Source organism: Strix uralensis, chromosome 2 (assembly GCF_047716275.1).
Source record: "Strix uralensis isolate ZFMK-TIS-50842 chromosome 2, bStrUra1, whole genome shotgun sequence".
NCBI classification, from domain to species: Eukaryota; Metazoa; Chordata; class Aves; order Strigiformes; family Strigidae; genus Strix; species Strix uralensis.
The window spans coordinates 136,211,032-136,264,176 of NC_133973.1; the positions used below are offsets into that span (position 1 = coordinate 136,211,032).

Sequence of the window (53,145 nt, forward strand, 5' to 3'; positions counted from 1 at the left end):
CAGAGAAAGGTTCAAACCCACTTTGTGCACGTGCAAATTCCTGGTCCCCAAATGGGTGCAAGGTGCAAGGTGAATGACTCGAGCGTGTCCAGAGAAGGGCAACGGAGCTGGTGCAGGGTCTGGAGCACAGGTGTGATGGGGAGCGGCTGAGGGAACTGGGGGGGTTTAGTCTGGAGAAGAGGAGGCTGAGGGGAGACCTCCTGGCCCTCTGCAACTGCCTGAAAGGAGGTTGCAGAGAGGGGGAATGAGTCTCTTGAGCCAAGGAACCAGCGGCAGGCCAAGAGGGAATGGCCTCAAGCTGCGCCAGGGCAGGGTCAGACTGGCTCTTAGGAAGGATTTCTTTGCAGAAGGGGTTGTTGGGCGTTGGAATGGGCTGCCCAGGGCAGGGGGGGAGTCCCCATCCCTGGAGGGGTTGAAGAGTCGGGCTGACCCAGCGCTGAGGGAGCTGGCGGAGTTGGGAACTGTTAATGTTGGGTTGATGGTTGGACTGGATGATCTTCAAGGTCTTTTCCAACCTAGACAATTCTGTGATTCTGTGTGCTGTGCAAACCCTGGCATGCAGGGCTGGGACACCAGACAGGGGCTCGCACCCACCAGGAACACACTCATATATTACCTCCCCATTATATTAAGGGCAATTAACTACACTAATAGCTCTTAGTTCAGCAAACCCCGAAACAGCAAGGTGGATGCAATTCAAAATGTTTTCTGCAGGAAACACTCAAGCATGTAAATGGCCTCTGGCAGCTTCAGATCTCAGACCAAGATGGGTTTTACACCCTCAAAAATCACTGTGGCAGCTTTGAAATAAATGAAATTACAGAGAGTATTTAAAAATAAACACATCCTTGAGGTTGATCAGCCAACAAGCTTGATCCCGTTGCAATCGATTGCGCGTCTTCCTTGCAGACCTCAGGTCACCATTGTGGGGTGATGCTTTTCCAGTTTTCTGTGTTGTTGTTGCCATATATATTTTTTTTTTTTTTAAAATACCACAGTCTATTGGATGGGAAAAGCTGTTTGCCATCATCCTGTGCAGAAAGCAGCATGGAAATACAGGGCTGGGGTATGACACCAGCAGTTTGGGGACAACTGTCCCACCTTTGCTGCATGACCTGGATGATCCGACAATGGTTTCATCTTCTGCAAAGGGGAAGTGCAGTGCCGCAAGAGCCACGTGCCTTTATAATACTGGTTTTAAGGGTAAAAAGTCAGCCTAAACAGAGATCAGCACATCTATTGTGGGTGCGAAGCAGCACGCACCATACTTACAAAAGCAGTACGTGATGTGTTGATGCCCCAGAAAATGGGCTTGGTCCCAACCTGGGAGATACTGAGGAGCTTCCTAAATCTTTATTTATAATTACCCCTTTTAATTGCACTGGATGGAAGATTAGGGATGATATAATCCTTGTGGACAAAGCAATGCCTGGTATAGACACCTCTAGTTGCAATTTATATTTTTCTTTTCCCCAAAGGCAGCTCTTTCCTTCAGCCATTATCAGCGAGGGCTCCAACGCCACCTATAAAATGGGTTTCCACAATTTACCTACAGGTAAGAAATGAAATTAAGAAAACCAAGGCAAAGACAAGCAAAAAAACCCTCAGGGTCCAAGACTCAACAAAGGGGTGGAAAGCCTTGGATTAAAGAAACAATCCCAGCAGGAGTAATCCTGATTTTCACGGCACTCCCAGCAGCTGCAGTTGCTGCCTGGTGGGAATTGGTTTGGAGTTTTTTTTGTTGTAATTCAGTATTTGAGGACACGGATTTTGGAGGCACCAGGATCACTTGGGTTTTTTTGAAATATGTTCCCAGTGGGAATTCTGGCAGTGCAGCCACGCTGCTGAAGACCTGATAGCTTCAAGTCTGGGGTCGTCTTCATGTGGGTAGACGAGAAGGTGGATACAATTAGGCTGAAAATGGACTTTATTGGGTTCAGAGAATAAAGAGAAAGATGCGGGCAGGGAGGGAGGGAGGTTGGAGGGGAGAAGGTAGAGGTGAGGATGGAAAGGAGGGCGAGGAGTGGGGTACAGGGTGGGATCTGGGGTGTGAATCCACTCAGGGAATAGGAGTTAAGAGGCAGCTGTCGGCTGGGCCTTGCAGCAGAAGAGGCGGGGGGGGGTGGTGGTGTGGTGTGGTTTGGTTTTGCAGGTGCAAAGAAATATGGAAAAAAAACCAGCCAAAATAAAATAATTACATGTGTGTGTGTGCATGGGTGTGCACGCGTGTGTGCGTTTGGCTTTATCCCTAAAAACCCGACAGGGAGAGGGGAAAGGGGTTCAGTGGGTTGGCAGTGCAAAGCTTGTGGGATCTGTGCGGGCGTTTGTGCACGTGTGTGTGCACACGTGTGTATGCGCGGGGTGTGTGTGGGCACACATGTGCTTGCACATCTGTATGTCTGTGTGTATCTGTGCATGCAGGGGTGTACGTGCACGTGTGTGTGTAAGAATGTGTGTGTGCGTGTACACGTGTGTGCAAATAGCTGCTTGTGTGTGTGTGCATGTGTGTCCATCTATGTGCAAGTGTGTGCATGCACGTGTGTGTGTATGTGCATCTGAGGGCACATCTGTATGCGGGGGGGTGTGCATGCACAAGGGCGTGTTTGTGTGTGCACGAGTGTGTCTGTGTATGTTGCACACGTGTGTGTGCTGGTGTACACGTGAATACACGCCTATGTGCCAGCTTGCGTGTTTGTTTGCATGTGTGAGGGGGTGGGTGTGTGCAAATGTGTATGCACACGTGTGTCTGAGTGCGTGCATGTATGTGAGTGTGTGTAAATGTGAGCGTATTAGTGTGCATGCTGTGTGCATGCGTGTGCACATATGTGTGCATGAATCTGTGTGTGCAGGCGATTGTCCACACGTGTGTGTGTGAAGGTGTGCAGCTGTGCATGTGTGTGCATGCGCACATGTGTGCACCTGCATGCATACATTTGTGTGTGCCCACATCTGTGTGTATGTATGTACATATGTGTGATTGTCCATGTGTCTATGTGTTTCCACGTGTGCGCACGTACATGTCTCGTGTGTGCATGTGTGCACATGCATGTGCATGCAGGTGGGAACATGCATGTGTGTGCATATGTACATGTAAATGTGCATCTGTGTGCACATGTTTGCAAGTGGGTGTATTTTTACAATGTCCGTGTACACGCATTTGTGCATGTGTGTACAGGTGTGAGTGTACATGCATGTGTTTGCATGTGCATGCATGTGTGTGCATACATACATGTGCATATCTGTGTGCAGGTGTGTGTGCAAGTGTGAGTATGCACATGTACGTACACGTATGTACAAACATGTTTGTGTATGTGCATGTGTCTGTGCAAATGTGTGTGTGTGTGTGGTGTGTGTACCTGTCTGAGTGCACACGCGTGTGGATGCGCACATATATGCGTGCAGGTGTGTGCATGCACATGTGTCTTGCACGTGTGTTGGCATTCATGTGCCTGCACATGTGTGTGCAGGTGTGAGTGTGCATACATGTATGTGAAAGTGCATGTGCACATAGGTGCATGCATGTGTGTCTGTTCACATATGTCTTTGCACATGTGTTGCACATATATGTACAGGTGTGTGTGACCTTGTACATGTGTGTTTATGCAGGTGTGTGTGCACATTGAGTGTGCATGTACATGTGTGTGGACACGTGTCCACGTGTGCTGTCATGCCTTTGTGTGCATATGTGTGTGTCTGCATGCATCTGTGCACGCTTGTGTATGTGCATGCATGTGCACATGTGTGTGTGTCGGTGCATGTATGCAATCGTACACGTGTGTGCATGTGTGCATGTCTGCATGTGGGCACGCGTGTGTGTGTTCCTGTGTGTGAATGCATGCAATGGGAGTGTTTTGCGTGTGTGTCTGCCTGTGCACGTGTGCATGCTTGTATGGCCGTTTCTTACATGCGTATGTGCAGGTGTGTGCCTGTGCATGCGTGGGCATCTATGCACGGGTGTGTCTTACATGTGTGTGTGCCTCTGAGTGTATGCATGTGTGTGCAGGCATGCACGGGTGTGTCTTATGTGTGTGTGCAGGCATGTGTGTGCCCGTGCATGCACAGGTGCATCTTGCATGTGTGTGTGCGTGTGTATCCATGTACAGGCATGTCTTACGTGTGTGTGTATGTGTGTGCATCCATACATGGGTGTGTTTTGCACATGTGTGTGCTTGTGTGTGCTTATGCATCTGTTTGTATCCATGCGCAGGCGTCTTACGTGTGTGTGTGTGCATGTGTGTTCATCCATGCACAAATGCATCTTACATGTGTTTGTGCCTGTGCGTGTGTGTGTGCATCCATGCATGGGCGTGTCTTACGTGTGTGTGCGCGTGTGTGCATGTGCGTGCATGTGCAGGCATGCATGGATGTGTCTTATGTTTGTGTGTGTGTGCATACGTGTGCATCCATGCACGGTAGTGTCTTACATGTGTGTGTACGTGTGTGTGCGTGCATGTGCATCCATGCACAGGTGCATCTTACATGTGTGTTGCCTGTGCATGAGTGTGCATCCATGTACAGGCATGTCTTACGTGTGTGTATGTGTGTGCATCATACATGGGTGTGTTTTGCACATGTGTGTGCTTGTGTGTGCTTATGCATCTGTTTGCATCCATGCACAGCTGTCTTACATGTGTGTGTGTGCGCATGTGTGTTCATCCATGCACAGATGCATCTTACATGTGTGTGTGCCTGTGCGTGTGTGTGCATCCATGCAGGGGTGTGTCTTACGTGTGTGTGGCTCTGTGTGTGTGCATGTGTGTGCATCCATGCACAGGTGTGTCTTACATGTGTATGTGCACATGTGTGCTTGTGTGTGCGTGTGTGTGCATGTGCAGGCATGCAGGGGCGTGTCTCACGTTTGGTGTGTGTGTGTATGTGTGTACATCCATGCACGGGAGTGTCTTACGTGTGTGTGCCTCTGTGTGTGTGCATGTGTGTGCAGGCAGGCACGGGCATGTCTTACATGTGTGTGTACATGTGTGTGCATGTGTGTGCATCCATGCATGGGTGCGTCTTGAATGTGCGTGTGCCTCTGTGTGTGTGCATGTGTGCGCATCCATGCACAGATGTGTCTTATGTGTGTGTGTGCGTGTGTGTGTGCATGTGTGTTCATCCATGCAGAGGCGTGTCTTATGTGTCTGTGTGCATGTGTGTGTGCATACGTGTGCATCCATGCACAGGTGCATCTTACATGTGTGTGTGCCTGAGTGTGCATGTGCATCCATGCACGGGCGTGTCTTACATGTGTGTGTGCGCATGTGTGCATGTGCGTGCATGTGCAGGCATGCAGGGACGTGTCTTATGTTTGTTTGTGTGTATGTGTGTGCATCCATGCACGGGAGTGTCTTACATGTGTGTGTACATGTGTGTGCGTGCGTGTGCATCCATGCACAGGCGTGTCTTACGTGTGTGTGCCTCTGTGTGTGTGCATACATGTGCATCCATGCACAGGGGCATCCTACATGTGTGTTGCCTGTGGGTGCGTGTGCATCCATGCACGGGCGTGTTTTACATGTGTCTGTATGTGTGTGTGCATGCATGTGCATCTCCATGCACAGGCGTGTCTTACATGTGCGTGCCTCTGTGTGTGTGCATGCGTGTACAGGCATGCAGGGGCGTGTCTTACATGTGTGTGTGCATGTGTGTGCATCCATGCACGGGAGTCTTACGTGTGTGTACGTACATGCATGTGCATCCATGCACGGGTGCATCTTACACGTGTGTATGCCTGTGCGTGTGCATGTGTGTGCTCACACGTGTGTGCAACACCCCCCACTCCCCCCTTCCCCCGCGCCCGCCAAGCCCCGCCCCCACCCGCCAAGCCCCGCCCCATCCTCCGAGGCCACGCCCCCGCCCCGGCCACGCCCCCGTCCGCCGAGGCCACGCCCCCTCCGGTGCGGCGAGGGCGGGGCGGGCTGCGCTGCGCTGCCCTGCGCGCGTCCCTGCGCTGCGCTGCCCTGCGCGGGTCCCTGCGCTGCGGCCGCGGGGTGCGGGTGCGCTCCTTGCGCGGGGTGGTGGGGGGGAGGTGGGGGCCGCCGCCGCCATGGCGTGGCCCTGCATCACCCGCGCCTGCTGCATCGCTCGTTTCTGGAACCAGCTGGACAAGGCGGACATCGCCGTCCCGCTCGTCTTCACCAAATACTCGGAGGCCACCGAGCACCCCACCGCCCCCGCGCATCCTCCGCGCCCCGCCGCTCCCATCGATACCCAGCCGGGCGGTGAGGCGGGGGGCGGAGGAGGAGGAGGAGGAGGAGGAGGAGGTGGGGGGGAACCGGCTCCCGGTCCTGCCCGGCCCGGCCCGGCCCCGCACGCTTCTCCCCCGGCCGACTCGGTGATGCGACACGACTACAAGCCCTGGAAGGTGCAACGCCCGGAGCCGAGCTGCAAACCCAAGAGCGAGTACCAGCCCTCGGATACCCCCTTCGAGAAGGAGACGCAGTACCAGAAGGATTTCCGTGCCTGGCCCATCCCCAAACGGGGGGACCACCCCTGGATCCCCAAACCGGGACCTTCCCCCGTCCTCGCCCTGGACCGCGGTTCCCCGGAGAAAACAGCCCAGGAGAAGCGGCGGAAGGGTCTCCCCGAGAAGAAGGAGGAAGACCCCGAGGTGGAGGATGAGCAGCCCAAGGGGGTGCGGGCCGGGGATGGGAGAGAGAAGGGGAGGAAGAAGGCGGAGGAGGCGGGCGGGCAGCCGCCGGACGCGGGCAGGGGCAGGGCGGCCGCCGATGCTCTCAACAGGCAGATCAAGGAGGAGGTGGCGGCGGGGGTCAGCTCGTCTTACAGGTGAGAGACCCCCACACACACCCCCATCCCGACCCCCAACCCGCCGGCTCCTCGCCAGCCCCTCTCCGCTCCCCTCTTTGCCCATCCCCGGGAGGGACAGCCCACCCTGGGCGCTGGGCGAATAAGGCTTTGAATTTTTTTTTTTTTTTTTGGGGGGGGGGTGTTGCTGATCTGCCCGGGGCGGGGGGGGCTGTCCTTAAAATTCCCCACCTCTCTGGGTGTTGTTGGGGCGTGGGTAGGTGCTGTGCAGGTACTGAATACACGGGGGCTTTTTATTGGGTGGGTTTGCAGAAGGATTGAGCGTGCGTCCCCCCCATCCCTCCAGCATCCCAAAATTCAGAGACACCCACCACCTTGGCTTTTGGCAGAGGGAGGTTTGGGTCCCTTCCCCGGGATGTCCAAGTTGCCGCTGGTCCTTTCCCAGCGCATCCCTGGCTGCCGTGGGGCGGCCAACCCGAAGGACCAGCACCCCGAGGGTCCCAGGCGCGAGTGGGGTGCCCCACGCGCAGGAGGCTCCCCTGAAACACCCCAAGCCCGTAGCATCCCCGAGACAAAGCATCCTGGGGACGCGTCGGGATGCGGGTGACACACGTCCTAGGCCGCTTGGGTGGGGCAGCCTTCGGATGCTGCCATGTTTAACGCGACGCGGCTGGGGGTGGCACATCCCTCAGTGTGTCTGTGTCCCCCCATCAATAAGAGGTGCCCTTATTTCACCCCAGGAAGAGACCCCCGTTTGGGATTCGGAGCACGAAACTCCTTGCCGCAAGCTGCTGCTGTTGTTTCTCTCAGGGTGAAGGGGTCGGATGTGTTGGGAATGCAAAACAAAAGTGACGGGGTGGCTGCCCTGCGCCTCCATGTGCAAGGAGGGTTTGCTGCGATTGTGTTTTCCAGAGCTTTCCTTGGCAGAGCGCACGGCCACCGAGGCCGGGGTGGAGGTGGCGGAGAGCAAAGCTGGGGTTTGTTGTGATCAAAGTGTCATCGCGGCCTTTCTGCTTCTCCCTCTACCCGTGTGAATGCTGAAGTGTTTGTGCCATTACAATATTGATGGATTTGCTTCCCCAGGGGGGTTTAGAGGTGACACCCTGCCGTCAAACAGGTAGTAAATTCCTGCAGCTTTAAAATGAAGCTGGGTTTTGACCCCTCTGTCCCACCGGTGACTGTGTGGCACGGCAGAGCTGGCACTCGCCTCCTTTCCCATGTCCCTGGGTGGGAAACAGTTCAAGCAGTGAGATTTTGATTTTTGCTCTAGTTCGGCATCAGCTCTGGCTGTTGCTGGGGATGTGAGTGATGCTGTGGGCTCAGGTGCATCCAGGTGCAACAGCGGTGGTTGGCTGAGATGTGAGAAAATGGCCAGGGATTTTCAGGGTCTCTGTTTTGCAGGGAGGGAGGGTGTGGGGAAAGGATTTTCCAGAAGTGACACAGTCCTGTCATCTGTTTTGGCCAGCTGTGATTTTTGACTCAGCTTTTTGTCTGGTCATCTTCCAAGATCTGGGCTTATGTCAGCGATGGCAGGACTAAAGCAGAAAGCTCTCCTAGAGCTGGAGAGCTGTTGTGTTGCTCTCTTTCAGTGGTGCAAAGGATAATCAGACTTATTTATTTACATATTTAAATGCAGATTGCTCACCCTCCTGTCTGCTCCAGCAAATTCATACAGCCACCGTCGCAGCAGGGTGGACTGTGCTGGGTTTCCTCCCCAAGCAAAGGGGTTGGGTCAGCTCAGATGTTGAACCCAAGAGGAACTTGAAGGCTTCAGCTCTCCTTCTGTTGCTCCTCAGCTTTCAGGACACCCTTAGGGCTTCTTTCTCCCCTTATGTCCTTATCTGCTCTCCCACTTCCACACTTTTCTTCTTTGCAGCATATTGCAAGAGAAGTGTTTGCTCTGATGCTCAGCCCTGGAACATAAGCGCCTCTTCATTAATGCATAAGTGATGTTGTGGCTAATTGTTCGCGTTTTCTGTTCAAATTAGGCATCTTTTAAAGTTGTTTATTGTTTGGGTTCTTTTTAAAAGCCAAATTCTCCAAATCCTTATTACTGTCAAGAACCTTGCTGCTCACAGGAGTCCCTACTGGGTGGGTTTCAAACATCTCCAAGGATGGAGACTCCACAGCCTATTTGGGCAAACTTTTGGGCCACCCAGCAGCCAAAATTATCTTCTAGTGACCTTTTGCTAGAGAGGAGCAAGGATGGCTCACTTGGGGCTTGTCCTCCATGGCCTCCGCTGGGCTTGTGCGTGGATGAAGGCTCGTTGGCAGCAGAGAACAGGGGGAGATTCCCTTACAGCCCTCTGCCACCGCTGCAAATCAGCGTAATGTGATGCTCCAAGGCTGGGAAACAATTCCTTAGTGAAACCGAAGAGCACACCAGTAATGGTTTTTAAACTCTCTCTGTTCCCCTGAGTATTATTTCCAGGTGAGGGAACAGAGCATGGGATAAACAACTCGCCCAAGGTCATCAGGGAAGTCCGTGCTAAAGGGAGGAATTCCCTTTTCTCTTGGTGTAACCTCTTTATGCCAAGACAAATTAATATCGCGGAGACCATGTGCCTGTGGCCTCCTTCCAGGTCTGCCCAGAGCTACAGAGCAGAGGTGATGCCTGGCAGTGATGGCCATGGTGATAGGATGAGGGGTAACGGTTCTAGACTGACAGAGGGCAGATTTAGATGAGATCTAAGGAAGAAATTCTTCCCTGTGAGGGTGGTGAGGCCCTGGCACAGGTTGCCCAGAGAAGCTGTGGCTGCCCCCTCCCTGGAAGGGTTCAAGGCCAGGTTGGATGGGGCTTTGGTCAACCTGGGCTAGTGGAAGGTGGCCCTGCCCATGGCAGAGGTGTGGAACTGGATGATCTTTAAGGTTCTTTCCAATCCAAACCATTCTGTGATTCTCTGATATGGAGGATGGAGGCTACTCCCAGCCCAAGGGATGGATGATTTGATTACATTAATGTTCGAGCCCAGAAGCCTTCAGCAAGACCAGAGCAGTTACGGCAGGGCTGTGCATGACTGCAAGAGACTGCCTGTGCCCAGAGATCCTACAGAATAAATAGGGTTTATTTATATTATTCATCTTTATATTATTTGTCTTTATATTACTCATCATTTTATTTATATACATTTATTAAATATTTATTTTTATATAGGATTTATTTATGTATTTACGCCCAAATAAATTCCCCTGGCCATCAGGGGAAACAGTGGGAAGATGTCTTCATTTCTAATGGTTTCCAAAAGTGAAGCGACTTCCATGGCAAGATCTGGTTTGAAGCCATCGACAGCAAGTAGGTTTGAAGGTGATTGAGTCATGCATGATGGCATCTGCTTGCCAGTTAGTGCCCTGTGACTGTTCACCTCTTTAGCTGTGGGGAAGCTGAGGCAGCGGTGCTGTTTGACCTACCTGAGCCCCCATAGTGCATCTGTGCTGGGTCAGGGTGCAGCTCTGGGGCAACATTCTCCTGTTTGCTGTTCTTCTGGGGTCAAGGTGCTGGAAGCCACCGCTGTGACTGGGTGTGACAGAGGTTTCCAGCACTGAGGTGCTTCTTGCCTCAGTTTCCCTCCCCAAAGCAGTGCTACAGGGGCAGGTTGCATCTCCCTTCACCCCTTTCTTCTCTTCAGTCCTGCTTCTCGTGGTGGCCTCTGGACCCTGAGGGACCAAGTAAGGACCGGGGCATCCTTCAGCGAGTAGGAATACGAGGTTTATGTGCCTGACCTGACTTCTAGATAGGAGTCAGGACCCAGCCTGGGGGCTTTTCAGATCCATGGAAAGCTGTTGCTGCTGGACGGAGCCTTTTCTTGTTCAATGATCTGGTGTCTCATGGAGGATCTGGTGATGTCATTGGGGGTTTTATCTGTATTGGGCGCAGAGGTGGCCCTGGTGACCCCTGTACTCGAGTGCTTGGGAGGGGACTGTGCCTCCTGAACTCCTGGAAGGCATGGGCAGATCTCTTCTCCCCACTGCGCCGAAGGATAGAGGGGGCTGGTGTTGACCCTGGGGGTCTGGAAGCAGAGGGAGTAGGTGATAGAATGTGCAGACAGTGGTGTTTGCCCATGGAAGCAGAACAATTAGAAGCACATTTGGCAAAAATGAAAGAATGAATGAATGTTTTCCATTTTTGTTTGAAAATGATGGAAAAATGTTAGAATTAGGTGTTTTCTGGGTGGGTTTCTTCCTTCTTTGTCTTGCATTCTTCTCCTTTTGTTACCTTTATTCCCTGAAGAAAAAAGATATAAAAGGGAAAGGGGAAATTTCACCCCTTTTGCAGAGTGGCAAAATGATTACTAAGGTGAATTTTCCCCAAAGAAATAATATTGCAAAACCTAGGTTTCAACGAAAAAGAGATCTTTTCTTTAGCAAAGCAATTATTTTTTTTTCCCTACCAATTTCCTTTCCTATCAGAGGAAACAAAACAAGAAAGGCTTCAATGGAAAATTTTGGACTGCCTCTAGTATTAATGAATTGCCTGTTGCTAATGTTCTGTCATTCATCTCAAGCCCTGGAGGTACTAAAGATGTGGAGCAAATGAGAATTTGTAGTAGCTATAGAGATGAATGAGTCAGTGCTGGAGACTTGCTGTGTGTTTTTCTGAGATACAGAGGAGATAATTTAGGGAGGGGTGTCCACGCAGGAGGGCTGGAGCAAGCTACAGGGGGGCAGGGAATTCATGGTCCATCATTATAGTTGTGGAAATGGAGGGCTGGAAGGACCTCCTGAGATCATCTGGTCCGCATCCCATTTCTGGGGAAGGGGATGATATATCTAGACCACACCAGGTTGATTTTATCTAACCTATTCTTAAAAATCTCCAGTGGAGGACATGTCCCACCTTGGTGAGACACCCGGCAACACCACTCATACTGTCAGATCTGCCAAACTTGGTGGGAAATTTTCCATTGCCTTCTGAAATTTCAGATCCTATCCATAGGCTGGGTCTGTATTAGTAAATTAAACAGTTCCAGGACATGTTCCCAGGCATGGGGACATGATCATTTACACTCTTCAGTTGTTGAAACGGTCCTCAGCCTGCTTCCCAGGCTGGGTTTGGGTGTGGGTATGAGCCAAGAATGGATCCCAGCAAGCAGCTTGGGTGCAACCACCTTGTTTTGAGGATTAAAGGGGTTTAATAGTGTGAGTGTGGGCTATCCCAGGCTTCAGCCCCAGAGAACATTCCTGGGCAGATTTAATTTCCCAGTGTCATTTCAGCTACGAACTCCCCGTTTGGATGACAATGTCATTGAAGTAACCCATGTGGGTAAATGGATCCTATTTTGCTTTCAGCTAGGAGGAAAGGGGCAGGATGTTTTCTTCCATCCAGAAAAGGCTGTTCAAAGGGGTGTTCAGCAGCTCTGGCTAAGGCTGAGCTCTGGCTCAGCAGTTACTTGACACGTACCTTTAGCAGCAGGAGGAGACACGACCTCTGCTGATATGAGTGTGAGCGTGTAATAACCACGAGTGGAGGAAACTCTTGTATTTACTAAGACACGAAGAGGATGGAGATGGGTGTTGCAGACAGTCAGCTCTCCTGCCGCGCTCTGCATCTTGATCTCCTCTGGATATAGTCCACCAACTGAGAAAGGGTCTTGGTACTGTCTCCAAGTTGGAGATACTTGGTATTATCTCCAAGTTGGAGTATTTGCCAACATATTTCCTGCACTCTTATTAAGATGGACAATACCCAGCCCCAAAAGCCAACTGGGAGCTGCTCAGCAGTGTAGGTGGTACCGAATTTTGCGGCTTTGACTGTGTGCAGGCTGGACCTGGGCTGTGCGTGCTGTAGGACAAGGTTGAGCAGAAGGAAGAGATAGAGGTGGCATTCAGGTGATGGAGTCAATGTACTTGAGCTCCTCAATGTCCTCTGCTCCTGCTCAGCTGTGTCACCTCAGCAGGGACCTTTAGGCACACAGGACTGGATGGGACCCTCTGAACCAGTAAGTCCAATTATTTAGTTTGTTGTTTAGTCTTTACAAGTAACACCCTGAGGCTCTGTCTCAGAAAACTAGGGAATTTTTACTTGCACGATGCCAGCTGGAAGGGTGTACCAGGACCTCAGTCTCTGATGGTTTGCAACCATCATCTCATTTCCAGTCTGAGTCAATGGACAGGCTATAGTTTGCTGTTTTGTTGGCACTGGGTTACTTAGTGCTTTTCTCCTATCTGGAGATCACTGCTCAGTGTCTCCAAGTACTGTACGACATCGTTTGACTCTGTGGTGAGCAAGTCAAAGCTTTTTAGTTTCCTTTTTACTCCCTGTAGCAACCATTTCTCTCTCACTCTTCCTAGATGGAATGACTCGTTCTTAAACACAGATGTTGTCCTTTGGAGCTGAGGTCCCCATTTCTACTGAGACTTACATGTCCTGTTTGTGGACATCACGGATGCGTTATGAATCCCGCACCCTATGGTAACCAGGACCTCCATGTTGTTCTCCTTCTTAGGCAGTTACATCCTTGGAGCTCCCATCCCATAGCAAAATATCCTGGTGATTAGTACCGAGCCTAGAATTTAGTACTAATAATTTTCATCCCATTCTGAACACAGCAGTCAAGGTCAATCCCTTTCTTCCTCTGTGATACCCTGATCCTCTTCCGTATTGGTGCTGCCTACAACGTGTTGTTAGGAGGTCTCATCAGTGTTGCCCTACTTTTTTGTGCCAAAGTCAACCTTAAAAATGTTAAACACTGCTAACCTCCTTCCAGGCTGCAACTCAGCCTTTCAGTGCTCATCACGGTCATTTCCCTTGCCCAGTTTCTCGTTGCGCCGATATTCATATTCACTGGCTTAATTAATAATTTCCCACGTGGCCCTGTATCAAATGCTTTACTGCAACCAGATAGATTTCCACATTTCTTTTGTCTGTTAAGTCAGTTATCTTATCAAAGGACATGTCAAATATCTCTCCTTCTACCCCTCTGGTCACTGCCATGTCTGTTTAGACCACCAGCTTCTCCTGGATGCAGGAGCAGATGCTGTAGAGCAGACCCCACTTTCCTTTGGCGGCTTCCAGCTATGCTGTAACACAATAAATAAAGAGAAGAGGAGAGGAATCAGATAATTTAGACACCAGGACTTTCCCTGTCTTTCCTTTGCCAAATAAATCACAAACAGCCGTCGTAAATTTGTCTTCTCTTACATTCAGAGCCTGAACTTTGCTTTTCCTGTCTCCTACCAGCTGAACAAGCCTTTACTGTCAAAGTACTTCTGCACTCTGTCCCACGTCAATCCTGCTTTTCCTTGCTCTTAGCTGAATGTATTCACAGCACTAATGCTGATATCTTCAGCTAAGCCTTGCTGCGCCGGGGCAGGAGCATGGATGCTGTCCTGCTAGCATGGCCAGCAGCACCAGGCAGGAGGGGGAAGGCAGTTTTAGGAAGGTTTTATAGGATGGAAGTTTTATTTCTCTTGATTTATAACTCAGCATTGTGGATAACCTTCTGATGTCCTTTATATTTTTGTATATATATATACACACACATACGCACACACAAACCAAGCTGTTCACTAAGTTACTGCTTTATCCTCCAACTTGTCTCTCCAAGTCCGACATTGCAGGTGTTATGTAGTGAGCACATTTTGCTTTCTATTAATAACTCCTTTTGCTCAAACGGTGCCTTCACCTGAAGGGACCCCGCAGTGCTTTGCAAACACGGTGTGCGTACGGAGAGAATTCTGCTGCTTTGGGGAGCTGGCTGCAAGCTGTGATGTTGAGACTATAAAACAGGGTGTTTTGGTGCTGGGAAGGTGGGGAGGCTGCTTTTTTTTTTTTTTTTCCTTTTTTTAATTTTTGTTGGGGCTGTAATTCAGTTTTGCAAAGGAGGATGCATTTGAGGGATGTTCTGAGGTTGATGGGTGGGTTGTCTGAAATGATGTGCTGCTCATGCCTGGAAAGAAGGGGGCTGGCTCCCATGGTAAAAATCACTGCAGCTCCTGTAACACAAGCAGAATTTCCTGGGGGTGAGGATATGGTCCCTGTCCCTGAGGATGCCAGCTGCACAAAAAGACACCTTGAAGAGGGGAATTTAACCAGTGGTCCTAGGGGAGCAGCTTGTTTTAGGAAGCACTTTACACAGCTGTGCAGTGGAGCAGGGAAGGAAATATTCCTGCTTCACAGCCCACCTGGGATGTGCAGCTGGGGACGGTGCTGTGTGGTGCAAAACAAGCAGGTGATGAGCAGCGTGCCCCATGCAGGGGTGGGCTGGCATTGGGGTACAGCCCAGGGACCCCACATCCCCATCCATCTCCACCTGCAGGGACTCGCCAGGGTCTCTCTTCCAGGCTGCAGTTCAGGAGCACAAAATAATATCCCCGGTGAAGATTTTTATTCATCACTTCATTAATCAAAGCATCTCCCAGCTTGTCCTTGCTGCCAGCAGATTTGTAAAGCCTTGCTGTTTGGCTGGTGTGTGGTTGCTTAACACCAGGCTTTACATTCATCTGGTTTTAACTCTAGAAATACCAAAACAGAGCCATAAATGAAAATGCAATGCCATTTAGGCATTGGTTACTCCATCTCCACTGTATGGGCAAGGAAATCCAGGCTGTTGTGAGCCATGGACTGGCTGCCGACAGCTCCGCATCCATCTGTAGGACTCCGGCTGAATGCAGTCGGCTTTCTTCTGTGTGGCAACATCTTCCCCATGTCAATTAGCTCTTGCACGGTGTTTATCCGCCCAACCTTGCAGGTGCCGTCTTGGAAAGTGGCCAGAGATTTCTCGCTGAAATACTTTGCAAGGTCGCTGGTGCCCTGCTAATGTTGCTTGGCTGCCGCTTTTCTTTTCTGGCTCTTTGAAAGGGTTGAAGGTACATGGGGCTCTGCAGGTGCTTTGTTGCTTATCCAGCTCAGAAGGGGAATAAAAATGAGGGTGTTTAAAGAAAACAGTGGCCTTCTGGAGTGGAGCTATTTATTAACTGCAAATAGCAAGGTTATTCTGCTCGTAGAAATCAATAGGGCTATTCCCAACAGTGCTGGGGTTGGCACAGGGGTCTTAGCTGAGCCCAAAGCCCAGCGCAGCTCTCCTTCTCTCCCCAAAGCCCTGCAGGACCAGCATGTCACAGAATCCCAGAATCATCTGGGTTGGAAAAGCCCTTGAAGCTCCTCCAGTCCAACCATGAACCTCACCCTGACCGTTCCCAACTCCTCCCTCAGCGCTGGGTCAACCCGACTCTTCAACCCCTCCAGGGATGGGGACTCCCCCCCTGCCCTGGGCAGCCCATTCCAACGCCCAACAACCCCTTCTGCAAAGAAATCCTTCCTAAGAGCCAGTCTGACCCTGCCCTGGCGCAGCTTGAGGCCATTCCCTCTTGTCCTGGCGCTGGTTCCTTGGCTCAAGAGACTCATCCCCTCTCTCTGCACCCTCCTTTCAGGGAGTTTTAGGGTGTGATGAGGTCTCCCCTCAGCCTCCTCTTCTCCAGACTAAACACCGCCAGTTCCCTCAGAACTCTGTCCTCTTGCAGGATCCCTGCTCTCTCTCAGGATTAAAAGCTCGTGCCTTGGAGTTGATGTCTCAGATTTTCTTCCCCATGCTCATCCCAATCTCGCTCCTCTTGCACAAGGTATGAGCAATATGCTTCTTGTGGGACTCCCGTGTGTTAGGGCTAGCTGTCAATTAAATGATGCTTAAGTGCAATTAATTATTAGGTGAATTAGTTAATGTTTTCCTCCATTTTGTACTTTTTCTCCTAATTCCTTCCCACTAAATCAGCTAGAGAAAGTATTGTGGCCACACAGGTGGAGGGGAAGATGGGCAGAGAGTTCGTCTCCCAAAGAAAGGGGAATCCAATCTATTTCTTCCAAAGCAAAGATAAGCAGACATCTTAGAAAGCACACATTTATGGAGAGCTGGACAGTTTGGGTTTTCCAGAAATCCAATTAGACCAGCTAAAAATTTGGCTTTGGGAAGATTGGAGCTGGCCAGGCCAGTGGGTTGCAGTAAAAAAATCTCAATTTTGTGTCTGGGTGCCAGGTAAATGGCAAGAGGAGAGGTTATCCAGGTGCAGGGGGAGGAAATTCTTCAGGCTCAGCCCTGACTGCTGAGCTTCAGGCTTCCTCCCACATTTCACTTTGCCTTTCACCTTGAAGGAGGCTGTGCGTCTGCTCTCAGGCAGGCAGAGTTGCCTGAAAGCAATCACTGCATCATGCTCTGATGGGCTGGAAACACAGGCAGGGACGTGAACCCTGACTGGTGCCATTCCCAGATTTGGGCAGCAGTGGGGCTGATGGTTGGTTTATGGGCTGAGACCTTCAAGGAGGAGCTGCAGGTGCCCTCAGGGTGCCATTTCACTCTGAAGGGGCGTCTCTTTCTTTTATCACATCTACTTTGACTGTGGAGCTCCCAAGCCCCAGTGGGAGGTTGAAAGAATGCTCAGCATCTTGCAAACTCTTTTGCAGCCAGAGCCACGTGTCACTGCCAGTGCAACAGGGCAAACTCTATCGCTGAAGTTCCTAAAACTAAGGGCAGAATTAGCTGCAAAGGTCTGATTTTTCCACTTTGCTGGATTTGTGGAGGCCAGCATGCTGGGTTGCAGATCGAGACTTGGAACATGCTTTGTGCTCTTGTTATTTAGATATAAAATGGATGTGCAGAAGGTCTGAGGTGGGGGAAGAAAGGAAAGATCCGAGGTTGCAAGTGCGAGATCCTGTGAAGGTATGGAAAGCCCTGGGTTGGGTTTGCATGGCGTTGACATGCCACGGCTGGGTGACAGCCTCCTTGCCAGGTACCCAGAGCATCCAGGGGATGAACGCACCACTCTCAGCCGAGCTTGTCGCGGTGTCGGCCAGTAGCTATGGCAACTCTCACGGAGGATTCCCGGGGAGGGATGTGTTGGCAAGCAGCCCGGCGGAGGGAGGACACAAGAAAAACCACATGTTCCCTCCCGGGAGCTGGGACGAGTTTCGGCAGCATCGTCGTGCAGAGAGCCCAGGGAGATGCTGTTATTGAAAGTTGCGGTGCTTTTTCTTCCATCGGTGGGGTAAAAGCCTCTGGCAGCGCTGCGGCATTGCAGTGGCGTTGGAACAAAGCTTGGTGCAGGATGCTATAAGGGGAGAGGTGATTTTATTGTCTCTCGTGGAAATGCTCCTGCAGCTCTGGATAACCCACAAGGCTGGAAGGGTCTGCTGCATTCTGCCAGTCTGATTTCTGGGGTGACAGAACAGGTTGTTTCAGCCATCAACTGCCTCTAGCATCTCCAGAAAGCTAGCTGGCCTTCAGGAGAGATGCAAAGGTCCATTGCTTGATCCTGCCCCAGAGCATGGGCTGAATTGGATGGGTTTTGAGGTTTTCCCCAGCCCCGTTTGCCATGATTCCCCTTCTTGATTGTTCTGGGGCAGCTAACTAATGTGCTGATCCTTGTCCATGGTGGAAAAAGAGGTTTCTCTTTTCTGGCCAGTTGTGTTTTGTCTCTCACTGGCTGCTCTGAGAGCTGGAAACCCTCAGAAAACTCCAGCACATGTGTTGGCTTAGAGGATGTTTTTCTAGTTGAGCTTCTGCTGGTACCTCTATTCACATCTGAAGTCTTGGTAGCACTTTTGGTCAGCTTTTGGAAAGCCTAGCTCATGGACTTCAGTGGTTATGGAGGCCCTCAGCTTCAGTATAGACCAAGGGTCTTGCAGGGTGGTGCAATGTGCGAAGCTGGCAGTGAACAACTGGAAGATGTTTCTTTAAACTCAACATGCCATTGCTGTGAGTTGCAGCCAGGTGTGCCTGTCCAGCCCTTCCTATCTCAATGTTTGGTCTTCCAGAGGTTCTTCAGCATGTCTAGTAGTCTTTCAGTGGTGACATACACATTGTCATCTTCTTCACACCCTGTTGGGGAGGAGGGATGCTCCCAAAGCTAATGCTGGGATCTGGAAACCAGGGTTTTGACCATGTTACACCGATATTCGAAATGGAAATTGGGTGGGAAGTCAAACTGGATGATGTGTGAAATTGGAAGGGAGTGAGGACATGGTGCTTTCACATGAGACTTTTGACATGATGCAAAATAGGGGGAAACAAAGGTATTTGTATTGTTCTTACAGCATGGAAAGGGCTGGGATGTCTGAAGGTGATACGCTGCTGTATAGGCCACTTTCATAGCCTCTTTCCTCTACTGTTGGGGCGAGATATAAGCACTGAAATACATAGAGGATGTATTTTATTTTAATCTATCAAAATGCTTGCAAACAACGCTGACTGATTTAACCCGGTCCCTGTTCTGGATTTCAGCAGACACCATGTTCCAGCCCATATGTATATTGCTCAGTGTAAGACCAGAGTCTGGTAGTGTCCAGGTCTGGGGCTATGCCCTTGGTATCGAAGCTGCATGGGTGTGTTACACAGAAGGTGAAATGAGGGGAATCACCGTGGCCCTGATTGCTGCGCCCACTCCATCCTTCTGCTGATGCCAGATGTGGAGGCATCCCTTGGGAAGCTGCAGAGGTGTTGCAGATGTGTTCAAAGCTTCTGCAGGGACAAATGAACATGCCTCAGTGCACCACGGAGCAAAAGCAGAGCTGCTGTGCTGCAGCCGTGTGGCTTGAAACATGTCCAGGTGATCACATACTCACAAAATATGGTATCATAGGAAATCAGTACATAACATTCAGTGTAAGACCATATGGAAGGAGAAGATGTTTATTTACAAAACGTATAAATAAGTTGCCTTCCCCCCTTTCTTTCACAGATTTCATTCCTTTACACTCACCCCATGCTCACAGGTCCTGAGATGTCCACGTTCAGGTGGTCTGGCCAGGATTGCTGATGAGCAGCACATGGGCTAAGGCACACCAGCTTTTGAGTTCTCATTTAACCTCTCAGGTTTTTCTTGTCTGATGACTACAAACTCATTTTTGGACAGATCTTTTATATCACTTAGGGGTTACTGATCTCAGCATCATCCTTGATAGGGCTCATCAGAGCTCTAGACACATCTCCCAAGAGCTTGATCCAAATCTCAGTGGAGTCAGTGGAAAGAAAACAAAACACTACATACTCAGCTTGGAGCATGGATTCTTTTCTGCATGAACATCACAGTTTCAGCTAGCAAGACTACTCATTTAGCTCCTGCATTGCATAGACCCAGCATTGCCGGGTCAGAGAAGTGCCGAGGCCTGCACAAGCTCACAGCACAGTGGAGAGAATGAGCCAATTCATCCCTTCTGTATAAGACACAACCTGCCTTAAATATCCCTCAGGCAATTTAAATTTACAGCACTACTTTTCTCCCATAGTTGTAACCTTATTGCAGTTAGGAGGTTTTTAAGGGTGGAAAGGGGCATTAGGACCATCCCATCTGAGTGCCTGTACAGCGCTGTATTTCATCCATGTAGTCTTGTTCCGAGTCCTTCACTTGTGTTTGGCTAAATCATTTTGCACACTGGAATGGGAATTCAAAGAGAACTTGACGTATTGGAGAAACAGCCTGAAATAAATAAGAAGCAGTTCAGGAGAGGTGAAGGCAGGGTATGACACAGAGGTAGGAATTATCAGAGGTACTGGTGCAGATGGGAGCAGCTGGTGCGGTAGCATTTCTGCAGTGAATCACAAATCACACATTAGTAATGTTATTTCATTAAAAAAAACCCCAAACCACTCAAAAAATAAAAAAAGTACTTTGGGGCAAGTACTGTGCTGAGATTTATGTAGAGGAATTTGGCATGTAAGATGTGACATTTTCCACACTAGTAAAGCCTCAGGTAGACTCTCTTATTCAGGTTTTGGCTTTGTACTTCAGCATAGCTGTGGACCAGAGAAAGTCCTGAGGACACCCATTAGAGAGGTCAGGAGTGCAGAAGACATGGTCGTTGCAGAAAGCTCAAAGTATTGAATGGGTTTGGGTAGAGAACAGAGCACCACAGAGAAATGGATCGTTGTCTTTGCATATATGAAATATAACGGTCCACTGGGATGCTCGAACCCGCTGTAGTCACAGTCAAGAGGAGCAAGACTTGGATGTTGAAAGTTAAAAATGTACTAAGTGCTTTGCTGGAGCAAGTCTGAGGGATATTGTGCATCTCTGGAGATGCCAGCAGGATATCTCCACAGTCCCTCTCTTTGAAACTAGGAAAAAAAAAAGTCGTTATCATTCATTCCCTGCATTGATTTTCTGTCTGCAGTGACCTTGGTGCTGCTTGCTATTCTTTATGCTCTCCAGGGCACAGGTTGGATCAAGCAATTATAGTTTTAATAAAAGGTTCCTGGGTGTATGATGACATTTGATTCATATTATCTTGATGGCTTCTGCTGATCCTCAATCATTACCCCCTGCCCTCTCCTACCCACCATGCTCCCAGTCCTTTATCCCATATTGGGGTCCAACTGTTGGAGTCTTACCCCACGTTGGACTTCGTGTGTCTTTGCGACCAAGACCCAATAACCCGTTAGCGGGCTCGAAGCCTGCTAACACGTGTGCGTAGCTGGTGATTTGAAATCAAAAGTATCATCACTCAGCAGCAGGGATTAATATGGGACCACTAATCCTGCCCTGCCTGGCTGCAAACCACCGTGTGAGGAGAGCTTGCATGGACAGAAGAGCCGGCTCTGCATGGGTATGACAGAGATCGATGGAAAAAACCCTATCGTTAGGGGCAGGATCAGGATTTGATCCGACAGAGCAGAGGAAGCATTGAGTGCAGCCAAAAATTGCCTCTTTTAACTATTTTAGCTTTGCTTTCAGCAGAGAAAACCCAACGTGACAGCTTCAAGGCAATCACTTTCCCCGCCCTCCTTTGGGTTGATTTTTCTCCTGGCTGGAATGTTAGTTATTTTTTTGTAATGCAATATTTAATTATTACTTAATATAAACATTTTATGAACTGTTATAACGGGTGAATTATTTATGGGAGGGGAAGGAGTGCTTTTTCTGAGCCTTTCTGCTCTGTTGGCTGCAATAAATATCAATCTAGGAGTGTGTTTAAAACATGCATGCTCTGCCTGGGAGACAACAACAGTGCTGCCTTCTCTCATCTACTCTCTCAATTAAGTACCTGCTTAACATATCTGTCTCTAGCATGTTTTATTTCTCGATTAAGCTTGGAACAGCTCCAAAGGAAGAAGTATTTGCAGATCGTCTTATTTCCAAACGCATGTTGTTTACCCAGTGCATACAAATGGCTCAGAGAGGATGTAAACATTTGCTGCGTGCACAAAAGTGCTTAGTAATAGCAAATCCTCCTTCCAGTTCTTTGCAGAAGCGTTATAAAACTGGTGCTTTTCATTTTTAGTTCCTAAATTTACCGCCTGGGAGCTTTTTTTTTTTTTTTTTTTTTTGCTTTAGGAAAGGGATTGCAGTGCACACTTTTGTGCGCTGGCAGCTGGGTTTTGGCGGGTAGGTCTGTGATTGCAGATTGGTTGCAGAGGGCGTGCAGTGGAGGGGTATTTTTATTCACTCCTACATTAACAATATCCTTCTTGGGAAGTGGGTTTCCATAATACAGACATATTTTTAGGGCTATTTATGGCAATGTTACGATGGCACTGTCCTCTGGACCAGGTGTCTCTAGAGTATCGATGCAGCACTGTCAAAGCAAGGGGCCCATTTGCAACCTCCTCTGGATGCTCCAGGCTGGGTCTGAAGGTGCCAAAAGACCCCAGGACATCCGACCCCTCGGTGGTAACATCCCATCGGCTTCCAAAGCCATGTCGATGCAAGGTGCTCCTGAAAATGGGAATGGTCTCTGAGTCTCCCGGGTTTCTGGGGTTTTGTCCCAGTCTGCGCAGCTCTTCGGGCTTTGTTTTCTGCACACAGCATTTCTAAATCCCCTTTGCTGGCACAGACAGCCGTGCACATACCCTGGGATTTTCTTTCATCTCTTCTTGGTTTTAGCTCCCCAGCGCACGTTACACGCAGGCTCTTTGCATCTGGAAACAGAAAACCACGTCTCTACTCCACTTTCTCCTCCAAAGGGAATAAATCCTACACTTTGCGTGCTGCTTATTGCTGTGTGCCATGCCTTTAGGTTCCAGACACTCTAATTTTGGGTCTCTTTTCAGCTTCATACCCTCTCCTTTGGAGCAGAGCACCAGCCTTGGTAGCAGAGGGCCATCATCACGCGCGTGTGAGCGCTGTGTTGCCCCGATCATTTCAGTGTGCTCAGAGCGATGCTTTTGATTAAGCACAGTGAGGGGCCTCTGAACACCAGCACCTTTGATGTAAAGACACAACCCATTTTGTCTGTGCTTCACTTTCAGGGCTTTCCGCTCCTTGCAGAAGCCCTTGGAAACAGCCAATTAATTATAAAATAACCTTCTTCCAGAATCTACTTTCTCACCATTTCCTGTATAAAGCTTTCCGACAGTCCTCCTTATCCTCTTTTATTTCATGATGGCTTTCACGAGGACAGCATGGTACCAGCAATGACCAGTAATTGCTTCGTTCACTCACATCGGTCCTTGTTTTAGCTAATTAGGAGGAGATTTCACAATACAACCATCTGCTCCAGTGCCTTGTGCTGTCTCTTTCCCAGACTCCCCTGAGACAGCTTTGATGGTCCCAGTATTTACCGATTTGGTATCATGGGACTAATCCAGTTGTTGGGGAGCTGGAGTCGGTGAGTTCTCCTTATTACATCGTTATTGATGCACGAGTGATGCTGATGGTCTCCCAAGCTTGCAGAGGTGGGGAAATGCAGAGCGTTTTCTACACTAATTTTCTCATTTCCTACAACTAATCTACTTTTGTGCCTCCTGTGGGCAGGGATAGCTTCTGAAGAAAGGTGGGTTAACTGGAAATGGCATGGACTTGAATAGTCCACTGTTAAAAGTGATACACCTTAATGGACCTAATTCTGCTCCTCATTACACCCATGCAGCCCCGGTGATTTGTGGTGGTGTGTTTTATGGTTTCCTAGAAAAAAAACAAACGCATGGGCATATTAAGCTTTGTCCTCTTCCCAAAAAAGCCTTCCTACCTGCCATTTCTCCTACACTGTCCTGCTAAACTGTCTGCCAGTCTGCTCAGCCCAATTTAGTCTTTCCATGGTGCTTTAAAACAGCACCCAGAGCAATTTCAGTGTAATTTCCCCGTGTTTCCTCCCCAGTAATTCTACATAGGTCATGCAAACTCTGGAGCAGGAGCTTTGCACCTTACCATCCACAGCACAAATCAAATTTAAATCTAGATTTTGCAGCCCTTGAAATAAGGCAGTCATAAGGGTAAAGATGGGGGGGGGGATCCGACTCAGCCTTTCATTGCTTTCCCTTAGAGCACTAATCCTTTACCTTAAGATTGTTGCTCAAGCCTCAGCTCTCTTCTTTCATCTACTTAGTTCACACCCAGCTCTATTATGGTTCTTCAGTTAAAAAGAATTACAACCTCTTAATTTCAACTAAATAAATATTCAACGGGTACATTGCATGGGAAGGCATATAATGGAAAGCAGAATTCAGCCCTCTCTGTCAAAGCCAGCAACTGGCTTGTCACTTTTCTATGCTAAAAAAGTACTTTAGATTCATTATATATATAAAATCTTGTAAAGAAATAGTACGAGCTCACGTATATACACACACATAGGCACAGCAGAGTCAGGTGATTGGACCAAATGTAGGTTAATCTGCATCCACCCATGTTCTGTATTGCATTATTCAAGGCTGTGTAATTGTCACACTCACGTGTCGTGTGTAGCCCATCTCCCCATGCCTGACTTCACCTGCTTGTGTTACACGCTTGGGACACAGTGGAAATGCAGCTCGTCAAGCTGCAGGACCGTTTGCTGTGAAATATTCATCGTGTTAGATCTGGTACCCAAGCTGATGGATTCAAAAATATCTGCACCCGTCAGTGGGAATTCGCAAACCTGCGTGCCGTGGGGATGGGTGATGTATAAAGTGTCATGGATTTGAATTCTCTTTCCTTTTCTGAGAGTAAGATGTTATACATCCAAAGCAGGTATATATAAGACATTTGGATTATATGTTATTTTCTATATTTTACTTTGTAGCCTGAAATAGGATAAAATTGGGTGTCTTTGGAGCCTAAGCATATGTGTGTGCTTTGCTTTCACAGGCAGTATTTTAGCTTGGAGGCTCTGAGCTGTTGAAGTGTAAAATCACTTAGGAGATACCTGGTTGTTACAGCACCCAGGTTTCAGTGGTCTAACAGAAAATAAGAGGCCATCCTGGTTACATTTTGGCCTCTAAGCTGAGCTGCGGGCTTCTCTAGCCTGTAGGCATCTAGGAGACGTATCCGTTGGTGTGAGCAGCAGTTGAGGCTCTGACCTTGCATCAGTGTCTCCGTCAGCTCTGCAGGATCATTGAAGGAGGAGGGGGGATGCTGACAGGAGATGGCAGGGTTAGATCATGTTTTTACCTAGCATAGGCAGTATGTACAGAAGAAATATGTGGTATTTGAGATTTTCTTTGCATTGGACTTCCAGCAGCACGTTACTGCTCCAGCTCAGTGCGAGGAAAAACTTGAATGCCACATATTCTGGGCATGAAATTTGCCATGGGGCTTGCTTTACTGCTCTTCTACTTAGTGGTCAAGGTCCTTGTTCCTCAATGCCTCCTCCATGAACGTTCATGGGGATCCTGATCTGTGATCTCCCTTTTCCTAGCATTTGCCTTGTTGCCATCTTGGACATGTAAACCTTTTGAAATCAGGTGTCTAGGTCTTCTATTAAAGCCCATGCCAGAATTGCTTTCATATATTAACTGAAACTCAAGACTGTGTCTGACTAGTTGCCTCATTTTTCATGTGTACGATTAAGTTTTCGGACACCTGGTGCCCAATCAGCATATGAAAGATATTCAGATACAGTCACATAGTAGCTGCTACAGTGAGGAGCAAATAATAATGCCCCAAGTCATCAATTCAGTGGCAAAACAATAGCTGCTATTTAAATTTCACCATCTTCCTCCTTTACCTCCTTTACTGCTGAATCAATTTCTACTCCTGTGCCAGGATGAGCAATTACACTGTCATGCAGACTAGAAATGAAATCAAAGAGCAACGCTAATTTTGAGCTGCATTAGAAACACAGAAAGAAGGGAAGTAATGATTCCCTGAAGGGAGCAGAAAAATACAGCTAGTCGAATAACGTTGCTGCGACAGAAGAGCTATTTCGTGTCAAACGTCTATGTCCTGACCTTCCTTCGGAGAGACCCATCCTTCTGCATCTGTGATTTGGATGATAACTGAACAAATTCAGACCAAATCCTACCTGTCATCCCCAGCACCACCCACCTCCATCTTTCGCCTCAAGGGCAAACCTTGCGGTTCCTATGCAGCTGAACTGCAGTATCACTAAAGCATCCCCAGGTTGGACAAGTGCCAGGATCTAGGGAACAAGAGCTGGTGATGAGCTCAAGCGGCTTCACACCAGAGCTTCCAGGAAATTCAAGGCAGGAGGGTTTCCCCAACAGTCCCTTCCCAGCACTACAAGGGTAAATGGTCTTCATGAAAACCACCAGCAGTGTGAATAGAGCAATTTGGGCCAGAGCTGTTATCAGCGGTGCTGGTCAGTGAGATGCACTGTCCTTCATCTCCTTGGACAGCAGCTCTTCAGTTCTGTAACCATCTGGCCTGTCATTGCTGAAAGATAATGCCTTTGGATTCCCTCCCCATCCTGCTGCTGGATCTCTGGGGTGGTCTGATCGTACTATGAGTTTGCGAAATGCAATCGCTTCGTTTGACCTGGAAAGCTTCATTTTCCCTAGCCTTCGTTAGTACATCTTGCTGCAGCAGGCTCTTACAAGTCACATCGTGGATTCACATATAGCTTTTGCAGTGTGGTCCACCAAACTCTGATTCAAGAAGTCATTTATGCCCATATTTGCATGTAAGGAGCAGCTGAGAGGCGCTGCGCGTGTGCTGAAGTGTTTTGCTGAACTGAAATAATGCATTTTTGATTCATCTCTTGTTCGTGTCTTCAGACACTTGAAACGAGGTGCTGAAAACATCTCTCCACCAAGAATCCCACTGGAGCCAAAGGCTCACGAGGCCACCAGCCGAGCACAGCTTCAGTGTGCTCTTTGCATGGCGATGGGCAGAGGCAGGCAGATTCAGCTGGAGACAGACCCAGCGTTGCCGCAGGCGGCTGCCGGCCTCTCTGTATCCCATCGGATATTTGAATGAGTTCACTGCACTCAGCATGAATAGCACTGAAAAATCTTTGCACTTGAAGAAGAGCAGAATTTACAATGCTGTGTTTTCTTTGCAAGTTCTTCCACTTTTCATAATATGAAGGTTTCTTCTCAAGGATTTTTCCCTCTAGAACCTTAATGGATGAGCCTAGTTAATTCATGTGTCCAGACCTTGATGCAGCCATGCAGTTGTGCATGTTGTCTTGCAGGGGAGGCAAATACATGATGCTCTTTGGCTCAGCAAACTCTCACAAGAGCACTTTGGCTCTCCTCACCCTGTTTATGTTTCTGCAGCCCATCCAGATCTGCCTGTGGCAACACTTTTCCCAATCCTGATCTTGCTACAGCACCCTGTCAATAAAGATGGGTTTGTGTCAAAGCACCCATGCCATGAACTGCTTCGTTTGTTTAACCTTGTGGCAAATTTTAGTCATCTGCCCATTTGGAGGACAAGGGGGATGAGACACTGTTCTTGCTCCAACCAATTGGAAAATAGACACACAGACCATTAAATGAGATGTTAGTAGAGCTTTGACCTGGCCCTGACCCATTTTCCTGGGGTGAACATGACATTTACAGATGGGTTGTTTCTGCTAAGCATGCTCAGAAATGTCAGGCTGTGATCACCCTGGGAGCTTTCCTGTTAGGCTGCATGGAGTGTCCTCGTTGGTGACACCACCACTGAATGCACCAACTTTACAGGCTTGAGCTTGTATGAAGATAGCACAGCAGCTTCTGTGGAATGGCCAGCATGTGTCCCTTCATCAGCAGGGCCCCATATCTTATAACACCAAGGGAAATTCAGAGAGGTATAAATGGCAAATCTCCACGGGGTTGTGATTCACATCAGGAGGGTTCCTGCAGTCTCACTGCCATTGGGTTTAGCCTCTCTTCAGATCTCCAGATGGACCTTCCCTTGTTTCTGGCATTTCTGCAGTGGGATCTCCTGGTGTTGTCTTCCCCAGAGTCCACACTTTTCCCTTTGGTGGGTATTTAGCCACCAGGAGGTAGGGAGGGCCTTGGGCTGCTGGGCTGTAGCAGATGCTGCTGGATATCCTTTAGCTGGCTCAGATTGTGCCTTCCCCATGGCTGGCTGAGCACAGGGACTTGGGTGAACGCTGCAGGAAGAGTGGAGCTAAGGTGAAGGCAGCAGTGGAAGGAAGGAGATGATCATGGGGGTGATGGTATTTACCCTGAGGTCCACAAAGTGGGCTTTGTGTGTCAAAGGTGCCCAGATGTGGCACCAAACCTGAGTGTGGGGATTTATCTCACCCTTTCCTATCATACATGGACCTCTCCACGCTACCCAATATCCCAGTGGCTGACTATTCCTCATGGATGGTCCTCAACTCTCCTATTTCTCTGTGCTGAGCAGTGACAGGGCTGTTACTCTTGGGGTTACTCTCCCACAACTGTGTTGCTCTCTCAGCTCCTTGCCCCTCTGCAGTGTTCACCATCACCTTCAGTCCTGTATTCGTGACATTTTAACGTGACAGCATGTGCAATAATTCTGCCTCCTTGGAAGGCCATGCTCCATGGCCCTCAGGCAATGCAATATCCATGATTTGTGGGCTGCTGACTCGAGCAACTTTTATAAATGGATCACAGCATGGTTCTGCTCTGCCAAATGACTTGAATTCATCCTTTTTAGTACATTAATCATATCTTGCTCATGGCTTGCTTCAGCCAGTGCTGAAGTCACCTTGTTGAGGGCTCAGCACTTTCCTCCTCTTCTATGCCAGTGCTGTACTTGATGGGCCCTAAGCAGGGATGTCCACAGATACTGGTCCCTCCCCATCCTGCTCACACTTACTCCATTGTGCATTGTCCAAGTTTCAAATTCACGCATTAAGACATCACATTGTTTTAGTCTTTGTACACAATTACATGTTGGCTCATCCAAACTGACTTGCTCTGTGCACATATATATATGTGCGTGTGTGAATGTCTTAGAGGTTGATTATTAACATCTGGGAAAAAATAGTCTTGGGCACCAGGAACTTCATTATACCATTCACAGTCTCAGTGCAGCTTTACAGTAAATTATTGTGTACAAGATAATAGCAGGGCATTAGAGGATAAAGCTGTCTTTAAGCATCCACGTAGGAGTTGGAGACAGGGCACTTGATGCAGCAGACAACGAGGGAGTAGTTCTTGCACTTGCGGTGGCAAATTTTGTATGTTGGCAAGACCATTGCAATAAGAGTTGGTTGGATTTGACCTTTTAACCAAGGGAGGCTGGGGTGAGAGATGGGATGAAATGGTTGAAGACAGTGTCTTGGGGTGCAGGAGACATCTTGTGTTGCAGTAACATGTCAGGCTGTCAGAAGCAACAAGGAATCATCCAGGCCCAGGATTTTAGACTTATTTATCTGGGAAGCAAGAATATGTTTCGCTGTTTACTATTGCACGAGTGACCTGAGCATGGGACAGTCTTCCTTTATTGTTGAAAATGTGTTAGGAGTCATGTTTTGGCTCTTGCAGAACAACAGCCATTGATCAGGCTTATCTTTAAAATTAATTGTGTTTACAGGAGGATACACCGCCTGTTTATATTGACTCCAAATTGAATTTTTCTGTTCACGTTAGAAAAGAGAACCGCTTTAGGATCAAAACATGTGCATGTTCCTCATATGAGCAATCCTTTGTGAGCAGAATTTGCTCGCAGTCCAGCTAGTCCGGTATCTTCTGGCTGATCACAGCCAGGACCAGACAACTGGAGGGAGATTGGAGGAGGTTCCTACAGCGTGGAAGAGCTCCTGTTTTGGCCCATAATGTGTAGAGGACAGCTAAATTCTGAAGAGCGGTGTTAATGGTCATCTCGAGGATGTGTTGCTGAAATTTCCTTTGATACCTCTGAATATTCTCAATAACCATCTAAACAGCCATGACTTAATTAAATCTCATTAAATGCTGGACTTCAGTGACCTCCTTTGACATTGAGTTCCAGAGTTTGACTAGCCATTATCATTGATTTTGGGTTTCCCACTGCTTCATTTCATTGAACATCTCTTTTCCTGTATTAAGGGGGAAAAGGGAGCTGAAAAATATTTGGGAGCAAATTATACTCTATTCCAGAAAAGCAAAATAATTTGAAAATCTCAGACAAATTTGCTACTTAGTTTGGCCAAAATGTGTATTTTTTTCATTGCTCTTTTGTTTAGAGGAATATTAAGGAGAAATGTGATGTTCTGAAATATTTGTTGTGAAGCAGTCTGATGTTTTATTTCATAAGGGGATTCATAGTCTTTTCATGTTGTCCTGAGTAGAATAAAGAAAAAAGATGGGATGGAAAAGAATTAAAGAAACTGAAAAGGAAAGTTAAATTTTAATTTTAGAATGAATGAAACATTTCAGCCCAAACATTTCATAAAGGGTTGTTTTTCCCAGTGAAAAATCTGAATATTTTTCATTTTTGGTTGAGCCATAGTTTTTCAGATTAGGCTAGAAATATCCCTTCTGTGCAGGGCTCCACCATGAAGTTCCTGGTCTCCCTTTTCTGGGCCATTCATTATTTCATATGTGCACATCAGGATGAGGGGATTGAGCTGGCTCAGTGCTGGTAAAATTGCTGTCAGCAGAAGACAGTTAACATCCTGTGCTGATTCTAAACAAACATAACTTCTCTTTAAAGTCCTTCAAAGTAGGTGGAAGCTTTGAAGTGGTTAAACCTGGCCCTGTCTCCCCCTTCTTCCCCCTCTTGGCTTTGCTCTGGCATCAATAGATGAAGGTAATCAATGCCTACATGAGTGTTGGTGAGCATCTCCAGAGATGGCTGCATGCCATAGCTTGGAGCTCACACCAACCCCATGGCCCCTGGCTGGGGTGGAAGAAGATGTTAAGGTCACCTTCACCTGCAACCACCTTTAGCAATCCTCAGCCAAGGGGAAAATGCAATTAAAACAAAATAACCAGGGTGGATGAAGCCCCATACAAGAGCAGTGTGGTATCCACTGATATACATGGAGAGCAACTCTTGGCTTTAATGGCTATAGATCATGCCACCACCTCTACAGGCTACTGTCATCTTATAACAAGATCTGTTACCTACTAATTTGCAAGATGTCTGCCTCATCCTGTGCAGCCCTACGTTCTCATCAGGTCTGTAGATGGCTAAACTCCCTTTATCTTCACTAGGAATTTTTCCTGTTGGACTTGGCTTGCAAAAGGTCATCTGATGCCTCATATACTCCTTTTTGTTGAGTTTCATTTTGATTTCCATTTCCAGGTCAGCACTGAGTTCCTGACTGATACTAATTATTCTTTGTAAGTCTGGGACCAGAGCTAGGCAGAAAATTAAGAGACGTGTAAATTACTGTTATTTCAGCTCAACCCCTCCATTTCATGCCAAGATAGCAATTCTTAAAATCTTCCTCAGCAAAATTAAGAGCCATGAAAATCCCTTAAATAAAGAATCATGGGGCTGGCCTAAGCTGTGCCTGTTGGGCATGTCCATGCTGGTGCTAGTCCGTGCTCGTGACTCATCCTTGCAGCATGAGCAAAGGCTTTTGCTCAGGTTTTAGGTGACGTTTGAGGCTGAACTCATTAGGATGGGGTCTAGCCTGCTCCTGAAATACTTTCAGAGCTAATTTTGTGTGGAGCAGTCTGTGGTGGTCCAGACACCGCTATGACCTGTTCTCAAAACAGGGAAAAATAACATTTTCAGGGGTCATTTCAGATGGCAGCCAGAATTTGTAATTTTTGGGCACCTTCCCCGCAAATTGGCCTTGGGATGTTAAAGAGTAATGGGGGAGGTCTCAGAACTGCCGGGGCTTTCTCCAAACCAGGGTTAGTTTTAGTGTTACAGGAGCAACCGATGCAGTATCTTAGACAACAGTTATTTTTACTATTCCCAGAATACCAAAAAAAATCAACTCTTAAAGCTGCTGATTTTCCTTTCACTTCTTTGCTGCATGTAAGGAGTATATAAATTTATAAAGCAGCATCTCTCAGTGACGTAAATATGCTGGAGCATCAGGCCAGTTCCAGATAGCCCAGTGCTACTAAGAGGGTGTAGCCATGCCATGGACTGTTTGAACATGAGCTCACGGTGACATAGGACCATATCAGACAGGCATTTGATAGAGAGTCATCAGACCTGGAAGGGGGATTTAGGTCACCTTCCTGAGACATCCCTCTCATCCCTACAACCAAGAGATGCAGACCCCAAGCAGGGCACCTGCCTTCTGGTTCATATTTTGTATTAGTAAATTCAATGTGCCTGGCACTCAAACGTGGTGATCCAGGCTGTGAAGTTGCTAGCACACTCCTGCCTACATTTTTGGCCCAGGGCAATTAGTACTTTTCCAAGCGATTGTTGGGCTGGGTTCAGGAGCTGGCATATTCCAAGAGCAGTTCCCAACGGGCTGTTTTGCCTCACTCATCTGTGGTGGAGATGGAGAGATTTAGGAATATGTACTTTTGTGCTAATTAATCATGGTAAGTTGAATTTCTGGGCACTGACGCAACCAGCACAGAATAGTCTGTGTTTATTCTAGCAACACTTTTTTACAGTTTATGTGTTGCCTGAAGATCAAAAATAGTCACTGAAATCAGCTTGCTGCACTAGGCGTAGCTGTAGTAAATGATCTGAGTTCCTCTCCTCCTTCCACTGCCTCTGCAAGCTCCAGATAGCAGATATGCAGAATTTGGCACACTGGGCACTTGAGCATGGTCACAGCAGGGAGTACTTGGTTCATCCCAGGTGTGGCAGGACTCCATACAAACATGGCCCATGCTCTCTCACATGCTTGAAGGGACCGGTGCTAGTGTAACGCTCATGATGTGAAATCGTGCCTGTTTGCCTGAAAAGGATTTAGAATAGAATCACAGACTGGTTTGGGTTGGAAGGGACTTTTAAGGGTCACCTAGCCCAACCCTCCTGCAATGAGCAGGGACATCTTCAACCAGATCAGGTTGCTCAGGGCCCAGTCCAACCTGACCTTGAATGTTTCCAGGATTTGGGCATCTACAGCCTCTCAGCGCAACCTGTTACTTCTAGATATGCACTGAATTCATGTGACATGCCTGGTATTTACAACTTCTTTGTCAACACTGTAAAATATTTCAAGATCAATAGTTTTCTATCCTCCGCTTCCAGAGAAGATCTTGGCCGAGCTATTTCAGAGCTGGTGGACATAGTGCATCAGCATGCATCCACCTAAGAACAGCTATTGGTCTATCCTTTGCCTGCAAAGCCAGGCTCATCCTGGGAGACGCAGGGTAGTCAAGGTCCTGTGGCCAAGTATAGTGGAGCTGAGTACTAGCAGAATTGTTGCATCTGCATTAAGACCAGCAAAGCAAGGATGGAGAAGAGCAGAAGAATTCACACTCATTTTTAAGAGTCAGATGAGAGTGGTTGTTGCATTAACAGCCCAGCTCTATTGCATGATCTCTTGCTTTAGCATTTCAGCGGCCAGCCCATGGGAGTGCAGAAATGCATTCCCTGCCAGCCCATAGATAACACCAGGCTTTTTTCTCCCTTTTCCCCACCTCGTGTGTTTGCCTTGTCTACAGAGATCACAGGGTTTTCAGGGAGCGGCCCGTCTCTTTCTGTATGTTTGCATAATGTGGTGCATAATGAGGTTGCCAGGCACTATGGTAACAAATACAATCACGCTGCTTCAAAGCTCACCTCCATATAAACCAGCACTTTATGAGCAGCAGAATGAATAAATCCTGCTTTGTGTTGTGTCTGGTTTGTGTCCAGCCCCTGCGTGCACAGTATGACAGCCTCCATCCTGTGTCTCTGGTTCTGTAGATGCAAGCTATGCTTAGGTTTGCTGATTGACCTGGTGGTCCATGTGGGCTGGTTGTCCAGCTGGTCTTAGAAGGAGTGAGAAAATGACTTTTACCTGCCTTTCCCTCAGCTGAAGAACACGGTTTGGATGTTCTTCCTGTGCCCGCTTACTGATTTTGAGGAAAGACGTTCTGATTTTCACCTTCAAGATTTCTACATCTGCCACAAATATTATAGAAAATAATGGCTTCAAAAAGTGCTGGAAAGGAATCTGACAGATAGACATGGGCAGAGAGAATTAGTGCATGATTCTATTTTCTTTTGGAAAACAGTTGAAAATACGTCCTCTACTTTGGAACAAAAGTGGATCCTAGGACGAAGCCTCTTCTGAGGAGTTTAGAATGTATTTGGAGTTTGTCAGTAATGTATTCACATCATTAATCCAGTTCTTTAAAGATTTTTCCTCTTCCTTTTTCTCAACTCTTCATGCAGGAGGGATATTTAAACAATGCACTGCAGAGAAATATCTGTGAACAAATGGGTGACATTCACTGAACAGGAAAGAAGAAGACACAGATGAGCCCATTCATGTATTGCTCATTCAGTGCAACAGTTTCATGAGGAATAGCATCCTTCAAATAGGCAGTATCTCTGGCCTTTGGCAGTATTATGCAAGCCCAAGAAGGGCTGAACAGTAAAAGAGGGATAGGGAAATGAAGAAATACAAGGAAAATAAAAAGTAGATGTAAGTAGAATCAACACTAAGAAAGGATGGAGAGTTGGAGGTGGGATTTGGCTCATAGATTAAGATACCTACATTTAGTGGTGTATGCGTGTCTTCACATGTTCTAGATGTTTGTGTTCCCATCAGTGGAGATCTTTTTAATTAACAGAGCCCAAAGAGGCATTCAGCTCACCCTAAAGCAGTCACCTCTGACATAGGGAAGGGCTCTCCAAGCTCCACTGACTCTCTTAGCCAGTCTGTGTTAACTACCACAAGGACACAGTCACCCTGCAGATGTGGTGAGACCTTAACATTGGTGTCTTAGGAGAAACACACCCAGGAGACTCTTGCAACCAGCAGTTATCTTGGAAGAGAAAGGGTTTTTTCTGTCTTTGCAGTGGGATTATGTGAATGGGAAGTGGTACTGGGTGGGCGGGGACCTGCACTGATCCTGCATGTGAAGGAATCATTTATTACCGTTTCTGAGGACAACAGGTGGACTTCTGCAGCCTAGCCTCCCTGTCTAAGTGGGTCCTCTGATGACCAATTAAGTGTTCATGTCCATACTGAAGCTTTCCTGAGCTTCTGGACTCAGTCCAACTGCTTATCTTCATAAAAGTAAAAGCTGAATATCTCCATGACCATTTGTCAAATTTGGTTGAAGCTTATTAAGATGTTCAAAGCTATTATGGGAAGGGATTGACTAGCAGTATCCTCACACAGATTTCATTTCCCTAACAAACCAGGCTGAAAATGAGTAACACAACCAAAGGTGGTTGGGTGGAACAGGGCAGGAGGGACAGGGTCTGCAACTTAGTGGTCCCATTACCTCAGAGGTCCTGAAATTAAGACAAGGGGTTTGATTTCCATGGAAAATTCACCCCTTTGCAGAGGGCTTGTGTCACCACCATTAGGATAGTTCTGGCTTGCATTGGAGTTTTAAGGATCTAAACACTGCCTGGGATTATGTCTGAGCACAACCCATTTAACACACTTGGGGTTTCTCCATCCCCATTCTCAGATGAATGGCAATTTTTAGAGAGACCTTGCTGAGCAATGGGGGATTCCATTCCCACATTACCACTACTCTCCTGTTGATTTCATTCCTGAACCCTTTTCTTTTTTTGATCTTCAGAAACGAGTTCAGACCCTGGGTAGATGTCAAGCCGGTGAAAGCTATAAAAGCCAAGGCCCAGTACAAGCCGCCAGAGGAGAAAATGACCCATGAAACCAGTTACAGCGCTCAATTCAAGGGGGAAACCAGTAAGCCTGCTCCAGCCGATAACAAATTCCTGGAGCGCAGAAGGATACGCACTCTCTACAGCGAACCCTACAAAGAACCGCCAAAGGTGAGAAACGTGGCAGAAGGGACCTAGGGCCATCACTGCTCCTGGTGGAACATGTCCAGCACAGTAAGGCTGGGCTGAACACTGCCTGCTGTCATTCCCCTTATGTGGCATCTTCATTTCTGACCAGTGGGTGCATCAGGGGATCCACCTTGGGGATGGTGGTGGATGAAAAACTGAATATGATTTGGCAATGTGCACTCGCAGTCCAGAAAGCCAACCGTGTGCTGGGCTGCACCCAGAGCAGTGTGGCCAGCAGGTTGAGGGGGGGATCGTCCCCCTCTGCTCCGCTCTCGGGAGACCCCCCTGCAGTGCTGGGTCCAGCTCTGGGGGCACCAACAGCAGAAGGACACGGACCTGCTCGAGTGGGACCAGAGGAGGCCACGAAGATGCTCGGGGGGCTGGAGCACCCCCCTGTGAGGACAGGCTGAGAGAGTTGGGGGGTTCAGCTGGAGAAGAGAAGTCTCCAGGGAGACCTTAGAGCGGCCTCCCAGGACTTAAAGGGGCTACAGGAAAGGGAGGAGGGACTCTTGATCAGGGAAGTAGGGATAGGATGAGGTTTTAAACTCAGAGGGGAGATTTAGATGAGATCTAAGGAAGAAATTCTTCCCTGTGAGGGTGGTGAGGCCCTGGCACAGGTTGCCCAGAGAAGCTGTGGCTGCCCCCTCCCTGGAAGGGTTCAAGGCCAGGTTGGACGGGTCTTTGGGCAACCTGGCCTAGTGGAAGGTGGCCCTGCCCGTGACAGGGGGGGTTGGAACTTTAATGTCCCTTCCAACAAAAACCATTCTGTGATTCTATGGGCTGTAGTACAGGTTGATGCACTTTGGAGACAATAGTGCCCTACATCAAGCTGTGAGGGTAGGGCCCAGATGAAGAGGTTTTTGCATTGTCATCTCCCAGGTGATTATCTAGACAGCTTTCTCTTTCTCCCTCCAAAACTGTAGGCACCCCACATTATACTTTATCCCAGTAACAACATGGTAAGAACCAGACCTTCATCTGCAACTAATTCAGACCGCTCCATAGATTTTGACAGTAAGCACTTTTGGCTTTGATCAGATCGAGGACATGTGTCAAAAAGGGCCTGGACTGAAATGTCTTCCAGCCTCTAGGAGCAGTGGAGGATCTGCATATAAAAAGAGGCAGTCTGTCCTAAACCCAGGACCATTAGTCCTTCCCAAAGTTTTTAAGTGCTTAGATTTGTGAGGTCTCAGAGGGATGGCAGGGCCATCATGGAGGAGCTGAAGGCTTTTGTTCCTCCTTAATCTTTAAGCTGTCCTCTTTATTTCGGGGGTCTGTAGAAACAGGTGGATGCAAGACACTGTTGTGGACTTTGCTCAGGTGCCAGTCGGTGTCTTAATTACTTTCCCAAGTAATTACCCCAAGTAATTTTCCTCTGTTGTGGCAATCTATTAAGGGACAGACTGAGGAGTCATGTCCTGCAAGAAAGGTGGGGATATGAAGCAGCCTCTTTGTCCTGAGCATCATTTATTTTCTTCAAATCCAGAGAGAGACAATTCCCTGTGGGCTTGTAAAGCCCTTCCTGAAGTCAGAGAAAGATGGAGGAATTGATAAAATGACTGATAACGTTCCCTCTCCTATTTACCCTACTGTGTCCTGATCTGGATGCAATGGGCTCTGCTGGCTTCAGGGGCACTGTGACTTCAGGACATCAGCACCATGAAAGGAGTTGGCCATTTGCAACTCAGCATGCCCCCAGCTGCTCCCCTCCCTTCGTGGCAGGGCATAGCAGAGTAGATAAGTAACATTCATGCTGCTTCTGATCTAAATCCTGTTTTCCACCTGTCCTTGTGTCTCTCTCTCTCTCTCTCTCTCCCTCTCCATCTCTGTGTTGTCGTTTTGCATGTCGCCCTCCATGCAGGTGGAAAAGCCTAGCGTAAAGCCTTCCAAACCAAAAAAGACCACAACAAGCCATAAACCCCTGAAAAAGGCCAAAGACAAGCAGATTGCATCTGGCCGGGCTGCCAAGAAAAAGAGCGCTGAGACCTCCAACACAGCAAAGCCAGAGGACAAGGAGAAAAGTAAAGAGATGAACAATAAACTGGCTGAGGCAAAAGAGTAAATGTCACTGCACTTTCCTTTCTTTCTCTTTCTTTTCCTTTTCTTTCTTTCTTCCTTTTTTTTTTCTTTGATTAAATAAAGGCCACAAAATTAATTAGAGGCTTCTAATCTGCTTTTTGTTCTGATTGTATTAGAAGCTTTTCTGTTTTATTTCCAAGGAGGATTAGGGAATCCTTGTTTCTGAGGTCAGGTTGTTCTGCTTTGCCTGCACAACACGGCTCTGCACAGAGTGAGGGATGTGGGAATGCACAAGCGGGGTCGTAGGAGATGAAGGTGATGGATCAACTGTGATTGCGTCCAACAGCCTGTCCCTTTCCTTGGGCTTGGTCCTTCAATGCTTTGACGGTGTGGAATGCCCGTTGAGCCATGGAAGGGCTGTGCTCTCATCCCCTGAGGCCCTTCTGGGGTTGGCCATTGTTCGGTCATCTCCCACTGGTGTCAGCAGGTGAAAGATTTTGGAGACAGAGAGGATCAGAGGTTCATACGTGGTGCTGTGGATCTGCTGTAAATCCACCAGAATCAGTGGTGTGGCCAAGAGCAATTTTCCCTGGTGACACTGGTGGGACTTTTGCTCCAAGAAGCAAAGGAAGGAGATCCCGTGCAAATAAAGGCCCAAATCTTCCCTCAGGGTAGCTGGGGGATAGTTCTAGCTGCATCAAGGCAGCTTCACCCATCAACACCACTCAAAGGACTTGATTAATTAAAAAAAGGGGTGAGGGAAGGCACAGAGAGCAGTGAAGACTTCCCAAGCATGTGGCAGGTCAGACTAGGTTATCAGCAGGCTGTTCTTCCCTATTGTTTTCCCTAGGTTATGGATCTTTTTAGTTATTCCTGGTTTGTTTTGAATCTTGGTCTGCTTTCTTCACTTCTGGGGTGCCAGTAGACAGAGCTAGATTTCAGAAAGAGGTTGAGTTTGCAGACATGGCCTTCCAAGGGGTAGAAAGAAATAAGTCACCAAGGTTGTCTAGAGCTGTCAGCCCCTGTTGTTTTGACTCTACCAGCTGTTGGAGTTCATGTGGGCTTGTAAGCATCCTAAGAGGACCATAAACCAGTTGCTGGGATCCCCAGACTCCCTCCAGGCAAGATCTCAGGGTTTCAATCCTATTTACTGTGCTCTTACTCTAGGAAATCCCCATGCCCAGCAAGTCCAGTTTGGAAGCTGTAAACACAGCAAGACCATTTGTCAGCGAGTATGAACTGGCCCAACAGACTGGCATTGCCAACCCCAAAATGTGGGTTGCTGAGTCAATGGGAGCTGGGAGAGGTATGGTCCCAATCCAAATTTACATGCCTAACTCCTGGATTGGGTCCTTAAATACGTAAGGATTAATCTTGATCCCACCAAACTGAGCTGTTAAACTCTCCTGTGGCAGAGTAGCTGCAAGTCAAGATGCAGGGTTCTTCTTTATTTTTGCAGCTCGGTATTTCTGTCCTAACATGCAGTCCAGCTTGAAACTTTCAGAGAACAGACAAGTGGGAAGAATGAAGAGAGAGATGGGAAGTAGGGTAGGGAGGCGGTGTAAGAGGAGAGTATCGGAACTGTGTTGCTGTAGAGGTGTTTGAATGAGGAAAGTCTTGCTGCTAGGATGCTTTAGAGATGTGAAACTATCTAACAGAAAAAGAGGTGGGCTGGGAGAATGAGGAGTCCTGTTTTTGGGGTCTCACCCCATTAATATTGGGTCTTTCGGAAACATAAATGAGTGGTGGGCTACAAGGCTGAGAGAAGGTTTCCAAAGAGGAGGAAAGCTCTGTGGTATACAGACAGTGACATTTGCTGGCCTTAGTAATGAATAAATGCCAAGTTCAGTGTATTGTGTGGTGTGTCCTGTTTGCCTTGCGCTAACAGCCTAAACCTTTGAGTATAAGTAAGTGTAGTGTTCTGAATTCAGTGGTGTATTTCCAAGCTTAGCTGTGTTAGAACTGTGTGCTATGAGCTAGTCAGGTTGTGTATGTGGAAAATATATATTCATATATAGAAATATATATATTTAAACCTCCAATGTTTAGGAGGAAACCAGGGAAATCCTCCAGGAAGTAAAACTGTGGAAATCTTTGCGAATGTAGTGCATTTTTTGATGTGCATGCTCCATGGAGACGCTGACCTGTCCATATTGACCATTGCTTTTCTGAGTGCTCAGAAGCCCCTGCAGCACCGCTCAAGTGCAAAGCTCAGCTCTGTCTCCAGAGCAGCTCGGCAAAAGGCTTGTGTTGAGCTGGTGGAGAGGACTGCTGCTCACAGCTCTTCCCACCCCGTCACACAAGGGACAACTGGCCAGAGAAGCCTGAGCTTCCAAGACTTGGTGTGATTCCTTGGCATTTAGATGCTTCATGCATCTTCACACTCCTCAGTAACGTCCTTTCCAATCACAGGATATAGCAACAGCCGTGAAGATGACGTGTCACAGCAGGCAGAACATGGCAGGAAAGCACGTAGACAGTTACCAATAGCCCAACACACCGATCTGACTTTACATAAGGAAAGACCATGCCAAACAATTCTCCCTATTATTTTTTGGCCCTAAGTTTCACATTGAAAGAGACACCACACTTGCCACCATTTCACCTTGAATTCAATGGGAATTTAGCCCTTGACTTGAAGGGTAGCCAAATTTTGCCCAAGGAACATCATTAAGATGCTCAGACCACCTAAGCCAAGCATCTCCATGATTCTGGATCAACTGCTCATCATCCAGGGCTTTAGGATTGCTTCTTCTCAATGAAGAGCGTCCATCACAGTGTTTGAACAAAACATGCACCGTAAAGCGGTCAGAATATGTCCCTGTGTTCCCTTGAAGTTTTTGGTGGCATCTAACTACAAAGCTAGGTATGAAGGGCTAGCCAGTGGTCTAAATTCCCTCTCTAGTGAAGGAACTTTCCAAGGGCCATTGAGCTACCTATTTTGGACACCTCTCTTTGGGTGGGATGAATGATCCTTGGAAGGTTTCAGTCTTTGAAGAAAGAGCCTGGGAGACTGGTAGGACCTGGGGACCTCCCTCTCAGACAGCAACAAAATAGGGATATAAATCCCGGCCCTTGCTCCACGTGCACCAGGTCCTCAGCATACCTCCAAGCATGCAATTTAGCATTGCATTGAATGCCAGGAACTGCAGCAGAGTCAGGCCTCGGGGTGAAATCCTGCACTGCTCTACCTTCCACAGACTTTATGCCCATTTGACCCACTCAGGTTTATCAGAAAGGAGACCAAATCTCTGCCGATTCAAGTTCACTTTGGACTCTGAGCTTGTCGATCCCACTGGGAAAGAGTGCTCTGCTCTTCTGTGTTTCCAGCTACCACAATGCTGATTCTGTTTCACTGCTAATTTGTAATGTTTTGCTTTCCTTGTAAAAAGAAAAAAAAAAAAAGAAATGTTTTGCTTTTTACCCTGTGAAAGTTCCTATGCTGTCTATTGCTTGCTTTCTCATTTTCACTGTATTGTACTGTTACTCCTTTCTGCAAAATGGTGCTATTTGCTGACTGAGCTCCTGTTTTCTGACTGCTTTGCACACCGATCACCTGCTTCTTCATTTGCAACGCGTCCAGTGTAAAAACATGGCTCCCATGAATTCCACAAACTCTTGCCTCTTGGAGGCAGATAGGAAGTGTCTAATTAATATTTTGTGGCCTGGGTTTGGTTGCATATCAAAAATTGTCTCTTGTAATGTGTTAAGCACACCTCCTCGTGGTGCTTTTTCATTCTTGCTGTTCTAATGAGAATGACACACACACACACACACACAAACACACACACACAAATTAATGTATAGCCAATTGATTGTGACGTGCTTGTGATCTTTGCTTGCTCAAAGGGTTTTTTTTTCCAATGATAAATAAATGCTAAAGACGAATACCACCTCCTTGATCTTGTTTTCTCGATAAGAAGCACAATTAAGTGAAAGAAACACCCTTCCAACAGTAATCAGATTTGTGTTGCATAGAGCCACCACTTCCATGCCTGCCGTAGGGACAACTTGAGCTGTCACAGTCTGAGTCCCTTTAGATGGCTGCTAACCTCAGACTAGCCTGACGTGAGAGCTAAGCATTTGCAGATGTGAAGATGGACAGTGAAGTCATGTGGACGGAGCAGGTAGTTTGCTTTTATTTTCTATGTGTACAACGTCTTGAGCAGAGGGTTCGTGCGGTGAGTGCCCTGCATGCAGACTGCTGCTGCACCTTGCTCGTGTCCACGTTGCGCTGTATCAGGGAGCAGAAACTGAGCCCCATCGAGAGCTGGAGGGAGGGGAGGTGATGTGGATGAGGTCACTTAATTACACACCCTTTTCCCACTGCCTACAGCTTTTGCTTTGGCCCAAAACCACCTGAAAGGCCCATGAGAGGGGTCAAGGGGATATAAATCCTCACTGAAAGGAGGTGGCAAATTCTTGGGTTGAGCACTTTCAGCGTGCTGCAAGGCTGGCCACCATTGAATAGGCACTTGGCAGTGTCTGTGGAGTGCAAAGCACTGATTTTATGTTAATGAAGGTGTTGGCACTCCGGAGAAAATGATGGATGAGAAGAAAGCAGGGCTGAGGGCACAATTTTATTTTAAATGGTGAACCCTAATCATAGATTCATCTCTTTTTGCTTTTAATTAGCCTGTAAGATCCTACCTGCAATTTTTTTTTTTAATCATGTTTTCTCTTTTAATGGCTATTCCAGTAACATCCCCACCAACCCGGGGAAAATTGTTTGCATTGGGGTTGTATTTTGAAATCTCTCCTCCAACACAGCTCTGCTGATTTCCATGGAGCACCAACCCTTTTCTGTCTTGCTGTTTCTAGGTGCTATTTCTCATCCCTGCCTGGTTTACAAATCACTTTCTGAATTTATTCCATCTGTGACTACATGCTAATAACAGTGCTGCTTTCTGATGACCTGCTATATCACCCTGCCTTCTCCCTCCCTTCCCCACCAGCTTCATCCGTTCATCAGTCACACATAACTATATGTTCTGAAAAGTGTTTCAGCTGAGCTGTAGGTCTGGGGATTTATCATTTCACCCCTCCACAGCTGGTATTGGAAAAAATGTTCATTGTTAAAAGGTTGGTCGTTGATGAGGCTTATCTGTGACAATCTGTGTTGGCCAACAGAATGGTTCTCCCATGACACAAAGGTACAGGGTCTTTTCCATGCTGCAGCATGGATGGATAATGGTCACACCCAGCTGGCCACACTCACTGCTGGAAAACATGCCTGTGCTTCCCTGTCGCTCTCTGAACTTGCTCAGCATTGCAAAGCCTAAACACCCAAGGGGGCAGGATCATTTCTAAGATACAGTAGGACGTACTGGGCTGACAACAGGCATGGGGATGTGCGCTCCCTGGTCTTTAACCATCACTGTCTGAACCTGCTGCTACTCACTCCTTAATCTTTGCCAAGCCATTAGTGACTGGCACTGCCCACCTGTTTCCAAGGGCTGTTGTGAGAATGATGTCTGTGCAAAGCGCTGGAGGTGGGTTACTAAAAATTAAATGCTTTGTCTTATAAGAGCGTTTAGTGTGGAGGTGCTGACTGGAGTAAAAATAGTCCTAATTGTCAGTGTTGGTGTCTGGTGAGGGCACAAGGAGGAGAGAGAAAATATTGGCATGTTGAATTTAAAGAGTCAAGTCTGCTTCTCACACCCTTAATAACAGAGCATCTGAGTGCGGCTTTGCAGAAACATTGCTTTGACTGCACAGTGTGAGCAGCCCCATGAGGGGTGGCCGGCATGTTTTGGATTTTAATCAGCTGCTTTCAAATACATCGTGTGCTGAGGGCTTCAGCACACAGCCCCGAAGACGTGCATGGGTGGATGAAGAGGTTCCTGCCTGGTGCTCTCATCCCTCCATCCTATCCCTTGTATCAGATGGGAGCTTAAGTGCCTTGGGCACAGGACTGAGATTTACCAATTTTGCCACTTCCAAATCTCTGAGCTTCCTTTGAAAATCTCAGTTATTATTATTACATCCCTGACTGGTAAAGCAAGGTCAAAGGATGAGTATGGATATTTTGTGAGCTGACATGTCAGCCCTTGTACGAATGCACCAATATCCTTTGGATTTAGGGTTTATTTAGAGATGTGCCAGTGCCGGGGAGAAAGGGACTTTTTAAGAAGATGTCTCTGTCATAGCTGGTACCTCCCAACATCCAAGGAATAACCACCATCCCCAACAGAAACATCAAATAAAGAAGAGGAGCTGTACAGGAAGAAGATCCCTAGTAGGAATGTGATGACATGGCCATGTTCAGCACTAAGAACAGTATCTTTTGCACAGTTGGGAAATATTGTGATATTCAGACATGGGCTTCAGCTCTCCCTGTTTCCAGCAGCGTCATGGTAAGTTTGATCCAATTGGGGATTTGACAGCTCTCTTCCATTTACTGTTATTCACATGAGCTTTCTGGGTTGGGAGCAATTCCACTAATGCCACCGGGTCTGCTCACAAGCTCAGAGGTCTGCGATGAGGGGTAACACATCTCTGAGTACTTCAGGACTGGTGGTTTATCCTGAACTATGGATTGCTTGTAAACAGTCTTAATTTCTGTTGCAGGGTGCCTTGGAAACAGTTCCCTAATCATGACTATCATGTGGAGGAGATGTGAGCCCAAGGACAAAAGAAGAGCCTGCTAATGGATTGAAGGCATCTTCATGCTTTCTAAAACGCCAGCTTTCCCTGCAGGGAGTCTGCTCCACGGAAACCAACAGCAAGGACCAGCCACAGAAAAATGATGGATGAGGAGTAGTGACAGATCTTGCAATATGTGAGAGCACTGAGGAATAATAACCGTTTCTTCAATGCCAGCAGTTCAATGATGTGAGAGATGGAAAGGGAGAAGCATTTTTGAAACCCCCTCATTGTCATCTGCCCGCCTCCCACCCCACCTTAGCCTGAGACATGCAGCAACCTCAAACCCCTGAGCAAAGCTAGGTCTTCCCATATCTCCTTGGGCAACCAGAGACCTGCGTGCCCTGCCTTGCTCTGAGAGCTATGGAGAGCTGGGTCACGGCAGAGGGTGAGGAGAACCCTGCACAGCATGTGGTGGAGAGGAGCTCACCACACGATGGCTGTGGCAGATGGGTCTGTCCTCATCAGTTAAACAGCACCCAGGAGCGTGATGGTGCCAGTACCCGAGGGTCAAGATAGGGAAATCCTGAGAGCAGTCCCTGGTCTTTGTACTGACCTGCTCCTTGGCCTGGTTCAGGATTTAGTACCCAGCTGAGGACCAGTTCAGCTGTGGCCTCCTTGTTTGGAGCCCAGAGATTTATCAGCAGGGACACGAGCCAGCAAGTCACCTTTAATTTAATGAAATAGATAGTGTTTTGGAGTCACAGAGCAGTGGACATCCTTGCCCCTGTTGCCCCTGCTCCATCCCCTCTCCCCAAGTCTCATCACTGATCAGACTTCTCTGTCCCTGTTGGCTCCTTCCCATGCAGTGCCCTCACCCCCCCATCAGACCCATCTGCCCACCATGCTGCTATTCCTTCTTGCCTTCAAAATCATTTTCCCTCCACCTTCCCTGCCAGCTTTTCCGTGTCTGTCCCACAGCTGCTTCTCCAACCCTTTGCTTTCTCCCACATCTCCACCTTCAGCACCTTTCCCCTCCATGTCATCCTAAGCACCCAGCTCTACCAGGGACCTTCTCCTTCCCATCCTCCCCAAGTTACTGTCTCGTGTCCTGTCTCTCTTGGACTGTAAGCCTTTTTCTTTGCCTGTACTGTGTGATAACGCTCACTGCGTAGAATAAATAATACCTCACCTACCGACCGCCCTTTCTCTCTCTTGTTTCTTAGTGTGGCTTCAGTAGATGTGTCTGCAAGTGCACTGTGTGTCTGTCCTCGTGGCCAGTTCAGCAGTCGGTCTTGCTGTTGGAGTTCTATCCATAGTCTTTTGGGATGACTCTGCTCGTGTTTTTGTTCCCCGGTACCTTTCTTTTTTACAGCCACAGAGACAAGCTTTGTTGTCTATGTAGAAGATCAGCATATTCAGAGCTGCGTGACCTCCTGTCCTTTACAGTTCTGGTGCATCTGATAAAGAGGTTGGGCTTTCTCCAGTTTCGTGCGGAGATGTCCTGGGCTGGCAGGTGGCTCAACAAATGCAGCAACTGAGGAGAATGAAGGAGAAATCTTGTAGCCCAGAGCAGAAGCAGCCAGTGGTAAAGGAACTGCATTTCCTGGCGCAATACAGAAAACAGTGGGCAGAAGTGGAAATCCAAACGGATGCACCTCTCAGGAGAAGAAGCAGAAGCTGGCTTAGCATCGGGACATGTTTCAGAGATAGATGCCCAGGAGGCTTCTTGTGGTTCAGAAGGTACCCTGAACATCTGCTTCTCCATTCCAGGCTAGGACTAGACATGCCCATGGTCTCTTCAACCTGTGAGTACATCAGAGACCCAATTGTGACTAAGACCCAGATGGCTCCTTGCTGCCTCCTTGTCCTAATTTATTGCCTGAAAGTGCTAGTTTGGTCTGTGCTGGCTGGTGCTGTGGGTGCACATGGAGATGGTGCTTCTTTCCAGGTGCTCCATACACACAGTAAAAGTTGCAGGAGCAGCTCAGTTCCTCTACCCTTCCTGTGACCCTCACTGCCCGTGGTGTGACACCACCCTGCCAGAAAGCAAAGGAGACTCCATCTCATGCCGAGTGAGCAGCTGAGCTCACAGCATGGCCATCAGTCTGGTTTCATGGGCCATCTGTGGAAGTTAGGTCTGAAGACCTAACTCAAGGTCAAACTGAAGCTGGTTGATGGACATGGATGGGAGAAGGATCAAGCAGTGCTCAGTCCCTTGGGCTTCCTTCAGTGCCTGTTCCTGTCGTTGGGTGTGCAAGAGCAGACAGAAGAGATGAAATGTGTGGGGAGCTCCGATCCTCAGTGAGGAGCCTGGAGATTTCATCTAGGACAATTGAGACCTGCAGCTGGGTTGTGCTTGACATCTCCAGGCTTTAGGAATTCCAGTGTAGGTACTGGAAAGAGGCAGTGGGAAAGAGGATCCCTTGCTGTAGGTAATGCCCTGCATCCTTTCCTATGTGCCACCATGACCTGCTCCCACCTGCTGTGCTTTCACAGTGCTTCTGCCTCTCCAAACTCTAGACTCCAAGAATGAAAAAGTTCTAAACCAACCTAAAACAGCAGCCAGAAATCTCAGCTGCACAGTTTTAGGGACTGAATAGTATTTAGGACAAGATTCCTGCATGCCACTGAGGTCCCTAGCTGACCTTGGAGGTACCTTGAAGTCTTCTAACATCTAAATTTCTGCTAGCAGAGCTTTGTAAGAGCTTCTATATCTGCTGCTTTGCAGGTGAACGTTTGTTTAAACTCTGAAGTGCTGAGCTCCTTGTTGTTCTCCGCATACCTACATCAGGTCAGATTTCACAACCAGACACTTTCTTCTCCTTCAGCCCTTGCTGGCCCCAAATTGGCACACATTTCCAGGGCCCACCCCACCTATGCAAGCGATAACAACCCCTCTGCTTGCTTAGATACGGACTCAGGCTGAAATTCTTCATTTTCCTGCTGTAACTTAGAGTGTTAGCCCCACTATTTGATGCTGTTGCCTTTTCTAAGGAATGTAACTGAGACCAGTTATTAAGTACAACGTTAAGGCCATTTTCCAGGACAAAGACTTGTATTTTTGTCGCTATTATCACAGACAGCAAACTTCAGTGCACAAAGGGCAGTAAAACATTCAGAAGAGAGAGGTGACTCAACTTATCCTACAGCCTAATTGTTAATTGCATTTGCCCAGGAATTGATGAGTTTGTATCTTCTGAGGAACATGAACCTGCCAAGGTCCTCCTGGGTGAGGGCTCTAACCAAAAGCTCAGTTCCTCCACAGAGAGCCATCTCTTCACCTGAATTCTCTGGGAAAGAAAGGACAGATTTCTCATAGTTCTTTTTTTAAAATGCCCCTTCAGCAACAAACTTCACAGCTATATGTGCCTGCAGCTCTTCTGCTATTTCTGAGCCACCAGCAGAGGATTCCTGCTGCTTCTAGTTGCTCTTGAAGGCAACTTAATTTTCCATGTGGCTGGAGTTGGGTCTGTCTATAGAGACTCTTAACAGCTCCCAAATAGTTGAAATGCTTTGAATGAAGATAATTTTGCAGAAGACGTAAATGTCATCAGTTCTTTTTGATATGAGACCACCAAAACATCAAGACCTGAATCCACAGAGGAACAAGTATGAGCTGGAAGCAGGTCCTCCACATCTGTGAAGAACAGAATACCATTGTTGGAGCTTATCACTGTCAGAGGCAAGTTTAGGCCCCAGGTCACAAGATCCCAGCTCCCTTTTGCTATACCAGGACCAGCAAAGAGGATACTCTGCTATGTGTGCTTATGGTGGTCATCCATTGGTTATTTCCAAACACCATGTGCTGTCTCTGGGAAATGTAGTCCTGCTGAATTTCATACTCTCTCTTCTCTCTCTCTCAGACATCACTCAAGTAATGATCTGTCACCTCCAATTCATCTCTTCTGCACTTCTCAACATGTCACATTACATAAATAACAGTTTGCCACTGGCAGCCCTTGTGAGGGCAAAGATCTCCAAAGTCTTTCCTCGCTTGGCTAAGACAAAGATCACTTGTAAATGTTGTTGCTTGTGTGTTAGGACTTCTTACATTTCAGGATCAGGCTTTCCTTTCAACCCTCTGATTTGCATCATCCCAGCTCACTCTTTCCAGGCTGGTACCCAGGGTCAGACCTTGCTGTGCAGCCCTGCAGAGCAGCCAGGGCTGTTCTCCTCCCAGTGAGAGAGTGTGCGATGCTGTGTTGTCCCTGGTTACCAGTTCCTGGGAAAAATAATTACCTCCCCCTCACACTCCCTCCAGTTTAAAACAGGTTTGGAATGAACTTTACTGGGAAGGCAAATCACAATTATCTGTATTTGATGCAAACAAAGAGGAAGCCAGGGGACAAGGGATGGGGCACAACCTCTTTCTCCTCCAGGAAGCTGGGTCTTAGCCAACCTGCAATACGTGGCTGAAGGATGCACACACTCATGAGAAAAGAGCCAACGGATTAAAATGAAGAAGTATCCACCGTGCAGACATGCACCGCATGCACCAGCTTTCTTGGCTGCCTCAGCAGGGAGGTACCACACCAAGGCTGCTGAGAAGGGTGAATTCCCCTAGTGACTATCATCAGGGCTGAAGGGAAATGTTGATGGAGGGTGATTTCAGACAGTTTATGTTGCTCCAGGGAGGGCTGATTTTTGACTTTCAAGCTCTATTGCAGGGCATCAGCAAGAGCAGGGTTGGACACCAAGGAAGAGGTGTGATATTACTCTGGTGTTGATCCACCTACAACCTGAATCATTACATGCACACTGGCACAGGAAGACCTGAGCTCAGGCCCCACATTTACTGCATCCTCCCTTACTAGGTCAGATGTGAAGATGTGCTTAGAGGGGGTGGCTTGGCATCTGGAGTAGCTGCTGGCAGCCTTCAGCCTGCCCAGCTTGCATGTGCAAGTGCCCTTGGGCATGCTCTCCACTGACAAGGATGTTCAGGCATCTCCAGCCTTCTCCAGAGACCAGGCAACAGGTCCTGTCCTAGCAGGTGTCTGTGCATTAGCAGTATGGACCTGGTCTGTTCTGACAGAGGGGCATCTTTCCAAAGAGGAGCTGCCCTGCATTTTCCCCTAATCCTTTGATTTACAGTGCTGGGCTCACCTCATTCCCAGAGGAACTGGTAGGTTGGAAGGACTCAGCAGTTTTCCTACACTGGGGACACAGGGGAAAGGCCTTGCCGACCTCTGCCAGCAGCTTCTGGCAGCAAATGTCTCTTCACTGTAAGCACAAAGGGCAGGATGGGGGTGAGTATTGGAGAGAGAGCTGTCCTGCCAGGGCTTTCCACATGGTCCTGCCCCTCCAGCCTCTCACACAGGGGTGGTTAGACTCACATGTCGGAGTTGGGCTGGTTTCATGGACCGAGGAGAAGGTAACTAGCAGCTGTTCTCCTGTCCATGGTGTCAGCCTCTCCTTCCCTCCTTTAACATGCAGGCTGGGACCATTCCCTGCACAAAGCCAGCATCAGGCTGGGGAATGAATGGGGATCTCCACAGTCCCTTAATGCAACTGCCGTGCAAAGCTGCCCATTTTAAAGCTGAGCAGGTTTCTCCTGCCTCCATCTGCTTTCTGCAGCCTCACAGATCCCTCCCCATCCATCACATATTCCTCCTTATCCCTGGAGATCCTCCTCCTCTTTCTCTCTCCTAATGAAGAGTGATTCCCTCATTCCCTACAGGCCTTTCCTTCCCCATCTCTCCTTCTGCACTTCAACAAGACCTGACCTTCCTTCCAGCACCTGTCCAGAGCTTCTCCTGGCACCATCTACCCTAACTCCCAGGCTTTGTTCTCTTATGCTCCCATCCAAGACTACCCCAGGTACAGAGCTGGCCCCAGAGCTAACAGGCACCCAATGCCTTGGTGCCACCACCACCTCCTGGTGTCTCCTGGGGGCATTGAAGAGGAGAAGTGCTCTCAAATGGGGGTTAGCATGTGTTAGCTGGTCTTGCTCTCCTGTCAGTTGTTTTAACAGGCACCAGGTGCTTCCTGAGCAGCACAAGAGCTTGGCTCCCCTGTGTTACAGGGCTTTCACCACCCACCTTGAGGGAAACTGCTTCTTTGTGAGACAATTTTACAGCGAGGTGCTCAGTCGATGCAGGTTATAATCAATTGGCAAGCATTTTTCATAGCTGATGGGTGGGCCTGATCCTGGTCACAGTTGAGCCAGGGGCTGATCAACAAGTCAAGAGCTCCAGCCCTCCCAGTTTTGCAGACATCCATAGGTTTTGGACCAGGACCAGGCCCACCAACCAGCCTGAGGACATACCGAACATGTGCGGGCTGCTTGGGAAGTGCTCTGCAGAGCCACTTGTCACAGGGCAAATTCCAACAACTCGGGGGTGGCATTTTGGTTTTGTGCACCAGCCAATTGCTCTGACAGCTTTGCAATGATGCTCTTTCTCTGCTTCCAGGACCCCGGAAAAAACCACTGGTGCTACAGACCAAGAACCGAGTACCTTAGTGCAGGACCAACGCACATGAAGTCGAGCACTTTCTTCTGAGCGGCAGTTGGAGCAAACGTATAGTCTGCATGAAATGTCTATCGTCTGGCTGACATACAATAAAGCTGATGATCAGAGCTGAATGACAATTTCTCTTGTCTCTCAAGCACTGAGAAGTTACTGTCACCAGGATCTGTGTAATGCAGTTAGCATGTCTGTGCCTTGATTTATATTCAGTAAAGTCAGAGAAAGAAAATGGGTCCAATTCTCCATTTATTCATAGCTGTGGAACGGCGCTGGTTTCAGTGGTCTCTCTAGTTTACAAGGGCAACAGAGAGATCAGGTTCGCTTCCATAACTCATAAAAGTTTCATATTGGATTTCAGAGATTATTCCGGAAGCCTAGTTGATAGCATCAGCAGCTCTTTTCAAAAAATCCATGGAAGATTTAATGCACTATAAATTCTTAACCACTGTCAGGAACTCACATTTGGATGTTGCACACCTTGTGCAACATCTGGCAGATCCCCTTGTCATTGTGTTGTAGCCAAGACCATCTCAGACCTCCTTCTGAGACTGTTAACGTTCAATTTGTTCAATTTGCCATTTAGGACAAAGGCTGGACAAGACACCAAAACCTTGCTGGCAAATTAGTGTTTTTTCTCAGCATTTTTTCCAAAACTGTGTCATTGAAAAAATTTTAAAGTACGAACTGGAAATGTTGTAGGAGGAATGCAGCTGGTTCATGGGATTAGCAGGTCTGGTTGTTCTGTATGCACATCTTTTCTGGGTGAGGCTCCCTATGTCCATAAAACATATGCAGCACATGATGGGAGATGTCCAGCCCTTCAGCCTGTCCCCTATAGATAACCAGGTGCATGAAGTACCCAGACTGCAGTTCCAGCAAGGCACTGGCCCAGACCACTCCAGTAAATACTTTTAGGTTTAGGCTGAAGTGTTATAACACTTAGAGCTGGGATTTGCTTTGCTTTCCACAGGTGCTAACTTCAAACAGAAGGCTGCTCTTCCTTCACAAATTAATTATGCAGGGCACTTCATAAGAGGTGAGGAGAGCTGGGCAGCTTCCATGGAACATGGCAGCTCCAAAGTTCTCCAGAACCAGAGGGTCTGGTTTGCTGGGTCTAGTTCAGAAGGAAACTGCTTCGGGCTTGGAGGGGTCATTCAAGTATTTCAAAGTGAAAATGCAAGTCCACAATATGCCTCCTCCTCCTCTATAAGTACTCCTCCTCTACAGACCCCTTTTCTGTGCAGGAGTAAATCAAGAGTGATTCCAGCTGACCAACTTTAAAATGAGTGAATGTTTTAGGATGCCTTTACATGCAGAGACCCTTGGTTACTACCACAGTTTGCCACTCATATTGTACCACTGCTAAGGCACCCTGTGATGGCCAAAATCCCAAGGGTGCCAAGAGCTGTGCAGACATGGAAGAAAAACACAGGGACCCACCCAAAGGACCTTGAAAGCGAAGCAGGAACCTAAAATTGCCTCAAGCTCCTGATGTTCACATTGTGGTGAGTTGTCTTTGGCAACAGGAAGGTTGGAAATAACCTCCTTGTTAAAAGGATAAAATACGGAGGAATATTTGTAGCAGCAGCGTTTGTACAAGCCAAGAAGACATTAGAGTAAATCCTATCACTGAACCATTGCAAAGCACCTCTAAGATGTGAATAGTAACTAATGAAATATTCACTACAAAGGGAAGTAGATTTCATGCCAGTGAATAATTGAACCAAGCGTGTGCCTCGCTTAGTAGCTGAAGGGTCCTTGTTACACATGATTAAGTAATTAACTTTTTTTGTGTATAATTACCATGATTGCACAATTATTAGAGAGAGGCCCAGTCCAAAGCTCCAGTGCCAGACGTTGGTGGCCTGCAGGAGGTTTTGCTCCAGATCCCTGGAGCTGCTGGTGTCCCAGGGAACCAGGACCTGGAAGGCATCTTGCTGTTGCTCTCTGATGTCTCAGGCCCCATCACTTTCCTCTGAATCAGATGCACCTGAGGAAAAAAGGCACCATAGATCCAGTCAGCCAAGGATCTTACCTACACACAATTATTTGTAGTAACCCAGACATCCATCGCAGAAAACATGAGAAAAAAGGCTTGTTCTCCCATCAGTATCTTATCAGGGAGCTGGCTTGGAGGGGCAGAAAAGCCAACCCTAACGTTCACCAAAATACAGACTTTTTTTCTGCCACTTCATCTCCCTGAGACAGCTCAGCACAAGGTGAGAGCAGTAACAAGTTTCATTTCACCAGTGGAAACTGTGGGGAAATGTGTCCAAAGTAGGAAGGTGAAATTTCACAGAGGTAGGTCTTGAAATGGCAGTTGATTTAAATGCTGATCCATATCAAGGCAGAAAATGCCCACTTCAGAAAACATTTATGTAACTCATAAATAACTACATATTTTTCCACCAGACTG

The 53,145-nt window shown here is 47.8% G+C and overlaps 1 protein-coding gene across 2 annotated transcripts; it reads left to right on the forward strand.

Annotated features, from left to right (window-relative positions):
• The first annotated feature begins 5,979 nt into the window (after positions 1-5,979).
• Positions 5,980-50,845, forward strand: MAP6 (microtubule associated protein 6). Of its 2 annotated transcripts, none has more exons than XM_074860522.1 (4): positions 5,980-6,783; positions 35,424-35,637; positions 37,517-37,713; positions 50,673-50,845. In XM_074860522.1, the coding sequence occupies exons 1-4, from the start codon at positions 6,044-6,046 to the stop codon at positions 50,740-50,742; spliced, it is 1,221 nt and encodes a 406-aa protein (XP_074716623.1). In that variant the 5' UTR covers positions 5,980-6,043; the 3' UTR covers positions 50,743-50,845. The 2 variants fall into 2 exon arrangements, with proteins under 2 accessions (XP_074716623.1, XP_074716624.1); XM_074860523.1 differs by having other exon boundaries at positions 37,517-37,676.
• Positions 50,846-53,145: the final 2,300 nt, after the last annotated feature.

What these genes read in the sequence shown, in the direction of transcription:
- MAP6 (XM_074860522.1), top strand. Translation starts at nt 6,044, where the DNA reads ATGGCGTGGCCCTGCATCACCCGCGCCTGCTGCATCGCTCGTTTCTGG. An exon ending in CCTACAAAGAACCGCCAAAG is followed by an intron (nt 35,638 to 37,516) that starts GTGAGAAACGTG and finishes CCCTCCATGCAG; the next exon opens with GTGGAAAAGCCTAGCGTAAA. An exon ending in AAACTGGCTGAGGCAAAAGA is followed by an intron (nt 37,714 to 50,672) that starts GTAAATGTCACT and finishes CTCTGCTTCCAG; the next exon opens with GACCCCGGAAAAAACCACTG.